Consider the following 72,089-nt stretch of genomic DNA (forward strand, 5'->3'; position numbering starts at 1 on the left):
GGAAAATGACATGTTCAATTTGTAACAAACATACTAAATCTGAATGGCTTACTTACGGGAGGAAATTATGTTTCATCGGTCATCGTCGATTTCTACCTTGTGACCATAGATGGCGGGGAAATTCACAAATATTTGATGGTACTGTCTGGTGAAGATTTACTTGCACAATTTGTAGATGTTGGTTGTAATGAATTTGGTAAAAAACATCGAAAGAGAAAATGAGCTACATTTGAGTTGAATTGGACTAAGAAAAGTATATTTTTCGATCTTTCATACTAGTCAAAGTTAAAATTACGGCATAGTCTTGATGTTATGCATATTGAAACAAATATATGCGAATCTGTATTGGGAACATTGATGTCAATTGAAGGAAAAATGAAGGATACATTAAACTCAAGGAAGGATTTGAAGCAGTTGGGAATAAGACCAGAAATGCAATTGCAAGAAAATGGTTCGTCCGTTTACATGCCGATTGGGTGGTATACATTGTCAAGAAATGAAAGGGCTACTTTTTGTGAGTGGATAATGAAAATTAAATTACCGGATGGTTATGCCTCGAATTTGACAAGGTGTGTGCGAACAAATGACTGAAAAATAACTGGGTTAAAAAGTCATGATTGTCAAGTCCTTTTGCAATGTATCTTGCCTGGTATCCGTGGGTACTTGACTAGAGACGTGCGCGTGGCTTTGACTGAGTTGGGTTTATTTTTCAAAGACTTATGTGCTAGGACATTAAATGTAGAAGCTTTGGATCAAATGGAACGGGAAATTTCTATAATATTGTGTAAGCTAGAAAGTATTTACCTACCATCATTTTTCGATGTCATGGTTCACCTAACCGTCCATTTGCCGCGTGAGGCTCGACTTGCAGGACCAGTTCAGTATAGATGGATGTATCCCATTGAACGATTCCTTGAAAAGTTGAAACGAACAGTTGGTAACAAGGCTTGCCCAGAAGGATCAATTGCAAAAGTATATATTGATGATGAGTGGCGTACATTCTGTTCCAAATATTTCCACGGAGTTGACACTTGGTTTGATCGACCAGAAAGAAACTTTGACGTTGACAGAGCAAGACAACATAATCTGTTTTTCGTGTTTTCCCAACAAGTACGTCCACTTGGTGCAGTGCGTGGTTATGACTTATGTGGAAGAGAGTTTGAGAAAACTCAGTGGTACATGCTGAACAATTGCCCTGAGATAGAGAATTACTTGAAGTAAGTACTAATCTTTTCTTAATTTAATATTCGCTCATTTACTTTCGCAAAATTCTAAGAATATAAAATACATGTGGTAATCATCAATTTCAGTGATCATATTAACATGCTCAAGGAACTAGGAGTAAATGATATAGACCAGAAACATGAAGAGGAGTTCCTGAGATGGTTTGAACAACGGGTAATGACATTACATATGCTTTACTCATCCAATACATTAGAAAAAATTGATTGTTTTTTTATTGATATAATAGAAACTTTACTCAATACGTAGATTGTACAAATGCATGCCAATAATCCAAACGATATATCAGATGAACTGTATGCATTAGGGCGTGGCCCATCGAGACGCGCTACAAGATATTCTGCATGTATTTCTCGGAAAAGTAGGTATCACACAATAGATCGAGATCATTATAGGAAAACACAAAATAGTGGTGTCCTAGTTGAGGGAAGTCATGATGGAGAAAATATTGATTTCTATGGAGTGATTGTTGATATAATTGGAATGAAATATTTGGGGGAGCTTGCAGTGTATTTGTTTAAGTGTGATTGGTGGGATTTAAGCAATCCTCAAACTGGAGTCCGTGATGATGAATATTTTTTAAGTATTAATACGTCAAGAAAATAGTACGAGGATGATACATTTATTTTAGCTTTTCAAACATCTCAAGTATTCTACTTAGATGACCTGAAATTAGGAAATTAATGGCGAGTAGTACAAAAATATTCTTCAAGAAATATATATGATGTTATCCCTCAGGCAGGAGGGCGAGATGAAGAAGAAGATGATGCCTCTACTCAATAAGTATACCAAGAGAGTCAGCCCGTCTTTAATTTATTTGTGGATTTGAGCCAATATGCGATGATTCCATAAATAGAGAAGATATTGAGGCTGAAATTGTTGATGCGACACTTGAGCAAAATGTTGATTCATCTGAAGTATCTACAGATGATGAGACTGAATTGTCAAATGATACTGATACAGATAGTGATTGACGAATTATGTTTTCATATTAGTGATGATGAGCACTATTTTACTTAATGAATATTGTATCAATTTTCTGAAATTATGCCTCCGAAGATAAAGGAAGTTCGCAACCCATCTCCACTTGTTCCTAGCTCTCCTTCAGACTCACTATTAGAGATTGACTCTACAGAAAAAGGTAAAATTCTAATAGTCATAAAAGTTATTAATTAAGGTTATAATAGAAAATTGATTACAATGTTATATATCATGATGACTTGATAGTACAATCTCGTCAAGGTCGAGGCACTACTAGAAGCGTGACGTTGGAAAAATATCGTAAGGTGGGTAAAATCAAGGTTAACATTCTTGACGAACATACCGGAGGCGAATGACATCTAGTAGCTTGGCTTGCATCGCATGTGGGTGCTCTTACACGAACTTATGCACTTTTAGCAACAAGTTCATGGAAGAAAGTCCCCCAAGATGTTAAAGAGCTTATCAAGAAGCGTTTTTTGGTAATGTTTAAAACAGATAGTGAGTTGGTAAATTTTTTTATTTTACTTAAAGTTAGAATATTATAAATGATAATATGTTTGTCTAAATTTTTTTTTACAGGATGATTTCGAATTAAATTTTGGTCGGAGAGAGGAGAAATAAGACTGTGGAAGAGCTTATGAGTAATGCATTCCGCAAATATAAGGCGAGGTGTCATGAGCACTATAATAAGTTCGAGAATATGGAAGATGCACGCCAACATCCTTTTCAAGATGCCAAACCTTCTGATTACAAAAAACTTTGTGACATGTTTGACGATTCATCATATAAGGTATAATTATATTAATTATTTTAGTCATCCTATTTTTAATTTCACTTTATAATATTTTCAATTCCTATGTAGGAGCGAAGTTCTATAAACAAAACAAATAGATCGAAATTGAAGATTACTCATCATGCATGCTCAAGATCTTTCCACCGCCTCTCTAAGAAATTGGTATTGCTATTTTTTTTTATTTGTATATAGTTAACTGAATATATGAATCCTAATAACTTTATATCTTAACAAATATTTATTATAGCAAGATTCAGATACCAATTATGATTTGACAAAATTATATGCTGCATCACATACTAATCGTAATGGAGAGTGGAGTCATTCTGATGCCCATGAGAATTATGTAAGTATTATAAATTGTTCTATATAAATATATTAGAATATTTATGATGATATTAACTATTTATCTTATGTGTAGGATAAAATGGTTGTCATACGTGCTGAATCTGCGTCAAATCAAAACTTCTCAACAAATGAAGTTGAGATTTTCACACAAGTTCTGGATCAACGTTCAGGATATTTGAGGGGTTTGGGTTGCTGTGTCAAACCTTCCCCCTCTTCCTCTTCTTCCGGGTCTGCTTCTGCGGCCTCTATAGCACAAGAGAATTCGAATCGCGGAATCGAAGAATTGGTTGCAAGGCAGCATGAGTTAAAGGCTCAATTGGTAAAACAAGGAGAGATGGAGATGCACCTCAAACAACATGAAGAATAACAAGAATAGTTCAGGAGAGAAATGCAACTCCAAATGCAGTAGCTTATGCAACAGTACAGGCCTCCAAGCAACTGATGGTTTTTTATGTATAGATTATGACATTATCTAATTATGTATGAGCAATGTCAGTCTCGTGATTATTTATTAGTTTGCACTTATTATAAAATTTTCGTGAGTACTAAATTGTTTCTAATGTATGTTTTTCAAATCTTATGAATATCAAATTGGTTTTTTATTATTATGGGATTTTAATAAAATAGTTTTCATTCGAACGACCATGTAACGTTCAAACATTATTGATTTAGCCGTTCAAACGAAACCAGATTGGTCAAAAAACGTTCGAACACAATTCATTAGCGTACCGTTCGAATATAACTCAACACCGTTCGATCCATTTACCGTTCGATCTTTTCTTTTAATGTTCGAACGGAAATCTCTTTTGTACCATTCGAATGTTATCAAAATTTGTGATCGTTTGAACGTGTTTTCATAACCGTTCAACCAATTTAATTTCTTTTGAACGCCCAATGTATTACCATTCGAACGTCATTCTGAAACGAAATTGAACCGTGACAAATAACTAACTTGTTCAAACGATATCGAATGGTCAATTTCAAAATCGTCCCTAAAGATATTTTTTGGGATGAAATGGTGATTTTCGTCCCAAAATACCTTCTAGGACAGTGATGTTGGGATAACCTTGGGACGATTTTTTTTAGTTCCAAAATATTTTTTGGGAGAAAAAACCTACAATTTGAGACAATTTTTCATCCCAAAAAAACGTTCCTGTTGTAGTGAGAGCCGTATAAGAGAAAGGGGCAAACAGAGAAGCTAGGGTTTATGAGAGAAACTGAAATCAGTGAAGATTGAGAGGGAGTTAAGGTCATTTTTATGATCTGAATCTTGTAACCTGTTCCTCTATTTCGATTGGAAGTTCTAATAAGATTATCTCTGGCCAGTTCCCCCTGTGGATGTAGATCCAAAAGGATCGAACCACGTTAAATCCTCGTATTCTTGGTATATTCGTTCTATTTTCTTATTTACAATTTGATTGTGTTTTCTATTTTATATTTCTTGAATCAATCTTGGTATCTTGTTGAGATATTTGGTGTTCTTGCTGAAATCCTAGAAATACAACACATGTGTTGTGCAATTTTGATGTGTATGTATAACAACTGTTGTTATTTAAGGTAGGAATAATCTTCAAAACAGACATGGTATAACCACCCAATGAAAGATTGACAAATTTGCTCAATTTAAAATATGCTCCGGACATGATATTTTTTTCAAAAGTAATTCTATTAGTAAACCGGAATAAAGGATACACTCCTTATTGATAATGTGGCAAGATTTTATTTATAAGAAAAATTTATAAATTTAAATCTTGCAAATCAAATCGTGCTACATCAATAACATAGATAGTATATTTTTCACAGGTACTTACTTATATAGATATTTTTTATATGAGATTCCATTCATCTTCGACCCATTTATCTCTTTTCAATCCACTTAATGGATCCCTGTAATTCAGCGAAGAACCTCAATACCGTAGTCAACATCAACATTGCCAATGTTGTGATTTCATCAGTTCAATTTGAAAACTTGTGTCGGCATTTGTGATCTTAGTGGGTGGTGTAAAGCCTAGTTTTACACCACTTTCGGACTAAAGATATGGACTCTTTTTAAGATTATCTAGTTACTTAGTTATATTAAAAGCTAAAAAATATTTTGATCCAAAAATGTTGAAAATACAATTTCAAGCATCAAATTGAATAGATGATGGATTATCCAATGAGAATTATAAAATCAAAGTTGTGAAATTGTTATTTTAAAGCACATTTATTTGAAGAGAAATGCGTATTTTTATTTTCAAAGGTCTCCATAACATTTTTATTTTCAAAAAGATTGAGAAATCATTTAACAAAATTCTTACTCACAATCCATATCCATCTATATATTCTATATTATTTTCAATGCATAAATGCTTACTTATATGAAGCCTTGTCATTAAGTTTCTAATTAATTATGATATTTTAGAGAGAAATAATATTTATAGTTATAGAGTATACGAGCATTACTCACTTTTTTTAAAAAAAAAAAATGAATAAATATGGGAGTCATATTAAAAAAAATTAATTTTTTAATAATAATTTTTACTTTTTTTTAAAAATGAGTACGCACAATTTATAATTGTATCTAGTATTTTTTTTAATGTAAATAACAACTTGCAAAACCAAACCACTATTCTATTTGGTGTTATTATTATAAAAAAAAAAAAAATTGAATAGTATCTAACCTTAAGTTAAACTTATAAAATAAAAAATAATATATCCAACTAAATTAATAAAAAATGAATATAAAAATTAAAATTATTAAAGAAAAATATATTTAGTCAAATTACAGTAATTACTAACTTTTTTTATTTCAGAACAATATTAAAAATTGTGTGACACGTTGCTGATATGGTGAATAGATGACCTACAATGCTTAGAATGCGACTTTTCAACTACCCATTTAGCCGTTACTAGTCTTGTTTATCACGTGGCATTATTAGATCTCATATTCTCCATATTTTGTATGGTTGTTCCATCGTTAATTATATATTAATGTCAGGGAAAAGTTATAAATTAGGAGTGAAAACTTTTCGGTTCAGATCAGGCTGAAAGTCATGTTGGTTGGTGTCGGTTCGGTCCCATGGTGTGGATTTTTAAATCGTATCAGACCCAATCGAACTGCAAATGCTTACATATAAATTTTTTAAATATTATATATAATATTATTTTATATAGTAGTTATATAAGTTAATTATGTAATTTTCATCTAATCTATAATTATTGATCTTATAAAATGTAAAATAATATATACTATCAATTAAATAATATATTAAATCATATGATAATATATGTTATTATATGTAGATACATGCTCTACTATTTTATTATATGAATAATTAATAGAGAACAAAATTATTTAATTTTCATTATTCATATATAAAATGTTAGAATTTTAATATATGACATTATGAATACAAAAGTACTAAGTTAGTAATATTAATATCATAAATATAGTTATAATTACTTTTTTTTAATGAGTTAGTTGCATAACCCACATTAAAGACTCACTTAATTTTAATTTTATTAGTTTAATTAATTTTTTATATTAATTTATTTTTCAAAAATCAAATTAAAAAAAAATATTTATGGATCGAATCAGACCAATAGCTAACGGTCTGGTTCAATTCGTCAAAAATGATGAACTAAAACTTTTGGTCCAAGACCTCCCTAAAACCGGATCGGACCGAGTACACCCCTATCTCAAATGCACAAAAATTTTATAAAAAAGTAAGTCTCACTAAGAAAAAGTGAGTTTTTTTATAGTTTTTTTTATTGTGAGATCCACTTTTTTTTTTTTTTTTTTTTTTTTTTAAAAATAGACATATATATTTGGGGCTTGTATATATCTTTATTCTAATCACATTCTAGTATGATGTGTAATCAAAGTAGGAAGCTATAAAAGCATTAATTGTATATTGGGACAACCATGTCATGTAAATCTTGTTTAACCTAATATATTACACGAAAATAAAACAAATAAAACTTATCATTCCTTAATCTAAAGTGCTTGGGTTGGTCGTGTAAGTAAGACTACGAAGTCTACGATTAGATAACATTGAGTGATATTTCATTATCTTCTAGTTGAGTTGCATCCCATGTTTATTTTCAATTTTCATTTCCGCGCTTTATTGCGCAATTTGTATCTAATTTGAATTACTGACATCCTTGATTTAAATCCATCCCAATTGCATAAGTTTTTGTTGTTCAGTCGACCTGCATCAATTTTGGTATCAAAGTTTTCTTGGCTAACACTTGTTCTTTTCTTTGATGTATTAATGATTTTTTAGAGGAAGAACAAGTCAAGAAATGTCGAGCTACAGGTTGAAAAATGCTAAGTTGAATCCACATTTTCCTTGGTCGAGTGCATCCTGGGATCTCTTTTAATTAAGCATATTTTTTTATTGTGTGAATGGTTCCACATGTAGAATTTTATAGAATGAATATGAAGAAAAATTGGATAGAATTTCAACAATATGGTGATACTCTTGTGATGATATTTGTTCCATAAGTTGGTGATGGATAAAGGGGAATCAAGTGTCCCCATTGTGCACAAACAGTCCCTATTTATAGAATATGAGGTATTGGTTGGCAAGGAGCCTAACTATTAATATGTGACATAACCTTTTGACTAAATCAAAGGGTTGTCCGCGACACTTTCTCAACCATAACTCCCATGGAAACCATCACCATGGAGAAGGTGTCATTCCACTACTCAACTCTCATCTGCAGAGTCATGCAGATTGGCATCAGAGCATGACAAGTCTTTATGTATGCATGCTTTTATCATTACCTTATCTAACTGCATCATCCACCATATATGCTCCCACTGACCACATATAAAGGGTGACTTCATTTCACAAAAAAAAAAAAAAAAAAAAAAAAAAAAAAAAAAAAAAAATCAGTGAACGACATCACTTTTCCTTGACTTGATCAATAATCAATATCCTTGTCGCAATTGACGACTTCAACCAAATAGATAACACATGTATCTACCTGTGCTGAATTTTTGTTAAATACTTTCTGTAGAGGCTATTTCTGAGGTTTTTCCTAAAGATTTTATCGGCGATTTTACAAATGATTAATCAATTATTTGGTTAATCAACTTGCGTTAAGATTTTATCAAGTACTCACCCTAAGGTCATTCATGAGGTTTTCTTTAATCATCTTATCAGCAACTTCACAAATGACCAAAATCTTCACTTAGGAATCATCATAACTCCATTTTTCTAGGTGTGCATAGAATTTCCAAAGTTTTACATGTTGGCCATGAGGTTGTTTCACCTAGGAATCTCTCAATCCTATTATAGTTATGTGCTCTCTGAATTTCTCTAAAAACAATCACTTGGTCATTGGATCTGCTACCATCTTAGTTGAGGAAATAAAATTAACATTGACCTTACATTTTTTCACTATATCTAAAATATAGTAATAATACACATCAATGTGTTTTCTTTGAAATTATGTGTTCTACTTTTTATTAATGAGATGGCAAACTGATCATCACAAAACATATTAGTTGGTTCTATAGATGTATCCAAATTTAATCTTTCAATAAAACGTTTCATCTGCACCGAATTACTCACTGTAGTACTATTAGTAAAATATTCTGCTTCCATAATAGACTTAGAAGCACAATCTTATTTCTTACTTGACTAAGAAACTGTCGTTCCACCAAATAGAAATATATATCCACTTGTACATTTTCTATCATCTATATCACTTTCAAAATTAGCATCACTATAGCCGATTAATTCTACATCACTGATCCCAAAGTACAATTTCAAATTTTTGATACCTCATAATACCTTAATATATGCTTCACTGCTTGTCAATGGTCTTTACCTGGATCAAATTGATATTTACATACCAATCCTACTGTATGACAAATGTCTAGTTTCTTGCTTGATATTGTATACATGAGACTTCCCACAACTTAAGCATAGAGGGCTTTAAGCATTTCTCTTATTTCCTCATAATATTTTAGGCACATACGCTTATTTAAAGCATAACCTTTACAAACAGGTATATTTAAGGATTTACAATTTTTCATACCAAATCTTTAAATATTTCTTCTAGATATTTTTATGGATCTAAATATAACATCTTTGAATTTCTATCTCTAGAAATTCTTATACCAAGAACATATGAGGCTTCATTGTTAAACATTTCAATTTTAGATTTCAATAATTGTTTTGTTTTATTAATCATATCTAGATAATTACTTTCTAGTAATATATAATCAACATATAATGATAATAATAATAATGATAATAATGTTACATTATTACTATTATTCATGTGTTTATACAGTGATTTACTGGACTCAATTCATATCTCATTTATAAAATGGTTTAATGAAACTTCAAGTACTATTTTCTTGAAGATTGCTTAAGCCAGTACAATGATTTCTTCAACCTGTACATTTTTTCTTCATGTCCTTCAATTTGGAATCCTTTTGGCTAAATCATAAAGATATCATTTTTTAATTTACCATTAAGAAAAGTTGTCTTTATATCTAACTGATATAACTCCAAATTCATCCTGCAACTATGGACATGATCATCCTTATGAGTGTGAACTTTGCCTTAGGCGAATACGTGTCTACAAATTTTAGACTTGGTTGTTGGGTATATCCCTTGGCCACTAACCTTGCTTCATACATTTCCAAACTACCATTAATTTTAAATTTTCTTCTGAGTACCCACTTACAACCAACAGTTTTTCTATATTTTGGAAGATTTGTTAACTCTCAAATATAATTTTTTTTATCGATTATACTTTATCTTTTATGACTTTAAGCCATTTATCCGAATCGACACAATTAATTACCTTAGAAAAATTCTCAAGATTATTTTCTAAATTTTCCAAACTAGTATTTATAGCATAATGATCTTTAAATAAATTGATGATCGTCTGATTCTTTTACTCTCACTCTTTCCAACATCAATACTTGAAAATTGATTCTGATCTGACCTTTTTGTTTTTTTTTCAATTACTTTGTATCTAAGTAATGTTAGGATTTTCATTGTCAAAATTTATAGAGATTTGTTACTTTTCAAGATCATTTAATAAATCTATTTGATCAATGAAGTAACAAGATTAGTATTTTTAAAGAAAACGATATCTTTACTTTCTGTCAATCCTTTATTATAATGATAAAATCTATAGTCACTTCCGTTTCTACATACTCGATAAATATGCATTCATAAGTTTTAATTTCCAATTTGTCTCTTAGTGGCCTTGGGATAAGCACTTGCGTCTTACAACCCCATACTTTAAGTTTACTTAAGTCTAGTTTATGTCTCGTCCATATTTTGTAAGGTGTTAGAGGTTTCGGTTTGATTTCAACTTTATTTAATATATATGCCGCAGTCATTTTTCCAAAAAATGTGTTGATAGATTAGCACAAGTCATCATCAATCTCGTTGTATCTAATAGAGTTCTATTTCTTCTTTTTACAATGCCATTTTATTGAGACTAATGAGGCATAGTATAAATATTTCTTATACGGTTATACCCTTAAATTTGCAGAAATTATCCAAAGTTTCAAATCCACATTTTCTATCACTGTTCAAACCTTTAATGGCCTACCCAACTGGATTTCTAATTATCTTTATATTCTTTGTATTTTTCAACTGCCTCAGATTTATGTTTGAGTAAGTAGATATGCTCATGTATTGAATAGTCATCAGTAAAAGTAATAAAATACTCTATTTTTCTATGGGTTTTTGTTTTAAAAGGTCCACAAACATCATAATATATAATTTCAAGTAAATCTGGGGATTTTTAACTCCTGGAAAAATATTTACTACTCATTGTTCCTTTGATACATTATTCACATATATCAAAATTATCTGCATTCATTTGTTGTATTAATCAATTTTTATACATTCTGATCATCTTATTTTATTTATATGTTTTAATCTTAAATGTCATAAACATGTATGTACAATCATTAGATACATTCAAATAATCAGAATTAGATACTTTATTAAATCAATATTCAGTACATAAATATCATAATTTCTCACGCCTTTCACTGATACGTCACCCTTACTTATAACAATCGTTTCAAACCTAAACTCAATTGTGTAGACTTTCTGATCTAGTTCAAGCATCGATACTAAATTTCTACGAATACTAGCTAGATATAATATATCACTAAGTAAAACAATAAAACCATTATTTTAAATTTACAGGTACCTTTCCCAAGACATTGTAATATGTGTTCTTACCTATATATACTTTGTGCTCACCTATTTGCTTTTCTTCAAATTTGACAAACAACTCTTTGTGCCTACAAATATGTCTTGTTGCTGTAGAGTTAACCTACATGCCTCCAATCCCATTTTCTCATTTTATAGAATCTAATTTATCTAATTTCTTTTTGATTATTTATTAGAATTTTATTTCTATTACAACTTTTTGCATCTAAAAAAACTAGAATAATGAATCTTAAAAGAAGTTTTAGAACTATATATTTAATACAATATGCATCTTATTATTATATTAAAAATTCAAAAAATAAATAAAGTTTTGCTCCGTAATTTATATTGAGCTGCTCTGGATGTGATTTAGATTTTAAAATTATATTTATCATAAAATAGATGTAACGAAATACATGAATTTGCGTTGATATGGTCTGGAGCTAATCTTTAAAAATTCTAAAAACACTGCAAATTTCTGGGTGTGTATCATGTATCATCTTGCTTGGTGCCAGTGACAAACACTTGCAAATAGAGTTTTACATTTTAATAAAGGATGGTGCTACCATCTCATTCAGATTTAACCACTGAGAGTCCCAAATGTAAATTGTATTTTTTTTTTTAATTTTCTTTCAAACATTTTTTAAATATTTTAAAAAAATAAAAAATTAATATATTAATAGTTATTTATTTAATTATTAAATAAAAAATTTAATAATAAATATATAAAAAATTTAAAAAAATTGAGGAAGCAAACTGGTATCATTTTCCATTTTCCTTCAATATTGGCAGTGCGGTTATACAGGCTACCAGCTTCAGAAAGAAGTCTGTGAAAGTGGTTTTGTCAAAGGTCCCATTCAGCCCAAAAAAACCCCGTGAAGTGGTAGTTCTGATGCCTTTCCTGGGTTTTACATTAATGCAATTGAAAATTCGAAGAGGCAAAATCCCTTTCGCATACCCATCTGTACCTCACTAACGTTCTCGCCTAAAACGTTGTCCTCATTTTTAAGTGTGGGATAAGTTCCAACGCGGGATTTTTTAAAATTATTTTCAATCTCATCTTATTTTATTTTAAAATATAAATAATTTAAATTAATTATTGTAATTTTTTAAATTAATTATAATAATTTTTTCAAATATTAAAATAAAAAATAAAAAATAATTTAAATTTTTTCAAAATTTAAAATAAAAATTATATTAAAAAATAATATTTTAATAATATTTTAACTTTATCATATTTTTTATTCAATTTTTATTTTTATTTTTTAAACTTAACTCAAACTATCTTACTACTATTCTCAAACCATGTTATTACTATTCATAAAATTCTACCCAATCTCCAACCTAGCCAAATAAAATTCACCGAAGTCACTCGTATTTTCTTTCCTTCATTTCCCCCATTAAACACGTGTTTGGTCTTTGTGTTCTGTTGTGGCAGCTCATTTCCTAGTTCTTTGCAAATTAGAAATGTAATGGGATGAAATTCCTAGGTTTTAAACCTGCTGGGCCGTTAACTGGTCGCGAAGTATTTGTCGAGTCATCTTTAGTTTGTGGGTGGTATACCTTTTTATTTCTTGGGGCACCATTTTTGTGCTTACTCCTACTAATGAATTATCCATTAAATTCGCCTGAGCATTTATCCCATTGTACTTTTAACCCGTATTTATCCAGGTTTCGAAGCCTGTGCTGCCTTAGTTTGGTAAAAGTCTTGAGCTTTCTAAGGTTGTTGTGAAGCTCTGGTGTGGTGAATTATTATTATTTTTTTTGAAGAAATGGAACACTTCGGGTTTCTGCCAATGATAGTTTTGGTAGGAGTATTCCTTACCGGTTCTGTGTACTCCCGAAGTCCTGCCGTTGTGAACGTTGGTGCAATTTTTACTCAAAATTCGGTTATTGGTAGAGCAGCCAAGGTGGCGATGGAAGCAGCTGTCTCTGATGTCAATGCAGACCCAACAATTCTCAAAGGGACAAAGCTGAGGTTTATCACGGATGATGCAAATTGTAGTGTCTTCTTGGGGTCCGTTGGAGGTAGGATTGAGTTGTAATTTTTATGATTTATTTGAAAGATGATTGAGTTGGCTGTGTGATATAAGTAATGTAGAGCTCTTGACATGAATAACACTGTCTCTTTATGGTTCATGAAAATTCTAATAAGTTTATTTTTGTAAGTAATAGGGATTCTATTGAGTATCAGGATGATGCAAAGGTTATCAAATATTTGTTTAGAATTCCTTTTGGATGATTTCTTTTGCTTCATTACCTGAAGCGTGCAAAGAAAACTTTTCTGTTTTAATAACACTCTAAATTTTTGGAGTTGTATATTGAATTTTTGCCAGAAACTCAATATTTTCTCATTATAAGTCTTCTTTGTTTACTCCCACAGTCGGATAGGAGTGGCATGAGGTTGCATTGTATGACATTTTCCTATCTGAAATGGGATACTCACTAATAGAAGACCTTCACGAGCTATTTACTGTCTGTCTTGTACCTGTTTACTCTGAAAACAATCCATGTGGCCTCCTCTCAGTAGTATTTCTTGTTCTTGCATTCTTCCTCACTGCATTGATCAGTCTATCAGGATCAACTTTGTTTGTTACATTGTATTATCCAGCATTTCTCTGTATTCTGTTGAAAGATGATATTTCAAGTTCTAAACTCAAAAATGGAGTTCCTGCCACCTAAATCATCTTGATTGCACCTTTTCTTTGGCAGCTTTTCGGTTACTTGAGAAAGGGGTAGTGGCGATAATTGGTCCACAGTCCTCTGCTATAGCTCATATGATTTCTGAGATTGCTAATGGTCTCCAAGTGCCTCTTGTTTCATATGCTGCCACTGATCCAACACTTTCTGCCCTCCAATTCCCATTCTTCCTTCGAAATACACAGAGTGATGCCTTCCAAATGGCTGCTATGGCTGACTTAATTGACTTTTATGAATGGAAAGAGGTCATTGCCATATTTGTGGATGATGACTATGGGAGAAATGGGATATCTGCTTTAGATGACGAACTTCACAAGAGGGCATTGAAGATTGCTCAGAAGTTGCCTTTGGCTATCCAGTTTGATCTAGACAACATCACTGATATGCTTAATAAATCTAGATTGCTCGGACCTCGTGTTTATGTTGTTCATGTTGGTCCTGACCCCAAAATGAGATTATTCACCATAGCTCAAAAACTTCAAATGATGACCAGCAACTATGTATGGCTTGCGACAGATTGGCTTTCTGTTACCTTGGATTCATTCTCTCCAATGACTGAATCTTCACTCCAAATACTCCAAGGGGTAGTTGGGCTTCGTCAACATACTCCAGAGTCCATCCGAAAGAGGGCTTTTGTGTCTCGATGGGGAAAAATGCTAGATGAGGGTTTAGCAAGTTCTGAGCTAAATACTTATGGACTCAATGCCTATGACACAGTATGGGCAGTTGCACATTCAATCGATAATTTTGTAAAAGAACACAGAAATATCACATTCTCTTTTAACGATAAGTTACTCAAAATGAACCCGAGTAAAATTCAGCTGAACAAGCTCAAAGTCTTTGATGGTGGATCTATTCTCCTGGAGAAATTATTGGAGACAAGCTTCACTGGTTTAAGTGGTCAAGTACAATTTAACCAAGATCGGAACATTGTAAGTGGTGGTTATGATGTTATTAATATTGACCAGATGGCAGTTCATATGGTCGGTTATTGGTCTAATTCCTCAGGTTTTTCAGTTTTACCCCCAGAAAATATTAAAAGTGAAGAAAACAGTTATTCCCATTTGCATCAGAAGCTTAACATGGTTACTTGGCCTGGTGGAAGTATGGAAAGGCCACGTGGTTGGGAAATTGCAGATAATGAGAGACCATTGAGGATCGGAGTGCCAAACAGAGCAAGTTTTGTTGAATTTGCTACCAAACTGCACAACAACCTAAACATGCAAGGCTACTGCATTGATTTGTTCATTGAAGCACGGAAATTAGTCCCATATGATGTTCCTTACAGATTCGAGCCTTTTGGGGATGGTCACTCCAATCCCAATTACGACAATCTTGTAAAGATGGTTGCAGATGAGGTGAGTAAAAACATATAGTTCTAAAGCGTTAAGAAGAAAATAAATATAAATCTAACCATGTTTTGTTGCGTAAAGATGACCTACAAATACATTGTAAACATGCTCATGCATGAGTTACCTTACGCAGGCTTGCCTAGAAGATCTTAATTGGCAATTTCTGAGTGTATGCAACGAATACAAATTGATGACATTAAACATGTCTTTTATACCTTGCAAAAGAGAGGAGGCAAGTATGCACAGTTACATGCTTACGATAATCATTCTGTTAGCTGTGTTGTGGGTGAGATACACAAGAATGTGGATCTCACTCTAAACTCGAGTTTTATGTGGGTTACATCTATTAGAAGATTGCAATTTGTTAGGCATGCCTTGTTTGTTACTGAACCTTTGGTGTCAGGTGTTTGATGCTGCTGTCGGGGACATTGCAATTGTGACAAACAGGACAAAGATTGTGGATTTTTCACAGCCATATGCTACTACTGGTCTTGTCATAGTGGCTCCAGTCCGCAATTCAAAATCAAGTGCCTGGGTGTTTCTTAAACCATTTACAGTGGAGATGTGGTGTGTTACCGCAGCTTCTTTTGTAATGATTGCAGTAGTTATTTGGATTCTTGAGCATCGAGTCAACAATGATTTCCGGGGCCCTCCTAAGAGGCAGCTTGTTACAATGTTTCTGTAAGCCTTTTTAAGATTGAGATGAATTACATTACGACTTATTATACATATTATATTTTGGATGTGTGGTACTAGCATACCATTGTTATTGTTATTCTTGTTTTTAGTTGACAATGTGATATTGCATTACATTAAGCCAATATGCACCTTAATACCTAAGTAGTAGTGTCTAACCTCATTCAATTGTTTCATGTTTCAGGTTCAGCTTCTCGACATTGTTTAAGACAAATCGTAAGGAAGCTGTTGGAATCTTCAACCTTTTAGTTTATATACTTTTATTCTTTTGTAAAGCTATATATCTATCATTAAGAATGGTGGTGGCTTAGTGGCACCTTTGTGCTTGGTACATCTTGTTAAATCCTATAGTTGGAATGCCTACCCAATTTTGTGAATTAACAATCTGGTTTTATTGTGAATTATACAATATAGATTACTTACTAAAGAGTGAATCATATCAACTCGTGCAGTTTCTTATGAAAGAAATCTGTGATATTCTTAGTAAAGATCTAAACTTATTAATGGTGTTCTTTAATGTTGCATACTCTTGGATAACACAGTAAAAACTTCCATCGGATAAAAAGAAGCTCTTATATGTTTATTCTATTGTCACTTCGATTATGGTTCTAAAATTTGGAAATTTTTTCAGACATGGCATTATATTTGTATGTGATAAGCTTTGACTATGTTTTAAAAACAGAGGAAACTACAGTTAGCCCACTTGGACGGATGGTGATGGTGGTTTGGCTATTCCTATTAATGGTGGTCACAGCAAGTTACACAGCAAGCTTAACTTCAATTCTCACAGTTCAGCAGCTTTCATCACCCATCACAGGAATTGATAGCCTGGTTTCGAGTAACTGGCCTATCGGGTATCAAGAAGGTTCCTTTGCTTATAGCTATCTGACAGACAATCTTCACATACCTAGGTCAAGACTCATTTCTCTGGGCTCCCCAGAAGCGTATGAGAGAGCACTACGACTTGGGCCAACTGATGGAGGGGTAGCAGCTATTATAGATGAGCTTACATATGTGGAGTTATTTCTGTCAAAGCAAACTGAATTTGGGATTATTGGGCAACCTTTTACCAGGGGTGGATGGGGATTTGTGAGTAGAGTTTACCCGCAATCAAATGCACGCACACCCGCACACAGTTGCATACACACATCTGTGCATGGCACATTCTTGATATATTACATGTTTTTATTTTTGCCCTTTTATTCGTTGTAATGACACATACTACATCTTCTTGTCAGCATCTTTTCTTTTTTTCCATCATGGATGTGCAAGCTTTAACATCCCAATGTTATGATGATCTTTACATGGGTTGTCTCATTTACTTTGTTCACTGCCATAAACTAGGCTTTCAGGAGAGATTCCCCACTTGCTGTTGACATGTCTACGGCAATCTTGAAACTTTCTGAGAATGGAGGGCTTCAGAAACTCCGTGAGAAGTGGTTCTGTAAGATGGGTTGTCCAGGAGAGAGGAAAAGGAATGTTGAGCCTAACCAACTCCACTTGATCAGCTTTTGGGGTCTATATTTGTTATGTGGTATCTTCACTCTTGGTGCCTTTGTGGTGTTTCTGCTACTTACGGTTTGCGAATTCATACGTTACAAAAAACTGCAGCAGTCTTCTGCTTCATCCTCAGTTCCATCAAAGGCTCACTGTTCTCAGGTCATTTACATCTTTTTGGGCTTCATTGATCAGAAGAAAGAAGCTATCAAGAAAAAGTCTGCTCAGCCTGTCAATTCTCAAGGTCAGATTTAGCGAATTGATATGTAAATATATGCCTTGGGAGGGCTTCAAGGGCTATGCCCTCTTTATTTTTTTTTCAGAACAGGTTGAACCAGACGTAGTTTTTGTAGCGGATTCAGTTGGCAGTGCTTTACTGAATGCCTAAAAATGGCCCTTTTTACAGTGTCGATTCGGTTGAATGGCCAAGAGCACAAGGTTGGGCCAAGAGCCCAACTTTACTGACATATTGCTGAGAAAGCTGGGCTGTTGATTTTTCTATTTGTTGGTTCCATCTTCTTCTTCTGCTAAATACACGAGTTCAATTTCTGAAAAATGCTAGCCTAGAGCACAAGGTTGTTCAGGATTCTTTGGGTCTTAAAAAGCGCTTAGTTTTAACAATAACAGTCAGATGATTTGCTGCTCTTTACTAGTGGTCATTACATTAACATTGTAATTGAAAACATTCTACCAAACTTTGGATGTTTGCTGACTTCGGTAGTTCTTCCAGAATGGTCCCAGATGCCTGAGCATTGACTTCTCGTAAACCTGTTCTGGCCACAAGGGATGAACCAACATTCAATTTAGGGCCCACCCTTCTCACCCATGTTCAGATCTCTTTAACGTTCTTACCTAACTAATATATCTCTTATACGGAAAATGTTAGTGTGGACATTAAACGTGCATATTAATATAAATGAGTTTTTTTGTTTTTACTTTTTTTGAAGTATTTTTTAAACATCTTTCACTATTAAAAAAAAATAAAAAAAATATATAAATTTACTAATAATAACTTTTTTAACTATTAAAAAAATAATAAAAATAAAAATATATGAGTAGACAGATTTAATGGACATATTTAAGAGCCATTATGTCATTTTCTTTAAAATAAGTGGAAGACAGTCCCAACAAGTTAGTTTCACAGCATTTATAGCTATTTAATAAGTTTTTTTCTGACAATATGGATAGGTCAATAAATATTATAAGATTTATTTTAAAAAGTTTCATTCTAGGGAGTTATTCGGTTTCATAAATGAGATGAGACCATCTCTTATAAACTCGTACCGATTGATACTATTTTATCCAAATATTTATTTTAAAATCACTTCTTAATTTAAAACTATTTCATATTATCTCATATTTTAATTTAAACATATAATTTTAAAAAATTATCTCATTTCATCTCAACTCAATAATCTTATTATTATTTACAAATCATCTCAATTAATCTCACTTTTTAATTTAAACACATAAAATTTTCAAAAATTATCTTATTTGATCTCAATTTAACAATTTTATTATTATTTATAAATTATTTTAATTCATTTCATTTTATCTCACTGTCCAAACGACCCATTCAAACATAGAATATAAATTCATTTCACTCTTGAGAAAGTAGTATCTAGAACGGTTATAACCAAGGTTTTAAAATTCGTTCCGTTCCGGCTGGAATGGCCGGAATTTTTTGTGCCGGAACAGTGACCGGAATAGGATAGGGATCTGTTCCGTTCCGGGTCAAATTCCGGCCGTTCCGATCAAATTCCGGCCGTTCCGGTCAATTCCGGTCCAAAAAAAAAAAAAAACTCTCTTGTAAATAAGTTGAAAAATAATAAATAAAATTATACTTTTAGAATTCAAATATCCATTTCCGTGCACTAGAAGTATTGTTACTTTTAATAATTTGTCTATTCTTTAATTTTTTTCTTTTATTTTTGTGTCTTAACTCGAGTTTATAAATTTTTTCAATATATATTCATTTTATAAATCTTTAATTCTTCTATATATATACATATATACGTATCACACACTTACATATATATATTTATTTTATTAATTGTTAGTTTATATATACATATAAATATTTATATATAATATATAATTAATTTTAAAACGGTACACTAAAACGTATCGATATCAAAATATTCTATTTCAGTGCCTCAATTAAAATGATTTCCGAAACATATTTCAAAACTTTAGTTGTAACTAGCCCTCCATGCAAGAGTAAGAACTTCACACGCAAATAATTGAATTTGAATTGTCATTTTCTTCGGTCATTTCGTTGGCCCCAGCTGTGGAATTTCGAGTTCAAAGTGTTCTATTCCTTTCCCACCGTTGAATTACTTTTTTTTTTTATTCACCATTTAATTGATGAAAGAGTGCTGATGCAGCCGATGTGAACGGCACACATCATGCGTTCGTACTTGCCTTGCGTGATAAATACGTTATTAATTTATTGTTGGTGCTAGTGTGCCTTTTGATAGATGAGTGTTTGATAGATGGGCGTGTCTAGTAGTATAAATTTTTTATTTTATTTTTATTATTTTTATTTTTTTCAATTTTTTAACATATTAAATATTTTAAAAAAATAAAAAATATACTAATATATTAAAAAAAATCTAAATATATAAACAGTCAAAATGAAGAAGTAAACTTAAAAGATATACTAAAATTTTTCTTAATTTATTTCCATAACAACGTAGAATGAGTCTGGCTTTAGATTGAGTCGTGATTCAAACCAAATTTATTTCATACTAATTGAATAGAATAATGTCAGATATAAGTCTTAAATATATAAGATATTTCTTTTATAAAAATGAAATAATATTTTTGACGTGAGTCTTAATTTATATAATTTTTCAAAGAAAATGAGCTTGATTTACTCATCCCAAAATTAAAAATATTATTTCTCTTAATTATTAAAATCACGAATGGTCCACCACAAAGTTTTGAAATCCGTTCTGGAGACCATTCCGGTTGAGCCACTGGAACGGAATATTTCGGTACCGGTACGTTTCGGTGTACCGTTTCGGGATTAATTATATATTATATATAAATATTTATATGTATATATAAACTAACAATTAATAAAATAAATACATATATGTAAGTGTGTGATATATATATGTGTATATATATAGAAGAATTAAAGATTTATAAAATGAATATATATTGAAAAAATTCACAAACTTGAATTAAGACACAAAAATAAAGGAAAAAAATTAAAGAATAGAAAAATTATTAAAAGTAACAATACTTCTAATGCACGGAAAGGGGTATTTGAATTCTTAATGTACAATTTTATTCATTATTTTTTAACTTATTTAAAAGTTTTTTTTTTTTTTTCGGACCGGAATTACTATTCCGGCAGAATACCGGAATTCCGGCCGGAATTGACCGGAACGGCCGGAATTTGACCGGAATGGCCGGAATTTGACCCGGAACGGAACAGATACCTATCTCATTCCGGTCACTGTTCCGGCACGAAAAATTCCGGCCGGAATGGCCGGAACGGAACGAATTTTAAAACTTTGGTCCACCAACCTTACCTAATATAAAAATTAAAAAAAAAAAAAAAAAAAAAATTAAAGTGCTTTATATGGACCATTGAACTCAATATTTAAGAGATAAGGATTACGTCAAGAACTTACAAAAAAGGAAAAGGAACAAGTAATAAAGGTTGCCTAGATTCTCTGGTAATATGTCTAAATATCTAAGGAGCCCTAATTGGACACATTCTCTGCTAATATCTTTCTCCTATTCCATTTTATCTTTGAAGGGAATCTTCAATCTAGAGCCATGCATGGCCTCTTCGTACTTGGCTGCATTATGCAATTTTAAAGTTGCAATATATGACAAAATATGCTTTCCCTTTCACTTTCCCTTCGGGTATTGATGTAATTTGATTTGTTTAAAGATGTTTTTGAATGTGGTTTCTTTATGTCAAATTCAGTATATTTACTGTAAAACAACTCTTTATTGCAACGTCATCTTTACTTTAAACAGGCTGAGGCTGCATTATTGCAGAATCTTTTTGTTAGCAATTTTCACACCATCGTTGAGTATTTCATTTTAAAATTAATCAAATAGTCCATAACCTTTTGAGCATTTTAATTATTTTCTGTGTGTAGATGATCCAATTATATGGAAGACTGGATCAAAATACAGTTAAAATTTTTATGTATTGTTATTTTTTTTATATTTTTTTATACGGTTGATTACGTGATTTTTTAATATAAAATAATTATTTTAAACTAATTATAGTAATAAAATATATAAAAATATATTCAAAAATAAATGTACGTAGAAGTCACCCTCAGCCATGTGTTTGACACCTAAAACACTTTCACCCAATTATCGGGGACCCACTCCAACTAAATTATTAGACTTTTTATTAGATTCTCTTAATTAATTGACCATATCTGATGACGTGTGCTGACCATTCCTCACATGTTTTCTATGTGTGAAGCTGACATGGATTGATCAAAGCCAACTTTAAATGAATTTTGTCGTGTATAAACGAATTCGTATAAATATTAATATTTTTATATTTAAAATTTAAATTATTATTATTTTTAATAAATTTTACTTTATATTGGTGCGCATAATTATTTATAACTATTTTTTTTTTAATTTTTAATTTTAATATTTTAATCGTAATATAATATAGTAAAATAGCCAAAGACGAGTGAACTTGATACGGTAAAAATGACAGATTTTTTTTAGTGCAGTAAATAATAATAAAAGAGAAGAAGATTCAAGCCCACCTTTTCTCTTGGAAAATGGAAGCGACACAAATATATTGGATTAGTTGTTGGGGGGAGAGAGAGAGAGAGATTCTTTACTTGACTTGGACTGTTAACTGTCAAGTGCTTTGGGGCTGTTTTGCGTCTCTGGTAAGAGGAGCTACTCTGCGTCTTTGGTAAGTGGAGGCTGGAGCTATTCCGCGTCTTTGGTAACTATACGCATGTACCCATCCAAATCTTCAAAGCTATATTCAAGTTTGGAGGTCAGGTAATCTGGAACTGTAATCTTCCCCCAAAATCTCTGTTCACTTTTTTTTATTCATCATGTGAGTTTCCAGAACACTCAAATGTCCTCTTTCAAATTTGTTCGTATAATTTTTATACTCAAAGGTTTTTTATTTTTATATTTTTGGTTACGGCGATGATCGTACACAAGTGGATATATCATATATTTGCAGTTTTAATTCTTCTGAATGTACCCATGTTTAATTTTATCTTCCTTTTGGGTATATTATAATATAAGTATATAGGCAGTTTTAATTTTGTTCTTGTGGTACTCTAGTCCTTGTTTCCTATGTGGGTGTTAATTTTTAGTATCCAAGTTGGTTTAGCCTGGATTTTAATTCCATATTATAGTCTTTTTTATCTGTTAGCTGGCGCTGAATCTTAAGATTCCATGCATGTTGTAGTTGGCTTTGAGTGCCGAGACATATTTTTGGAAAGAGAAATGATTTGTGCAGTCGGCAAATGCAGTCGGCGTACAGTCGTTTTAAAAAAATGAATTAACATGGGACCTATAAAAAAAAATTATTTTTATAATTTTTTTTTATTCATTCTGTACAACTATAAAAAAAAATTATTTTTATATTTTTTTTTATTTATTCCGTACAGCCGACTTCATGCTGACTGTATTTGCCGACTGCATCTAGCAAAGCCCTTTTGGAAATTTGTTGCTGGGAATGGAAAACGCATGGATCAACTTCTTGATTTTATTTCTTCAAAACGCACTCACCATTGGCTTTCTGTGCGGTTCTTATTCATGGCGACAATGTTAACAGGTGCTTATCATCTTGAACTAATGCTGGCTTCTATCGATTTTCCAAGTCTTGACGCTTGATATCCTCTTCATGATGAGAGATATTCTCTTGCATTTGACTATAGCCAGGATCACGGTGCTGCGTAATCTTCGGCAGTAGTTGCTGTCAGGCCTGTGCAAAAAAGAACGAGTCTATTATTTGCATGCTTTATTAGATTTCAGGAGCACCTCCCGATTTCTAGGCTGGCCTGAGCGTATTGTCATGAAAAGAACACAACTTTTCTTGATTTTATGTGTGTGGCTGCCAATGAGTGTAATGGGCAGGTCTGGGAATGCCGGTAGCGTGTCTTCTTCGAAACCAAGTGCCGTGAATATTGGAGCTCTGTTTACTGTGAATTCGGTTATTGGAAGGTCGGCCAAACCAGCAATTTTGGCTGCAATCGATGATGTCAATTCTGATTCGAGCGTCCTTCCTGAAATAAAACTGAACGTCATATTACAGGATACGAATTGCAGCGGATTTCTTGGAACTGTGGAAGGTACCTCCAGAAGCTATCAATATTTACAAGTAGATATAGTACTTTCTTTTCTTAGGCTGCCCCGTGGGATATTTTATCTTAACTTTGATAATTGAAATTATAAATTTAGAGGGTAACTTTTAGCGTCTGAATTTTTGGGTCTCCATTTATGAACTCAATTGCCATTTTCGAGTTCGTTTAGTGGTCTATATTTAATCCTTTCTAACAGTTGTGATATCAGGCATCATGTGCCACGATGGCCACCTTGATTTCAACTTCCATATGATTGCCATCCATTGCCATGGTCTATAATATTGGGCTATGTATGCTATGATATTGAAAATAACAATTCAAATTATGTATTTCATAGTCTGGAAGCTTAACTGTTGCACCTCTTTTACTTACAATTAATCGAGCACTCAGGTGATGCCTTGCTAACTGCTCAGTAATCTAAACATGGCATTCTTTGATTACTAAGGTAATAAAATTAAGTATATATGAAAGAAGACAAAAAGTTATATGGGAAAGAAGTGGAAGTGTCTTGGACCTTTAAAATTTCGAATTGCTTAATATTTATTGACATGACCCTTTAAATTACTTTAATTAAACTACCAAATTTATTGCATTTAACATAAGAATGGATGGGGTGGCTTCACAAGGGCAAAGTTCTTGCTTTGAAAATTATATATGTTATAGATCTTACAGAACATAAGACTTATTATGATTCTTAGTTATACCAGTCAAACCTTCGGGAAGGAGAAGTCACATGATATCTAACATAATCTCAACCCCCTTCTCCCATCTTATAACCTGTGAATTGTATATGAGCTAAGGGTAAAAGTGCTGCAGTTGCCGTCATCCTTTTTCATTTTCATCTTTTTTAGTTAGTTCCGTTGTAAAGACCTTTCCACTTGATGGTATTATGGCTCTTTTCTCATTTTATGGCCATCAAATCCACGGTAGTGCCACCACTTAAGATCTGGCTGGAGGGTTGTTGTTATAGTTTCAATATGAGATAGTTCAGATTGGAAGTTAATCCGTTTAATAGAGTCATCAAAAGTGGGACAATATTTGAAGTTAAACCTGTTGTCAGTATTTAACAACCATTTGTGGTTCTCAGCAGCTTTGCAAAATGGAGTCTTGCCATTTCGCAAAGCTGAGAATTACATAGGATTATAAGTATGCTAACTCCTTTTATGTGTGTCTTTGTCATGAAGATGGGGAAAAAGGTTACAAAAATTTGACAGGGTTGTCATTAATAATGTAGCTTTGCAGCTCATGGAAGAGGATGTTGTTGCTGCAATCGGACCACAGTCCTCTGGTATAGCTCATGTCATATCCCATGTCGTTAACGAACTCCATGTGCCACTTCTATCTTTTGCAGCAACAGACCCCACTCTAGCTGCACTTCAATACCCATATTTTGTCCGTACTACGCAGAGTGATTATTTCCAAATGTATGCAATTGCTGATTTGGTTGAATATTATGGATGGAGGGAGGTTGTTGCCATCTTCGTAGATGATGATTATGGCAGAGGTGGAATTTCTGTATTGGGTGATGCCCTGGAAAAGAAACGTGCCAAGATCTCCTACAAAGCTGCCTTTACTCCTCGTGCCTCCAAAAGTGAAATTGATGACTTGCTTGTTGGAGTAAACCTCAGGGAGTCTCGGGTGTATGTCGTGCATGTAAATCCTGACTCTGGTTTGACAGTTTTCTCAGTTGCTAAATCTCTGGGTATGATGAGTGCTGGCTATGTTTGGATTGCAACAGATTGGCTTCCTTCCCTCCTAGATTCATCAGCAACAGCTGATCCTGACACAATGAATCTCCTACAAGGGGTCATTGCTCTTCGTCATCACACCCCAGATGGTGATCTCAAAAAAAGTTTAATGTCTAGGTTGAACAACCAAAAAAATAAAGATATTGCAAACTTCAATTCTTATGCACTCTATGCATATGATTCTGTTTGGTTAGCAGCACGCGCTCTTGATGCTTACTTGAAAGAAGGTGGAAACATATCTTTCTCTAGTGACCCAACATTGCATGATTCAAATGGAAGCAGACTGCAATTAGCATCCCTCCGAACTTTTGATGGAGGTCAACAATTGCTCCAGACAATTCTAAGTATGAACTTTACAGGTGTAAGCGGTCAGATACAATTTGACTCGGACAAAAATTTAGTTCATCCAGCATATGATGTTCTGAACATTGGGGGGACTGGGTTTCGTAAGATTGGCTATTGGTCAAATTATTCTCATCTCTCAGTCATTCCTCCAGAAATCTTATATACTAGGCCTCCCAATACTTCAACTGCCAGTCAACATGTGTACAGTGTAATATGGCCTGGTGAAACTGCAGCACCACCCCGGGGATGGGTATTCCCAAACAATGGTAAGCCACTGCGGATAGGAGTGCCAAACCGAGTAGGTTACAAACAATTTGTGGCCAAAGACAATGGTCCTCCAGGGGTCAGAGGTTTCTGTATTGATGTCTTTGAAGCTGCCATAAACTTGTTGCCTTATCCTGTACCACGCTTGTATATGCTATATGGAGATGGAAAAAGAAATCCTGTTTTCAATGATCTTGTGGCTGAGGTTGCAGCAGATGTGAGTATTCGGCCTTTATTTGCAACTTTCATCTTTTGATAAATTTTCTGAAAAAGTTATGTTTGGTTTAATTAAAAATGGAACATGCTATAAAATGGATTGCAACTTGTTTGCATGTACTCTTCTCATTATTCCTTTCGAGGGCTTTCTAATTAGATTATCTAATATATTGGTGAGATGCAGTATTTGAATCATTGTAGCCATTTCGAACACTGCATCTGTTGGGAAATTTGATGTGGAAAAACAAAATCATTATAGCTATTTTGACTTACTTACTTCCTACTTCAGAAATTTGATGCAGCTGTTGGGGACATTACAATTGTTACAAATAGGACCAAGATTGTGGATTTCACACAGCCTTACATGGAATCAGGACTTGTCGTTGTTGCTCCCGTCAAACAGAAGAAGTCAAGTCCTTGGGCTTTCCTCAAGCCATTTAATGCTCTAATGTGGTGCGTCACTGGTGCCTTCTTTCTTTTGGTTGGAGCTGTTGTTTGGATTCTTGAGCACCGCATCAATCGTGAGTTCCGTGGTCCACCAAGCCAACAACTTATAACAATTTTTTGGTAAGTATATTTTGATTCATTGAATGCCATTTTTATTTGTTGCGAGAATTTATAGCCATCTAATCAATTGCGATATATAATTTTGAAAGTAAGGAGCTTTACTCTTGTTAGCCACATCAAATACTTCCCCATTATATTATTCAAGGAAGGGGGAAATTACATTTTTCACCCACCAATTGCTGCTTATTTTTTAGTTTGCACCTTATACTACCAAATATTTTAATCTTTACCCTAAACTACCTATAGTTTTTAAGTTTCACCCTCGGTTGTGATTTTACTATTAAGATGAATGAAGAATTAGTCACATGACACTATTAACTGTCAAATCTAAATGGAGTGTGCAAAGTGAAACGGGAAACCTATTGATATATTCGGGTGCAAATTGAAACTTCTTATAATTTAGGGTATAAATGAAAAAAATAAGTGATAGTTTGTGGTTGGAAATGCATTCTCTCTAAATGAAAATTTAAATGATATATTTTATAAGTCTAAGTTATTTCATAAAGGCTATTGAATTTAAGAGGAAGTTAAAGAGCCTGTAAGTTATGACTCTCCATGGCCAGAGTTATTTTAACACATCATATAAAGAACTCTTGGACCCTTTCTTCACTCGATCAAAGCTTGTCAGGTTTCCCATTAGTAACAAAGAAACAAAGGAGAGTAAGGGAGGATGAGATCAAGGTACTCAACCAAATTTTGGAGATTAAGGTGTTAATATTAACACTCTTCTTAAGATTCTGTTTACTATATAATGGTTCAAAGCATGCTACCTCAGTTATCTATACTGTTTTCAATTAATAAATTTAATTATTTCTGTGTATCTTGTGGGCCTACGACTAGTTTGTATAAAGCTATGGAATATTGTCAAAGCCCTTAGGAATGGACTTGATTATTGCCTAGGTGTCAGTGATATTACTTGGTTACTCATGAGATCGAACATATAATATATTCACCCGAATATCTTGACAATAACATATGCCTACTATTGTATGGAAGAAAAAAAAATCATCATGAGGTCAATTATTGTTTTGCTACTTTGAAGTATGCTAGTAGACCATGATGAAATTGAATACATCAATTCTACCTTTCTCAAATAAAAAAATTTGAATTTAGATGTATGCTAATGGTCCTGCCTTGTTCCAAATGCTATTAGCTCTTCTTTTGTGTGCTTTGTTTGAATACATATTTGAGTATTATACTGAAATCACTTCTGGCCTGGCAGGTTCAGTTTCTCAACAATGTTTTTCTCACACCGTATGTATTCCATGCCTAATCTCTCGCGCTTTTGACATTTGGTCTATGACATAATCTTTCTAGTGTTGATTGGAAGTCCATGTTTGAAACTTCTAACAACTTTTGCTGCTTGGATCTGGCGCAGGAGAGAACACAATGAGCACACTGGGTCGAATGGTGCTGATTATATGGTTATTTGTAGTATTAATTATAAATTCAAGCTACACTGCTAGTTTGACATCAATCCTCACAGTGCAGCAGTTAACATCACGGATAGAAGGGATCGACACCTTGGTGTCTAGTAGTGAACCAATTGGAATTCAAGATGGTTCATTTGCATGGAATTACTTAATTGATGAGCTCAACATTGCAGAATCTAGGATTGTTAAATTAAAAAACCCAGATGAGTATTCTAGTGCCCTTAGGAAGGGACCAAGAGGTGGAGGAGTAGCTGCCATTGTTGATGAACTTCCTTACATTGAACTCTTCTTGTCCAGCACCAATTGCGAGTTCAGGACTGTGGGGCCAGAGTTCACAAAAAGCGGATGGGGATTTGTAAGTACTTCTGGTTCGTCTAAGCAAGCTCTCTGGTTACTCCACACTTTAGTTAGCTAGATTCCAAATATAAATGTGAAATGAAGCATCTATAGAAAGGTGCAAGTTTTACTGCCATATACTATATATGATCTTGATCCTAAATCAAATTCCAGGGGAGTTAGAAATTTAAATTTCCAGCTCCATATTTTTATATAAATCATGTTGAAATTTCCCACTACCTGCAGGAAAGCATATGAACTGAATCAACATAAATGCCTCAATATGCTAGTTATCGTACATAATGGTTGGCTCCAATAATACTTCTTGTATTCCATCTTCTGTAGCAATGCAGTAACATGCATTATGTGAAGTATTCCATGAAAAATTACTCTATTAGATGGTTTTCTTTATTATATATTTATTCCATGTCTATTTATTCGTTTTTTTTCTAGGTTCATTACTTGTTATATTTAGAATAACAATAAATGCTCAAAATAAGGGTAAAAAAAAAATTATTTACACCCAATTCTGTTGTTTTGCTGCTGATGAATGACTACTATGTAAGTCAGCCTAGCTCCCTCTTACTTTCCAGTTCCTAATCCTTAATGAAAGAAAGCTCAATTTTGCCCAAATGATATCAAAATTTCTTGGTTCATATAATAAAAATTCATGAGACGTGTTCATTGCTCTAATATCTCTCTAATGTTCAATTTCCTTGTCTCAGGCTTTCCAAAGGGACTCTCCTCTTGCGGTTGAATTATCAACCGCCATTCTTCAGCTCTCGGAGAATGGTGATCTCCAAAAGATCCATAATAAATGGCTTACACATAATGAGTGCTCCATGCAGATTAACCAAGTTGATTCAACCCAACTGTCTCTGCAGAGCTTCTGGGGCCTGTTCCTTATTAGCGGAGTTGCATGTTCCATTGCTCTTATTGTGTTCTCCTTTAGGGTCCTTTGTCAATACCGCAGGTTTAGCCCCGAGGCTGAGCAAGGGGATGTTGGGGAGATTGAACCAGCAGAGCCTCGTCGTACAATCCGAAATCCAAGCTTAAAAAAACTGTTTGATTTTGTAGATAGGAAAGAAGATGAGATCAAGGAGATTCTTAGGCGGAAGAGTGGTGATAGCAAACGACAAGCTACCCATAGCTCAGATGGGCAGCCCCATTCGCCCTCTTAAGGAAAATTTCTTCTTTGGCTGGTGAATTTTCTAATGTTTTCCCCTGGGAATCAATAAATTTTTCTCTATACTAATATAGTTACTTCCTATTATACAAAAAGACTAAAAGTTAGACAGCTTCATCTATAGAAATTCAACAACAAAACAATGATTAGTTGGCCAGTTTGTAGCATACTGTAAAGCTTGTAATCTCTACCCATTATTCCCCCTGAAGGAATGCAGCCATTCATAGAGTCATGACACGGACAATTCCTTATCATGTATGGTCTGAATGGAGCGAAAGTGTTTTGAGGAATAATGAGAAACTTGTTTGCTGACAGGCTGTAATCGAGCTAAGCCGAGTCAGTCTCTAACTTGCCAAGCTTAACTCAACTCAAAATATTCGATATTTGAGCTTGACTTGGTAAGCAAAATTTCAAACTCAAGCTCATCCCAAAAACGAGCTCGAGTCGAGTTGAGCTCTGCTCGATTTGTTTATTTTTAATTTTTTATATTTTGAATAAAATTTAATAATTAATAAATTATGTAGATAAAAAATAAAAAATCTAATATTGAATTTCTATAAATAACATATAGAACTTTTATTAAATTTTAAGATTTTAAAAATATATAAATAATTATCTAACTAATTGATATTTATTCATAATAACATAATATCATATAAGGGTGTTCAACCGGATCCGAATATCCGGCCATAACCAGATCCGGATTTAGATGTCAAAAACCGGGCGGTTATCTGCCTAGATTGAACTCGGATTTAATCCAAGTGGGTAATCGGATTCAATCCGGATATCCAGATTGTTTGTTTCTTTTTTTGGATAAAAACCGAATCTAGGTTATAATCAGATTCAATCTGGGTTTTGTAATATTTTATTTAAAAAAAAAAATCTGATATGATGTTCAAATTGTCTAGATTTAAAAAAATAATAATAATTTACAAAATGGTTATCACACAGACCAACTGCACAGCAAGACGCTGTGTTCTTGTAAAACATTGATAGAGGAGAATATACTCAAACTTGAAAAATATACTTCAAAAGAAATGAGAATAACGGATAAAAATAAACATTTCAACCTAACAAAAGAAAATATATAAAATACACACTCCACAAGATTTTACATCTGGTATGATCCATCTAACAATCAGCACCGAACCGAGTCATGGCCCTTTCATCTAATGCACCTCCACCTTTCGAAAATTCAGGGGTTGAAACCCCCCAAACCCATTGCCAAAAAACAGAAAAATTTGATACATTCCATGGCAAAAAGCCCTGACGCAAGAGGACATGAACATAGATGGGAAAGTTTTATATTTCTGTTTAGTATTAATTTTGCAATGGTGTCGTTTTAGAGAGAGAGAAAAAAAAACTGGTTACGGATAACCGGGTTATAAAACCGGATCCGGTTTTTCTTCAACCGCCTGGATTCCAGATTTCTCGACCGGACCAAAAAAAATTCGGTCCGAATGAACACCCCTAATATCATATGCCTAGAGAAATTATGAAATGATAACATACATCTATTTCATATGTAATTCCCACATATTAGTATATAAAATTATTAAATCTTATTGACTAATTATTGTACAAATTATAAAATATAACTATAAAGTATATTCAATATATAGATATAAGTAATTAGGTTACATATTATATATTTAATACATATATGTATATATATACATAGGTGTATGTATATATTTATTAATATATGAATGGACTTTAATCGAATAGAGCTAAGAAGTCGACTCAGACATAAACGAGTGAGCCTTAATGAGCCTTAATCGAGTTGAGTCGAGTTTTTCTAGGCATGTGTCATTTATTATTCGAATAAGTATTTACTTTCATAGACGAGTTTATTTATTTATTTATTTTTTCACGATTCGAGTTTGATTCGAATTTAACTGGACGAGTACTAAGCGAAGTATCGAATAGACTCAATCATTTAGATTCCTATTTGCTGTTGAGCTTCTATTTCAACTTGTTGATTTCCTTTGCATTATTTTGGGGGTGGTGGGGTTGATCTTTTGTCTCGTGCGAAATAGAACAATTTGATATAATCATTGTGGCTCCCATATATTTGGACTTTGAGGTGGCCTTCTACGTTGAAAGAGTGAAAAAAAAGGTCACTTGTCGGAGTCGGAGTCGGAGTTGGGCTTTTTGTTGGGCTTTTTTATTGAGCTTTTTTTTTAGACTTTTTTCTTTGACCCAATTAACATTTCAATTTTACAATTTGCAACTCTAATCGGATTTGGGCTTCCATATCAATTTTTTTTTTTAAATATAATTTGAGATTTCTAATTTATCTAACCAAAATTAATACATTAGAAAATAAAATTAAGTAACAATTTAATGTGTATTATTTAATTAACTCACTAAAAAAATCACTAGTTAATTATTACTTTATTAATTATTACTAACTTAGAGAGTTAGTTATATATTAGAAATTTGACAAATTTTTTTTATTGTTTTTATATCCAAGGGAATATATTTAATAATTATGTAATTATATTGTGATATTAATTTAATATATATTAACTAATAGTATACTATTATATATATATATATATATATTATATTAGTAATATACTAATACTAATACTATTAGTCTATTAATATATAGTAATATTTATTAACTTATTTACTATAGTCTATAACAAATAACTAGATGTAATAACTAGTTACTAATATATTTATTAACTTATTTACTATAGTCTATAACTAATAATAACTAGATGTAATAACTAGTAACTAATAATATGTAATAACACTAGTTACACTAGTTCTAATAGATAATAACTTATAGATATTAATTTAATATATATTAACTAATACTATACTATTATATATATATATATAATATATATTAGTAATACACTAATACTAATACTAATACCATTAGTCTATTAATATATAGTAAATTAGTAATAATTATTAACTTATTTACTATAGTCTAGTAACTAGTAACTAATAATATGTGATAACACTAGTTACACTAGTAGTCTAGTACTAATAGATAATAACTTAAAGATATTAATTTAATATATATATAACTAATAGTATACTATTATATATATTAGTAATTTACTATATACTAATAGTCTAATACTATTAGTCTATTAGTATATAGTAAATTATTAATATTTATTAACTTGTTTACTATAAGTTTATAACTAATAACTAGTGTGAATTACTAGTATATTATTGAATTTAACTAATGATGTTAATATATAAGATATAGTTATATAAAATCTATATAATCAATTTTAATTTTTATACATTAGTATTAAATGCTATTATAAATTTATTACTTATATATTAGTGTTATATGTTATATTATACATTAGTATTATAATGTTACATGTTATTAAGCATTTTAGTATTTATACATTAATATTACTTGTTATTATATTTATATTTATATGATTAATATATAGAAAAACACATATATTATTTATAAAATATATACATTAGCAGAGTCGTAGTCGGAGTCAGTGGGAAGTTGGAGTCGGAATCGGAGGCGGAGTCGGAGTCGGAGTCGGAGTATTGGAGTCGGATCGGAGCGGAGTCGGAGTCGGATCCGCCTAGACTCCGACTCCGACTCCGACTTCCCACCGAAAAAATCCTCCGACTCCGACTCCGACTTGTCGGAGCCGGAGCGGAGTCGGAGCGGAGTCGGAGTCGGAGTCGGATTTTCGGATTTTTGCTCAGCCCTAATGCCAAACAAACCTTTCAATGCTTGAAGATGGCTTCTATAGTTCATGCATTTTACAGTCCATGGTATTCAAACAGGCAGATGATTCAGTCTGGTTATTACGAATTTTTGGTCACTAAACACCATTTCTGCATGGCTCTTATTTCGAAATTCAATCTGAACAAGCTCTTATTTTACCAATAGGAATTCCTACTCCACCCAAAAAAAAAAAAAAATGATAAATAAATAAAAAATAAATAAAATCCTTTTTATTTTTAATAAGTAAAAGGAAAATAAAATCCTACTTTGGCTCAACAAGAAGAGGCAAGGTGTCACAAGTTTAGACAATTGCTCCAAATTTCACAAAGGCCTAAGCCTAATTAGGAGTGTAACCCGTCTAGTACGGTTTAATTTTGTATATTTTTTAGAACTGAATCAGTATATACCGATTTTAAAAATTTAAGAATCGATATCGGACTAATTCGTTATCAAAACCAGAATTTACAATTTTTCCATTTTATCCGTTTTTTTCAACTTTACGGATTATCTATGTTAGTAATAATATGATATTTATATATACTAAATTATTAGTATATTTATATTATAGTATTAGTATATTATTTTATAATAATTAACACATACTAGTATAATATTGAATTTAACTATAGTCTATATAAGTTCTAGACTTTTTATATGAGTATAGAAAAATTCTATTCATAAGTCTCATATACCACACACCACTCTTTTTGTTATTTTTGTTATTTTTTTCTTACTATATGTGTTGTATATGAATGATGAGTAGAATAATTAAATTATTTTAAGAAGAATAAAACTCATGAGTATATATGATCAAATATGTAAAAGGATATTTACAAAAAGAATATATATATTATAATTTATTGGGCAATGCTAGGGTGCCTACTAAATGTGTCCACCAAATGTGCACACTAATACAAATGAGTTTTTTTTTTTCCTTTTCTTTTTCTTCAAGTATTTTTTAAACATCCTTAATCATTACAAAAAAAAATAAAAAAAAATATAAATTTACTAATAGTCATTTCTTTAACCATGAAGAAAGATATATATATATATATATATGTATATATATGAGTGGGTATATTTGGTGAGCATATTTATTTTGCCAAAAATGCATTTATCCTTGATATATACATATATAAAGTAAGTTTATATTAATAACTTAATATTAATATTTATGTTTAAGATTAAAATTTTATATTATATTAATTTAATATTATAAGATTGAAATTTATAGGTTATATCAAATGTTATAAGATTAATAGACTTGAATAATAAAATTATAATTTTATGTTATATTAATTAGAAATTTAGTATATAATATATAATATAATATAACACATTATGAATATATATACCAGTTTAGTTCAGTGCTCCGATTCAATCAATTTTTCGTTTTTTTTACACCACTAGGCCTAACCTCTAATATCCACATTGATTGTAATAGAAACTTTGTCAATGTGAATAGCTATGGCAATCCTAGTTTTCTTCACTACTGCTTGAGTTCTCCATTTATCCTCGGCTACCTTGTTGTAAGGCTCTCTCAGGACCGACCCTTTATGTCAAAATAATTATCTAATTTTTGTTTTTACTTTTATCATTTAGAAAATTGATAGAAAATAGACAATGCAGAAGAAATCTTCTACATTTCATGTACAAATAAAAGGTCTATATACACACAAGATACATCCAAATAATAAATACAGAATCATAAAAGTTGAATCCCATGTTACATGAAGTAAATGTTATCGAGCAAGCTTTCTGGAAGGGGTAAAAATATCCCAGACCTAGAATGACCTTCCAAGCAGTTCCCAAAGGGAGTCTCACCAGGAGGGAAGAGAGAGAAGGAAATGAGAGGACAAAATTTGGCAAAAAGAGAGTGTGCAAAGGGAAAGGATGAGATTTGACATAAATGGGTAAAATAGAGGATGTGACATAAAGGAGGGAGAGATGTGGCATAAAGTGACTATTGGCTCGAAAAATAAAGGGACTTCAGGAGTTTTTCAAGATTGGGGGCTTCTGTGCGACAAGGGGGAGAGCTTTCTCAACATCCATAAGGGAAACTCTAGCTTGGTTGTTTGCAGAGTGAGTTATGAGAGACCACGAGAGACTACAAAATACTCTTATTTATAGTAGATTCTCACCCTAAACAACTTGTGGACGTAGGCCTTGAGCCGAACCATATAAATCTGTAGTTTATTTCTCCATTTATGTTTGCTACAGTTATATTCTATTCACCACATTGGATGTACGTATAAACACCGTACCACAACTCGAACTTTCAATCGTGGGCCACAAACCACTCTGGTCAAGGCCTGAACAGTCATTGTGGGCTAGAGATAACTCATTCTCCATTTTCACGCCTGTTCCTACAAAACAGATATCAACAGTTGGCACCGTTTGTGGGATCTCCCACTTCCAGAAGTGGGAGAATGAGGATTTTCCAGTGCACGCAATCATCCCTGAACGAATAGATGAGATTCCCCTAAAATAAGTGTTCTCAGCTCTACATCTCCTATTTTTACAAATACTGTTGCTAGAAAATCGAAGGGTGAGAACCCAAACGCGGGACATGCATTGTGCACTTAAATGCACTAATCACTTTAAGTGTACAGTACGTAGGTAGATGTCAGGCATGCACTTAAGTGCACAGTGCAAGTGACAACATCCCAACCGTGCATGGCATGCACAGTGCCATGCATGGTGGAATATGGGTGCATAGGGAGCCATTACCTAGCCATCATGGGCCAGGTGCCGGCAATCTCTATCGCTGTCGTGAACCCAAGAGGATGTCGCCCACCCATCGTGGGCTTTACATTGGTACCGGCAACCACCATGGATCCTTTGGCAGTTTTTGTCGCTTTTAAGGTGTCTCGCTAGCCACACAGACGACCATCTTGCCGTAGCCATCGCGTGCATGGGACATGCAGGCGATCAAAGCTCTCTTGCCCATTTGGGCAGGGGGGCGATGAGGGTACTGATGGCCACCCATGGACCGCCGACATTCTCTACCTTTGCCACAGGGGCCCTCAACTGCCATGACCATGCACCTTGTGGAACCAACAGCGAAGACCGTGCACGTGATGTGCTCCCAGGGGCCTAATGGCAGCCAAACGTGAGCTCGGTGAACAACCGGCAGTCACCACATTGATAGCCTGCGATCTCTGTCGCCATGAAGACAACCCCTTATCCAATGGACCCGTATACGCCACTTACAAGGAAGTGCAGTGGATACCTGCCCCTGTGCACCTAGTAGGGACCTCTCCCCATGATGCCAATGAGCTAGCAGGGCGACTACCGGCCACCACTAGCCCTTGCCAAGCCCACCGGAGAATCCTGTTGCCATGGAGGTATCCCTTAATCACCCCCCTGTCACTGTCACCTAAGCTCACAAGGGCCACGAGCTTCTCGCTCATTGCATCCTCCTCATTGATGGCAAGCCCCCTCCCAATCTAGTGGTCTGCTTGACCATTATCCCTCCATGCACACTGGTGGCCATGACCATCTTGCCATGATCACAGGTGGGCAAGAGCATTTTCTCCTCGATCACGGCTCCTCGCCCACAATGGCATGCTCTACCACCTTCCCACCATGGTGGTCTGCTCGACCATCTCCTCACCATGGTGATCTACTCGACCACAGTAGGCCTGGCCATGAGAGCCGCTACCCTTCCTCGACCACATGCTCGACCACTGGCCTCTCACCACTCTCCTCGCCATAAGTTGTCCGAACGCCATATCTCGCCACCAGAATATTTGCCCGACCTTGCAATGAGCTACCCTACCACATCATGCCAGCACGGAGCTACACGTAGCAATGCTTGCTGATTGACCATGTTGCGTGGCCCATGTAAATGTCACATTTGACCACCGACATGCACTGCCGACCACCAAGCCTGGTCTCTAGTTGCCATACATAGTGCATGCAGAGCATCTGTGTCATTGAGCATCTTAGAAGGCCATAAGGATATCTTCAGTGAAGGGATTAGACCACCATCGGACATCAAACCAATTGTCTCAGGTTTGGAAAATCTCAAAAATTGTGATTTGGATTATTACGCTGACCCATATAGCTTTTAATGGGAACTCCCTCCCGTGGTCAAGCTTTGTCTCCCACCGCAGTGGTGCGATTGAGCTCTGTCTTCCATCGCTACAACATGATCTAGTTCAGTCTCTTGTATAAGCAGTGCAGTCGAGTTCTCTCTCTCCTATCAGTATGGTGCGGTCGAGTCATCTCCCACCTTAGCAGTGCAATTGAGCTTTGACTCTTATCAGACTCTCTCGCCGCAATAGCACCATTGAGTTTTGTGTTAGAACCCCTAGGAAAGTTGCTCGAAATCGAGCTGCACATGTGCTGGCCATGTTGAGGACAAGCCCCACAGCCAGCCCACGTGAGTGCTAAGGCCCATGCCTTGACAAGCACATGGCACCCAATGAGGCTGCTAGTCGCATGCAGCACAATGCGCATGTGCCTGCCCATGCGCACAACCATGCGCCGCATGGCCTTGCATGTGCCCTTGAGCTGCAAGCCCATGCGTGCACCCATGCCCCTACCCACGCCCAGGCGCTTAGCTAGGCCATGCTGCTCAGCACACGGCTCCAGCCTGTGCCATGCAAACCAGCCAGTGAGGTTAGTGGCATGCCATCCAGCGCATGGCTCCAATCCATGCATTGCAACCTCAATGCCCAGGCCACCTGCCTTGGCCATGCAAAGTCAATGCCCAAGCAACCAGCTTGGGCCATGCAGCAGCAGCATGCATGGCACCATGCCATGCCATTTAGTAGGTTGTGCACGGCACCAAGCCGTGCCCATCAGCAGGCCCACGCATGGCACCATGCCATGTCCACCAACAGACCATGCACGACATCATGCCTTGTCCACTATGAAGACTAGCTCACCATGGGCCTTTTGCATGCCACTGGCCACCATGGCCCGTGCACACTATCTTACTACTTTTATTTCTTTTTCATTTTAGTTTTATTTAATTATTTTTTAAGGGACCTTTTAGGGGTTTCTAATTTGTAACCTTTATAAATAGAACCCTTAGACATTTCTTTTCCATCTTTTGACAAATTTCCTAGAGGGTGGCTATTGTTTGGAAGATCATCTTTTCAGTGCTTATGCACTTGGGTTACTTGGGTGAAATTCGTGGATTTCAAGAAGAGGATCATCACCTTGCAATTCATTGAATATGTGTGATTCATTTTGTCAATATATGAGGTTTTATTCAACTTTGTGCAATTCATGAATTGAAGTTGAATTGTTTATCATTGTGTTCATTTAATTTCTTGAGTGTTTATATATTTTCTATCTTGTTCATCCATATTTTCTTGCACCAATTCTTTCTCCCCAAACACTCCATATGCCCACCATAGTGCATTCCTACTTATCATTTTCGGTCATACTTCCCAAAACACCCTTCTTCCATTCTCCAAAATCCCTAGCCGCCCATCACTTTCCATATAGGGATTCCTAAACTTTAGGAACCCTAATTGCCTTTCCTTATCCATATTCCTTCATCTTTGGTGATTGGTCTTACTTACCATATTTGATTCCTTAATTCTTGGAGTCATCCTAGAGTTACTCAATCATATTAACCATCCACTCCATCTTGCCATAACCGAATCCATCATCTCCTAAATTCACTCCAACAATTTAGGAATCCTTCTTCCATCCAAACCTTAGCCTCTCTACACTCCAAACCCTAATCACACACCAAAGTGGCGTCAACCCCAATTCCTTCCATTTTAACCCCACCCAAGTGCTTTCACAGTCACAACTCGAAACCCAGGCAATCCCTATCCCCCAAACAACAACTCAACCCGTGAAGGCACCCCCAATGGAGAACCCGATCTCCCCCCAAGCTTCATTGCCCACTCAAACCCTTAACTTTACCAGTGAGACTCCGAAAAAGAGGTAAAGCCTGATTAAGGAGAATAATGACCTAGTTCCCCCCTAAAGAAATGCTTTCTTAGCTCATCTATTGTGTTTGAAGATGCAGAAAACAAAGGAAAAGTAGCTGCTACTCCATCCATGCCACAACCATTTCTTCTAGAAAATGCCAAGAAGGTCCAACGGCCAAAAAAAGGCAAATCTCCGAGGAAGCCGAGACATCCGATTGAAGTTAGATATGCTCCCTACTAGACTCAAGAACTTCATGCTTCGGGTAACAAAGTTCAAACACAGACCATGAATCTTTTTTCCATGAATCTAATGATTGAGGTGACAGGGACTTTACTGTCACCCAAAGAACCATGAAGATGATATCGTGGAATTGCCGAGGTATTGCCCAACCTTGAGCAATTAGATCGTTAAGGGCAAATATCAAGGCACATAACCCTGAAACTATTTTCTTTTTTGAAACTTTATTATCTACTAAAGACACTAATACTATTGTTAATAGGTTAGGCTTTTCTTATTTTGTGCATGTCACACCTTCGGGAAAATTGGGTGGGCTTTTGTTATGTATCGTCCTGGTTTTGACTTTGATGTTATTTATATTTCTAGTAATATAATATATGGATTAGTGTACTTTGATCCCACACATTTACCCTGGCTTCTTACTATGGTTTATTGTCCCACCCCTTATAGCAAAAAGCAAACCTTTTGGGATTGACTTATGAAAATAACTAATGCCTATCCAGGACCTTCCCTTGCCATTGGTGATTTTAATTCCATTCTTACTCACTCTGAAAAGCTAGGGGGCAAACCTGTTGCTCAAACATCCAATCCTAAAGGTCTTCAGTTATTTATGGATAGAAATGGTTTTGTTGACCTTAGTTCTTTGAGGCACAAATTTACTTGGAGTAACAATAGACAAGGCCACAACCAAATTCAGGAAAGACTTGATAGAGGTCTTGCAAACATCCAGTGGATATATCTCTTTCCTTAGGCTTCCATCATAACCCATTCTAGGGTCACATCAGATCATGCCCCTATTCTAAATTCTTCCAATTCTTTCAATGTTCCCAAATCTTTTAAATTAGAAGAATTTTGGACTAGGGACTTCTCCAGCCTAGAAGTAATCCGACAAGCCTGGAGCTCTCATTTTCAAGGAACACCAGCCTTCATCCTTGCAAAGAAATTAAAAGCAACAAAAAAAACCTTAAGGACTTGGAATATCCATCACTTTGGCCACATTCAATCCAATCTTAAGCTCCTTTCCTCTAGGCTCCACTCTTTGCAATCTCGAAACATTCCTCCTCATGGTTCATTAGAAATCAATCTTCAAGAAAACATCAATGAACTCCTTTTTCGTGAGGAGTTGCTTTGGAAACAAAAGTCAAAAATCACCTAGCTCACCACTCCTAATCTTAATACGAAATTCTTCCATGCGTCCTTCGCCATCCGGTGTAGAAGTAACACCATTGATTGTCTTAAAATAGGGAGGAGCAATTGGACTTCGGATCACTCTGTCATCACTTATAAAATCTAAGATCATTTCCAGAAAATCTTAACCACCTTTAACCCACCTTCCCCAGATAATTTCGATAGTTTGTTTCCTTTGGAGATATTCACCCGGACAATGACTTTCTTTGCACTATACCCTCAGCTGAGGACATCTCTTTAATTGTTTGGCAACTTCCTTCTTCAAAGGCCCCTAGCTTGGATGGGTTTGCGGGCCTTTTTTACAAAATCTATTGGGAGGTTATTAAAAATGATCTCATCATTGCTATTTAGAGTTTTTTCATCAATGGAAAACTCCTCAATGAATTAAACCATACTAACTTGGTCTTGATTTCTAAAGTTGACAATCCAAATGAAGCGCATCAGTTCAGACCTATCAACCTTTCTAATTTGTGCTACAAAATAATCGCCAAAATTCTTGCCAATCGACTCAAATATGTCATTCCCTACATTATCTCCCCCTGTTAATCAGCTTTCATTCCAGGGAGATTCATTCAGGAAAATACTATTTTGGCTTTGGAAATCTTTCACCACATGAAAAAAGAAAAAAGAAAAAAGAAAAAAAAAAGCAAGTTAGGTCAAATGGCCATTAAAATAGCTATGGCAAAGGCCTTTGATTCTATGGAATGATCCTTCATCATGCTAGCTTTAACCATCAATGGATTAACTGGATTAAGAAATGTATCACAACATTTCGTATTCAATCATTTTCAATAGATCCCCTCATGGTTTTTTTCACCCAACCAGAGGTCTCAGACAAGGAGATACCTTTTCTCCTTTCCTCTTCATCTTAGAAAGTGAAGCACTCTCTAGACTTATCCTTAGGAACGAAAATCAGAATCATATAAAAGGTTAAAAAATATCTAGAGATAGTCCTTCGATTTCCCACCTTTTGTTTGCTAATGATCTCTTTGTCTTCGATTCCGCCTCAATTTCAACCACTCAAGCTTTCTCTAATTGCCTTCACATTTATAACTCGTGGTCGGTCAAAGCATTAACCAAAAGAAATCCTCCATTCATTTCAATAACAATGCCCCCCTTCCCCCAGTATCAAAATGGACATAAACTCTATTTTCAATTTCAGAATATCCCCTCCCCCCTCCACTAAATATCTGGGACTTCCTCTGTCCAGGGGAGGGGACACAAACCTTTTTTTATTCAAGAGCATTATTGAAAAAATCCAAAACAAGCTTCAAGGTTGGAAAGCAAAAATTCTCTCTTAAGCTGCAAAAACTGACCTTATCAGAACTGTAGCCAGTGCCATTCCCAACTACGCCATGGCTATAATCATTTTTCCAAAATCAGTTACTAACCATTTGGATGCTGTATTTCGGAGATTTTGGTCGGGGTATTGATGATCCTACTAAGAAGAAATACACACCAAAGTCGTGGAAAGAGATTTGCTTACCAAAATCAATGGGAGGATTAGGCCTTAAACAGATGACCATTTTCAACTCTAATCTCTTCTCCAAATATGCATGCTCTTTCCTAAAAGGCTCAAACAGTCTTTGGAAGGAAATCTTGTCTAAGAAATATCTCAACTCTGTCTCCTTCACTAATGCCACCCCTAAACCTTCTGATTCTTGGTTATGGAAATTCATCCTCAAACAAAGAGATTTTTTGATGTCTAGTTACTGTTTCCAAATCAACAATGGAACCTTCGCAAAAATTTGGAGTGATCCCTAGATTCCCACCTGTCCGACTCTTAGGCCTAAACCAAATCCTGAATCCTCTTACATTGATCACAACTTTACTGTCTCTGAACTCCTTACTCCTTATGCTCTTTTCTCTAAAGAAACTGTTAGTGAAATCCAAAAAATTCCCTTGGCAACTCACAATTCACTTAGTCATCGATAAGGTCAAATGGCTTCATCACTCATATAGGAATTTCTCAGTAAAATCTGCTTATGATGCTTTAGTCAAAGCACAAGATTGCCCTGCTCCTTTGTCCAACTCCATCAACTGGAAAAAAAATTTAGAAACTAAAAATATAGGATAGAATGAAAATTTTCCTGTGGAAAGTTTCCAATGACATCTTTCCTACTAAGTCCCAGATCCAAAAAATCATTCCCATGGAGGATGATCATATTCGGTGCCCTCTTTGCCACATAGAACTTGAAGACCTCCCACATCTTTTCCTTAACTGTTTATACTCAAAAATTGTGTGGAGGCAATCCAATTGGCTTATTGATACTACTTTGTTTGCAAGACAACCTATTACTGACTGGGTCAACAACATCATCAATCTTGTCTCCACTCTTAATATTCCTGAGGCAAACCATCAAAGTTTCCAAATCTTTGTAGTCATAGCTATGGAATCTATTTGGTTTCTTAGGAACAATCTTATCCATGATCAGGTCCAAACCTCCCCCACCTTCTTTGTCATATTAGTCAGGATAAGTTTTCAGGAACACATGAGGGCTTGGTCAGCTACTCTTGACCTTCAAAGAGACAATGAAGCCATGCAGCAAGATCCACCAGATGTACAGATCCTTTCCTTTGATGTTGCGGTACGGGATCAGGGTAGCACTATTACATCAATATGCCAAAGCAGAAAGGGTGAAGTCATTTTTGCCAAAATAGATCGCATTCGAAGCACTCATCCAAATACAGGAGAAGCTTCAGTAGCTTTGATGGCGCTATAAGAGGCATAAAAAGAAAAAAAAAAGAGAGATTGGAACATATCATCTTAGAATGTGATTCCAATGTGGTAATTCAAACCTTTACAAATTCCTCAACCAATCAAGACTGGATTCCAAATCCCATCATAAATTATATCAAGCATCTTCTCAAAGCATTCAAGATTTGGAAAGTGAGGAAAATTCATGGATCCATAAATAGATGCACGATCTAGCACAATGGACAGTAGCAACACAAACTCTTGGTAACATCCCCCTTAATCCAAACCCCCCCCCCCCCCCCCCCCTTGCCTTTTGCAATTTCATAGTGGGAAAGACCCACTTAGTAATTTTTTTTAATTATGAATACTGATACCTTTTATTTTCTTGCTTTATCAATATTATCTACTAACTTGCTTTAAATAAAATTAAAAAAAAAAAAAAAAAAAAACTAGGCCCTGAGTGCTTGTTTGAGTAATTGGTATACTTTCTTTGAATGATACGTGTAATCTAGACACATGAAGCTGTCGAGCAAGCCATGATCTTGGAAGGCTTGATCACATTACTAAAAGTCTCTTTGTGATCAAGATCATCTTTATGTAGGAAACTTTTGACAGCAGGTCTTGTTTTATATCTGTCAATATTGCAATCAAACTTGCACTTTATCTTAAAAATTCATTTTTTTTTTTTTGTCACATTTTTTTCCGGTGTTCTAAGACATAAGAGTCCATGAATAAATTAGAGAGGAGATCTTGAAAATGAACCCATGCAAACACTCTCCAAACAGAGCAAACTCAAACCAGAGCAAGCTAACACATCATCCTCTTAACAATGACCTCCCCTAGGTGCCATGTCAATTGTCAACAGCCCAACCTGTTTGTTCTTCTAGGAAAGGCTTAGAGGAGTAAACAAATTTTTCTTAGAACGATAAAATTTGTTAATTGTTCTCATCATCCACAACTTCGTGTCAAACAATTGGAGTTTGTTGAATTCAATCATGAGGGCACATATCTTTTTTTTTTTTTTTTTTTTTTTTTTTTTTTTAAATTTTGTTCCTTACTAAATTAAGGTGGTTGTAATGCATGCATTAATGGAATATTAGATCCACGTTGATGTTTTTTAATTGTTTGGTCGGATACGAACCTGATCTATTAAATAGAAAAACTGTATGGTTACGATGTGGAGCTTTCTCACACCATAGCAATCAAGATTCCAAAACAGGTAGGTAATTATGGACTTTGGTCTAGGTGTGTACTGTGTACCCATCGTTTTAACAGATTTCTAGTTGGTAGATTGCTATAGGTTGGTATGCCATTAAAATTTAAATAAATATCTAATAATATATGTATAATTTTTTTAATTGTATTTTAAAATGAGGATATTTAACTTAAGTCTTATGAAACCGATAAGAGCAAGAGTACTTGATACAACCTACACAACGTCAAGGAAACTGAAACACTACGTACCAATTAAACATTATATTCTGTAAAAGATTGTAGCAAAATTATTTGATACAATTGCAAATGATTTAATGATATATCTCTTTTAGTTTTCAATTCTCCACGTACAATTCTCTTTTTTCTATACCCGAAATGTTAGAAAAAAATAAAATAAAATAAAGATTTACAATCTCCTCCATCCCGGACACAAAAAAAATAAAAATAAAAATAAAAATAACAAAATGATAAATCATAATAATCGAATGAGAAATGCTTTAACTAAAAACTTATTTCATAAAAGTAAATTTATCAATTGATATGATTTAATGTGGTACATTCGATTTTAAAATTATTTTTATTTTAAAGTAAATTTAAAGACGGCTCAATATAAAGTAAGGCCTAAACCGAACTTTAATTGAGTCATTTGTAATTATGATACAATAAAATATATATTATTATATGGAATATTTTCAAAATTTTCAATAAAATGAGTTTTTCTTTAAGATCTTTAATAAAATTTATTTGAATTTATATCTAATACAATAACTTAAAATTAGGTCTCAATGTAAATTTTGTACCTCAATTTAGTAAGATCTTAAAAACTTTATTTAAAAATATAAATAATTCATTGTATTAAATATTAAATTTAGTATTATGGGGCTTTGCACACATTGAAAAATATAAAATTATTTAAAATTTTATTTAATGAAATGATTTTTAATTTTTTCAAATATAAAAAATAAAAAAAATTATCTCACTTTTATTTTTGATGGCCTTGCATAGGGTGGAGCCTTAGACAATGGCTTATATGGCCATACCATTGAGCCAACCTTGGTTTGAGCCTCATGCGGATGGTGTTGCTTGTGCATGTCGTTGGGTGCTTCATTGCACTCAATTCCTGTGCATGGGTGTGCTGATCATAGCTCAACTTCCAGCCAGAGTGGAGTGGGATGGAAGCCAGAAAGACATATCAGTTTGTTTGCAACATATCTTGGAATAAAAGCAACAGAAAGCTGGGATTTCAATAACACAAGGCGAATGGTTGGTTGTTTTCAAATGACAAAGTATTCGTTAGCAATAGGGTAAAAGAGCCTTTGAACAAAAGGAAGAGAGAAAGGCAAATTAATAGAGGATTCAAAGGAAAAGAGGAAGATGACCCTACTGATGGAGAGGCTCTTCCTTAGAATGAAGATGTGTGAGTTTTCATTGGATGTATGAAGAAAGTCGGCCAAGGCCATAAGGTAAGGTAAGCTTGTGGTTGGAATGCCTATATTCCCATCCTATCCTTTATGATCTTTGGGCCTGCCCTCATCTTAAGTAAGGTTCAGGGGCTAAGCCCCACCCTAGCAGTAATGGTGCAGCTTAGTTCAACTAATACAAATAAGATACAGTTCCTTCAACGATTGCCTTTGGGTTCCGAACTCCATATGGGGAAGGAGGTAATCCGAACGTTTGAGGATGTGGTGAACTTATTCATCATGAAGTAGTTGCACCAAGCAAATTGTAAGCTAGTTTACTCCTTTTCCTGGGCTGTCTTAAAGTACAATTCTTACCAAGTGGTGGGTAGAATCCTTTGTATAAAGGGCAGAGACATAATTGATACAAGCTAATGACTCTTGCTTATTAGGAATTCATATTTAAGACTAACAATGATCTATTCCCATCTTAATGAAATTTTAAAGATTATCTGGACCTATCAGCCAAGGCCATAAGCTCATTGAATACATCAAGGTAGCGCATGTGCAGACCAGAACATCTAAGGGTTGGCTGATGTGCTCAACCAAGGCACTCGTGTGCATGCAATTGGGTTCACACCAAAGGAGGATGCCATGCACCGATTTTGGACAACAATGGGAATCATCTACTTAGGAAATTGTGGAAAGTGATGTAGTTTGAGAGGGAGGAATGAATCGAAGTGACACAGAGCCAAATCTCAATGGATCGTGGCAGCGATGCCACTCTACCACTTACAGTACTCTGCCACATATTTAAGTGCCTATCACTCCAACCGTTTGGATGGTCTAGTGAAGTGTTCGGATCACTGTGACATAAGTAGTTTACTATTAGTAGCTAGTTGACTCTTATTCCATGGAATTGGTTGCTAGATGTTGTGTACATTTGGTTGGCCTTATGGCGGCTGGACTTTTATGTTTGTTTGCTTCCTCTTTGATGTACTTGTGCATAGTGGATGGTGTTATGACAGCCAGTGCTACACACTTGCTTCCTTAAGGTGGCATTCAGACCTTGATGACCTTGCTTCCATGGGATTGAACCTTGAAATAGTTTCCTTCTTGATGTGTTCATCTTCGTGGGGGTTGAGTCTTGTGCATGACATCCTTGAGGGGTTGCTTATGTATGGTGTTATGAAGCCATGTGACTTTACTTTTGTAAGTTGTTTTGTGACTACAATACTACTCATTGGATAACCTTTAAGAGCTATACTAATGCTAACTCCTAATTTATTTGAGTTTTGATTTATTGCTTAAAATAAAAAGGGCAAAAATCTCACGAAAAAATATATCACAACAGGAATTCCTCTTAATAAACACAAATGTGAGATCGAGTGTGTGTATTTGATTGTACGTGTAGAAATTAAATAGTTTAATTGGCTATGAAATATGGGAAATGAGTCTAATTGTAGCGTAGAAAATTAAAGTTAATATTAAAAGATTAAAGAAGAAGGAAAGTCATGCATGTAATTATCCTAAAAGGAAATATAGCAAACAAAAAATATGGGACCGACGAGAAGAATTTTGGGAAATCAAACGTCCAATCTAATAAAATCAAATATTTCCTCCCATTCGAAATAAAAGCTGATATCAAATAGAGTTTTTGACGTAGCTAAAAAAATACATACACGTATAGTTTTTGTATCATATGATACATAGAGCTCACAATATATATATATATATTAAAAAAATAAAATTTATAGTCATAAAGTGCGTAAGTGTAATACAATAGCTTGAAAATGAGTAAACACGGAATTTAAAGTACATCACTTACACATTTTACCATTATATGTAATATTATTCATATCTTATATATTAAAAAAAATTCTATTAATTATCTTTATACACCACATATCATTTTTTTTTCTTTTATCGAACATATGATATATAAATAATGAATAGAAGAATTGATCAATTAATTTAAAAAAAATAAAAACAAAATAAATAAATAAAAATATAATAAATACGATGTGCGGAGGCAATGACTATATTATATATTAAACATCCAGAAAACAGAAACCGGGAACAGAAGCAGGCAATTTGGACTTTTTAAAATCATTTACCGGTCTTCTCAACAAAAAAAAAGAAAAAAAAAATCATTTACCGGTCAACCGTCCCGTTAAAGTAGTCACGTGGATAGCAAAAGATTGCTGTAACTGAAAAGAAAAAAGAAAAACAAATATATTAAAAAAATAAAAAATAAAAACCAATAAAAGCACATACTAAAAATACCCACAGGCTCCGATGAGAATCATGAGATCTTCGGCTCATGCGAGGACGAGGCATGAGAAAGCTTTACTTACGCTTTCCCATTTTTTCTCATGGCCAAAATAGAAGGAAGAGAGACTCACCGCCACATTTATTAATAAAGATGTCTCAACTTTGTCGTAAAGTTGTTCAGCTCGGCCTTAGGAGGAGACTTCGACGTCGAATGTTGATCCTCCGCCGATGGTTCCGGCGACTTTTCGACCGACTTCTCATGTGTTCCCTTGGGAAACGAATCCGGTACCGCATGTTACCAACTGCCCCGGCTATGACGTCTCCCTCTCTAGGCGACACCCCGGTGGTCGTCGACTTTACGCCGGAGGAGCTCGTAACGCCGGCGTGCCATAACCACGGCGTGGACACCTCGGATTTGGTTGCCTTGAAGATCAGTCTCTTGGGTGATAGCCAAAGTGGAAAGACTAGTTTTCTGGTAATTTGTATTATCTATATATAATATAGGCATTATTGATCTCTGGGTTGTTCTTCAATTTGCTGCACTTGGTTTCATTCTCTGTAAGTAAAAGATCACGAGGCTATGAACTTATTGCATTGCATTTAGAAATATGTATAGGATAAGGATCTTTAATTTCTTTCTTCCATTGAAATCTCAATTTTCGTAATCATCTTGTTTTGAAGGCGAAGTATGCAGGGAAGGAGGCAGAACAAGCAGCACTGGAGAAGAAAGAATTAAATTTAATGGACAAAACATTATTGGTTGGCGGTGCACGAATTTCCTATTGTATTTGGGAAGTAGGAGGTATATTTGTTAATTTTCTTTTTTACTTATTTTTCTTCTTGAACGTGAATCTATGTTTCTATGTCTCTTGAGGCTTCATTTTGGTAGCCCAGAGCAGAAATCATGGAACTTAAAGAATTTACAACTTGCCTGACATGTAATCAATGACTGAAATAAAATAGAATATAATGACATCTAACCCATTTGTTTATTGTTCATCATTATATGCTTGCAGGTGGTAGGAAGTCTAGAGATCACATTCCTGCTGCTTGTAAGGACTCAGTGGCAATTTTGTTCATGTTTGATCTAACAAGTCGGTGTACACTAAATGGGTGAGTTTAATCTTCAATATCCTTTAATCTTCAATTTTCATGATCATTCCAAACGCAAAGGGTTTTCTGTGATTGCAGTGTCATAAGGTGGCATCAAGAAGCAAGGAAATGGAATCAAGTATGTATTTGAGAAGGCCATATATATATTTCAAATTCTCATGGATGTATTTAGAATATTGGATCCAAAATAAGATTATGCCATAGACTGTCCACCTAGCTTATCCTGATTTACATTTTTGTTTTATCTGTAATGTTTGATTTTACAGACGGCAATTCCTGTTTTAGTTGGAACAAAGTTTGACGACTTCATTCAGCTCCCCATAGATTTGCAATGGACAATTGCAAGTGAGGTGATGATTTCAATCTTTTTAATGATTGAACTGTCTGTCTTAATTCTTTTTTAACAATCAATTTGGTTTTTATTCTACCATATATTATCCAGTAGTTTTTGGGATGTGAATTGTCAAGATTGTGAAAGGGTCTGATGTAGAAAAAGAGCTAGAGTAGGTTTATTATCTTGGAGAACAGATCTGAGTAAGGACAGGTTGGCTGTCTTTCAAGGATAGACATGGAAAAGGACAGGGAAAGACTTTGTGCATTCTCAATAGTAAAAGAAGGGACAAGGATGTTGCATCCTGCTTGATTATTAAGGGGAAAAAACACTACTTCCAAACTGATTTTGGCCCTATGCAAACACTTTTATTTACTGACCAGCTAAGGAGACAAGGGGCTTCAAAGCCTCTCATCTACCATCTAACCGCTCAATTTAAGGATCAATGGCGCTCATTACGAACCCATCTTAAGTGTCTAGCCCGACCAACTACCTATTTTAAGGACAACAGAGACCAACAATCTAACCAACTTGCCTTAGTTAACGCTACTGTGATCAAACAAAAAGTTAGTATGGCATGATTTCTATCTTATTTGTTGCAGGCAAGAGCATTGGCAAAAGCCCTTAATGCCACCCTGTTTTTCTCAAGTGCAACCTACAACATCAATGTTAATAAGATCTTCAAATTCGTCACTGCAAAGCTCTTTGACCTGCCATGGACTGTGGAGCGGAATCTGACCATGGGAGAACCCATTATTGATTTTTAGAGGACTGATATATAGATAGCAGAAGTCTTCAAAATCCACAGAAAGTGACCGAAGTTGGGAAAGTTACCGGAGTTGTGAATCTAGTCCTGGTTGCTTTCTTTGCATGCCATGGAGAAATGCAGAGGAGGGGCCATCAGCCCTCATCTCCAACCATGAATAACATGTGTTGTGTTCAAGTTCAGCAAAATTTAGAAAGACTTCAAAGTAGAAAGAAGAAATAGCAAACATTTTGCCTTTTGTTTTTCCAATGGTAGTTTTGATCCTATCAATCAGGCTATTCATTGACCTGCAGCTTTTCATATTCGGGAAATTTGGAACTACGACTGTTCTTTAGGGCAAGATACCATTTCCCGCATCCAGCAAGAACAACAAAGGTCACAGAACTTGTTCGCTTTTCCTCTATTAAATTTAAGGCTTACAAGGTTGAGTGAGTCTGTGACATGTAACCATCCTGATATTCTTGTAATCAATTAAACGGTACTCGAGGAGAAAACACATATTTCAATCGAGATATCACGTGATCCATGCAATCGTCCACCCCTTTTTTTAGATGAGGTTTGGATAAGGTTTGGATAATGGATTGAGATTAGATGAGTGGAAATAAGAGTTAAAAGTTGAATAAAATATTGTAAAAATATTATTAGTATTTTGAAATTTGAAAAAGTGAATTGTTTATTATATTTTGTATGAAAATTTGAGAAAATTGTAATGATTAGATGAGATGAGTTGAAACCATCTTTGTATCCAAACTTAGTTTGGAAAAGAAAGCAAGAAATTCATCTTTTCTTTTTCAAAAAATAAAAAATAAAAGTAATACATTCAAGCATGCACTAGTATTTAATCAACAAGAAGTAATACATTTAATCCGACATTTGAGTAATAGAGATTAGAGAACACTGTAAATCGACAAATGGCAAATCGCAATCTTTTGGTAAGGGGACATCGAATAGAGATAGATGATGAATTTGTGGCTAAAATTATACCAAAAATCTTTTGTGGAACCGGAATTATTAGGCCACTTACCGTCAAGATATTAATCTTCCACAGATATTTCCAAAATAAATATTGCAAACTCTTCCTGTAGCAGATCCATTTTCTAATGCAGAACAAGCAATTGTGGAGCAATGCAGAATAAAAAAAGACGCGATACTAATGGCCTTACAGATGGCCTTAATCAAAGTTGGTTCAGAAGTATGGGGCTCACTTAGCATCTTTATTATCAAATAGAAAGCCAAAATCTTATTGTCATTTGTCACCCAGAATTTATGCAATCCTCATATTTTATAGACCACACAAACTGAAGTATCAAATTCATAGGGATTGAAACTAAACTAAAATTTTCTTGAAGGCTTCATGAATAAGTGGTTTCACTCAAGTTTCACCTCCCTCTTTGGGGGATCTAACTCCAAATAGGTATATGGCTCTGTCGGCTCCTCCCTGCATCACAACAGACAATTCAAATATTGTTATGAAGAAAAATAGAAGCCCCTTCAAGTGATAGTGGCCCCAAAACAGCCCAAAATTTGTGGAGTGATGAAAATGGAAGATCATGGCCAGCAAAGCAACCTGTTTTCCTTTTTTATGATGTGGAACCTCACCACTCCTAGGGAATAAACCCTGATAAATGACTCTGCCTGCTAGACCCATCTATCAAGTAATCCTAGGAACTCCTAGTGTGGTATCGAACCCAGGATGTCTGAGTTTACAACTCATCTCAAGCCCACCCTTTAACCACTAGGTTACACTGACAAATATGGCCAAGCAATGATAGAGAGCCATCTTTCATCAGTTACATTAACAGTATCTATGAAATGCATTTTAGCAATTAATGGTTTACATTTAAATTTCAAAATCTTATGAAATTAAGAATAGATTAGGACTGCATTTCAAAAATCAAGCATACCCTGGTTTAGAACGCATACATTGCCAGAAGAGCTTGAAGGGTCCTGGAACTGTCTTAAATGGATTTCCCTCGAAACATGCCTGCAAAAGAAATCAATGATAATTGAGCCCAAGAGCAGTAACAGCAAACCTTATATTTCTTCAAACATGCAGGAAAGGAAGCCTGAAAAAAAGGAACAATCAAAAAGTGTTTTTAACATGAATTTTGCCACTAGCTGCACATAGCAAAGGGGCAAGCAGTGACTAATAACTAAAATTTCAGAAAATCATAAATAGAATTGAATCTTCCTCCAGACACAAATCCACATACACAAAATCAACAGCACTAAAAACAGTGGGATCTTTATTCTCTGCATGTCCTATCCAAATCTCTATCACAATTGAATCGAATTTCACCTAACTAAACTCTCAAAGATCAAACTTTTTCAAAGAACTCACATTATGTTACTGATTTCAGTGAAAAATGATAATAAAACCACAAATTCAAGAAAACTCCTTTAACTAGCGAGCTCAAAAGCCCCCCCCCCCCCCCCCCCCCCCTCCAAAAAAAAAAAAAAAAACTATTAATCCTCTTCCCCCTACCCTATTTGTGAATTCTCCCATTTTTCAACCGATCATTCCTTACAATGTTTCTCTTTCCAATGATACACCAGATATGCTAAATTCCCGTTCACTTGTCCCTCAAACGTTCCCCCTTTCTCACAATTCATCCAATAAAATCCTCTTTGCCCTCTATCAGCTCTTTGAATTCTCCCATTTTTCAACTGGTCTCCGTACTTGTTGCACTTTTCATTGTAATGATACACCAGATTTGCTAACTTTCTATATATGTTATTCTTCTTTTTTTCTCATCTGCATCTAAACTACATGGCAGTTGATGATATAGGTCGGTAGGCTAAAATCCAAAGCAAGTTCAATTTAAAAATTTTGATAGCTCGGCAAAGAGTTTTCAGCTACATCTTCACTGAAGATGGTAGATTCAAAAGAATCATCAGTTCGGTTTTCTTCATCAATCTCCAAGTTTAGTTCTTGGTTTCTTAATTATACATTGTCTGTCCTAACTTGAATTGTTTGTCCATCTCACAAAGCCACTTGTGCAGTAATTAAAGGAGGCAAATACTTCTCTTACAAATCCAAACCTACGAAATCTCTCCCCCCGCCCCGGCCTCCGGGTTTCCCCAACACACACACGGAGCACCCAACAACATCAGATACCCGGAAATGTATAAACTATTAACCAAGACAAGCCCAGGAATATACGAAAAATTGACTTGAAAATGCAATAAAGTGTTAATTTCTGCAGATTTCTAAACGAATATACGAAAAACTGACAAAAGGGTAAGCAGAGGGAGGGTTAGGTTTATGAGGATGATTACTTGGACGACATCCTCCGCACGGTCATTGCACCTATGGGCCTTCGGCTGACGGTGCTCGCCCTCTGGCACCCCCCATGGGCTTTCTCTCCTCGGCACCGGCCTCGTCTCGCTCATTTTTCTTGAACTTCTTTCTGATTCTCCAGATAGCCGTGTAGGCTGTGTTTATCGTTCAGGGACGTATTCCATAGAGTTTCCAAAGTATTTTATTTTATTTTTTTATTTTTTAAATCAAGCTCGCATAATATTATATATAAAAGGTTAATATAAAGATTAAGGTGCTGTCAAGAAATAAAGGCATCTATACAGGAGATCAGAGAGTATACAAACAAAAACAAGGTTGGTTTGTCCATTGCGCTACTTAGCGTGCATATCGATTGGCAGATCGATTAATTTTGATTAGTTTCCAATTACAATGAAAAAGAAAGATAAGCCGAATGTTTTCAACAATGGGGGATATTTGTTATGTTTGGAGAAGATTCAGTATTTTTGATTGCTTCAATAACTAGTTGAGAGTTACCTTCAAGGATAGCCCATTCTTGTTATCGGTGAGAAGCTATTTTAGCTGCTAGTAGAGCTACCAGTGCTTATACTACAAGTGAATTCGAAGAATGAATTTTTTTTGTTTGAATTTCTTGAATTTTCTTGTTGTGATCTCTGAAGCGATTGAGAAAGTGTCTCTAACTACTGCATCAAAAGAAAAGTTTTGATGATTGGAGAGAGCAGTCTTCCAAATTTTAGTATGTTTCTTTTGCTTTTCATTCCATGCATCTTTGTAGGCTTGGTAGATTCAGCATAGTTAGAGTTATGCCGCTTCAATCGAGAAAGGCACTTGGTTATGGATGATATCGTTTCTTTGCTTCCAAATGAAATCCATGATAATAATTGCAAAATATTTGAAAATGGTGCTTTTTTGTTTCCTGTAGTCCCAACTCTCTGTTTGGGAATAAAATCATGTCTATCTAGTTAGTTAAAGACTGAATTGGTAAATTTTCCAAATTTAGTAGCCATGAGCTTTGATACCACAGAATTCTGACTATTGGGCATTTTATGAAAACATGAAGTGAAGTTTCAGCTTCTAGATTGTAGAGAGGACATTCTCTTGGTATTCCTTAAGAAATGACTTCATTTACTCTTGACTTGGTTGGTAATATATTCCAGAGTAATTTCCAAAGCAACAGTTTATGTCAATCATGAATCTTCAGTTTCCAAATGAGTTTGAAGAAGTTTGGCGTGACCATCAGCTGGACCATCTCCTGATTGTTAATCACCATTTTGTAGGTTATTTTGACTAAGAACTTGCCATTTTGGTTTGAGGTCCAAACTATTTTATCCTGGCTTTGTGAGATAGATGGCAAAGGTATTTTTTGAATTTTAGTTATACTGTCTGTATCAAACAATTTTTGTATTTTCTGAATATTCCAAGCTTTTGGGACACTTGTGATAATGTCTGAAACTTTTAAGTTCGGATGTATCTGGTCCATTCCTTGAACTGGCATAGGCTTGAAATTGTTCATTGTGGGGATCCATGGTTCCGACCATATGTTGGCTGGGCATCCATTGTTTATTTGATAGCATCTTCCTTTTTTCAGTATTTCTCTTGTGTGCAATATCCCTTTCCATAAGCTAGAATCATATTGTTTCAATGTTGCTTGCCAAAAACTAGAAGTTTTGAGATATGTTGCAATCCGAGTTGCATGCCAGAGGCCATTCTATCTTTTACTCATCTCCCAGCCCATTTTTGCTAATAATGCTTGATTCATATTGACCATCTGTCTGAGTTCGAGACCTCCAAACATTTTTGGCTAGCATATTGATTTCCATAATTTGAGAGTCAGATTGTGATTTTTGTTTCTTAAGAATCCCCATAAAAAATTCTTGAATTTTATGTCAAGAGTCTTGCAAACTATTTTTGGAATCTTGAAAGATGACATAAAGTAAGTAGGAATGGTGCTTGCTACTAATTTGATCAACATTGTTCTACCAGCTTGGGAGAGCAGTTTTTGTTTCCAACCTTCCATTTTTTTGTTTCCACCTTGTTTAGCATTTCTTGATAATCTGCTCCTTTGTTTATGCTAAATGAAATTGGGAGTTCCAAATATTTCATTCTTGTTGACAAGGCTTAATATGACAGATATTGACCAATTGTTAATTTGATGACTGGCTTTTTGTTCATGGTGATAAAGATGGAAGACTTGTTCATGTTAACTCTTTGCACTGACCATTGTTGATATTTTTCTAAACTCTCGGATATGACTTTTGTATTATTTTTTGTTGCTTTTGCAAAGATAATTATGTCATCTGCAAAGAGTAGATGAGAAACTAGTGGACTGTCTCTACTGATTTTCATTCATTCCATATTGCCCTGTGCTTTAGCCTTCAGTAGAATTCTTGATAGTGCCTCTACTACTAGTATAAAAAGGAATGGTGATATTAGATCACCTTGCCTTGGTCATCTTTGAGCATTGAAGAACCCCTTAGGTGTGCCATTTATTATAATGGAGAATGTTGTGGTTGTGATGCATTCTTTAATCAGATTAATCCAGACTTGATTGTAGCCTGTACAACTTCATTACTGCAAAAAGGAAGTCTCATTCTACTATATTAAAAGCTTTTTCCATATCCAATTTTATGGCCATCAAACATTTTTTCTCTATCTTCTTTTTGAGGTTATGAAAGAGCTCATGAGCAATAATTGTATTTTCTTTGATGTTGCATCCTAGAATAAAATCTGTTTGCAATGGGGAGATGATTCTATTTAATGTAGCTTTGAAATGATTGGCTATGATTTTGGTTATGATTTTGTAGATGATGTTGGTAAGGTTTATTGGCCGGTATTGGCTTGGGTTGTTTGGGCTTTGGGTTTTAGGGATAAGAGCTATGTTGGTGTGGTTTATTTGCTTTAGTAGCTTTCCACTTCTGAAGAAATTCTGGATTGCGCCAATTATATCCTTTTTTATGATGTGCCAATAGTGCCAGTAAAAAAGTGTTATAATCCCATTTGGGCTTGACACTTTGTGGTTCAGGATTTGTTTCAATACTCTAAATATTTCTTCCTCTTTGGGCACTACTTGGAGTATTTTATTTTCCTGGTCTGTGTTTTGGCTCTCAAAAAGATTGTCCAAGTGTTCCTGGAATCTTGGATTTGAAGAAGTATATATGGATTTAAATGATTTATGAAAATAGACTCAATTGTAATTGGGTCCGTAGACCAGTTACTTGGGCCCATCTTGATGGAGTCTATTAAATTTCTTCTTCTTCGCATCGCTGTTGAGAGGTGGAAGAATTTGGTGTTGAGATCTGTTTTAGTGAGCCACGTGATTCTTGACTTTTGTCGCCATAGGGTTTCCTCATTTTCTCTCTACTTAATGAGGTTGTACTGCAATTGTTTCTTTTTTTCCTGGTTGTAGGCATCAATTGGGCTACTTTTGATTTTTAATAACCATGTTTCCAGTTTTTCAATGTTGTACTGGATTCTTCTAAAGTGATTCTTGTTCCATGGTTTGAGGGCGTCTTTGGTCGCTTTAATTTTTTTAAGAGAATATAGGCAGGATTATCCTTAAAACTACTACTCCAAGCTTCTTTGACAATGTTTTGGGTAAGAGGTTCATGTACCCAGAATGCTTCAAATGTGAAAGATGATGCTTGTCGTGTATTAACTTTGTTAGCATAGGGGATGATGATCCGAGTTGAAGTGCTAAATGCTGTAACATGGCATTCGGAAAAAACAATCCCCATTCATTGTTTACTATCACTCTGTCTAGTCTTTCTCTAATTAAAGCTGACCCGTGTCTACTGTTGGACCACGTGAATTTTGGGCCCGAGTAACCTATGTCGATGAATCCATGCCTATTCATTAGAGCATTTAGGTCTCTATTTTGATTATTTGAAATAGGTCGCCCTCCATGTCTCTCACTCTAATTGATTATATCATTGAAATCCTCCATACAAATCCAAAGGCCTTGAAATGCTTGTTGTACTAAGTCCAGATGACTCCAAAAGTCTGTTTTTTTGGTTCCAATGGGCTAGGGCATACACATAAGTAATTAGCAAAGGATGGTGAGGAGGATCCAAATATACCAAAATAGTTACTGTATTCATATTCACATTAACCGATTCTAATTCTATACCTGGTCTCCACATCAGTAGTAGGCCCCCTTTTTACAAGATGTAGGAAAATGTACAAAATAATGAAAACCTAAACTATGTACAATAGATAGGGTGTGGTTTTCCATCACCAGGTTTTCAACAAAAAAAACTACTTATGGGTTATATTTTCTAATATTAGCCCTTAGATTTATGATTATCTTGGGTTAGGCTAGACCCTTACAATTCTCATTTTGAGTGGGGAGGCATCTTAAAACTTTTCTCTTTAGCTTATTTCGATTTCCCGTGTGGGGGTGGATTCGGCCTACTATATGGATTCATTCAGGCCTTCCCTCTGAATTTTTTCTTTTCCCTCTAGCTTGACTTCATGTCTAAAAGGGTACAAGACAGAGTAGAGTCATCCATGATCTGCTCGCCTAGCATCTTCTCACTAGATTGGTTCTCAACCTTCATTGTCACTTGGTGCTTCTTCTTCAAGGGCTGTTGGGGTTCCTTAGTTAGAAATTCCAATTGCCTCCTTTTTGGTAGGATTTTGACTATTAAGCAAGTGAGGGGGAGCTGTGTATGTTGATTGGTGATTGAGTGGGTTTCAGGTGATGGGTTAGGGTCAATAGCGAGTTCGGTTTCAAAGATGGGTGGAAGATTTCGACCGCAAGATGTGTTTGCTTAGTGGTTTTTGTGCCGATGGTTTCAGGTGGATTTGCACACTAGAGTGAAGGCTGATGTTTTGGGATTAAGCAGAGAAGCTGGTAGTTTTTTTTGCATGGTGGACGTATCATTCTGCAAGGGGGGTTGGGTAGTATTGCTGTTTTGAGCTAGGATGGGAGGTTGGATGGTCATTGGCTCAACATAGAAGGGGGAGTAATTGAAGCTTGGCGAGCTAAGTTTAAAAGGGGTGGAATTGAGTTCATTCAAGTTGGGGCTTTGAATCCCATCGATGGTCTCTTGGGTCTTGGGTGAATTTGTAGGTGTTTGGGCTCTCTATCTGCAGGTTATTAGGTGTGTTGCCCAGATGACTAACACAAGAGGGGGGGTGAATTGAGTTGTATTTAAAAATATAAATAAAATACGAAACAACAATAAATATAAAGAGTAAGGGTAAGAGAGAAGTAAACTCAGTATGTTAACGGGGTTCAGTCCCACTGCCTATATCCTCACCTCAAGCTATCCCTTAAGGATTCCCAAATTCACTATTCAACCACCTCCAGGTGGAGTTAGAAACCTATTACACATTTGAATAACACTGCTACAAAGGATCCGTGTAGAACACCATCTATACTTGCAATCACTTTACACGTGGTGATTTAACTATTTTCTGTGTGATATACATTTTACATACACAAGAGTTATATACACTCTTTTATTGATACAAGAGCTGATAATGGATAGGTTATCAGAAAATACTCCTCAATGAGTGAAATAAGAACAATACATCGCAAACTATATCTCTCTCAAAATGAACAAGGATTAAGGCTCAATACTTAGAAAAGAGAGAACGAAAATTTTGAATGAATGTTGTATGCTCTTGATGTTGTGAATGTGAAACTCTCAAATGATCTATTTATAGGCACATGGGACTTCATATTCAAATTTAAAAAGATTCACATGTCAAAGACAATATCATTCACTTTTTCAAAAAATTATATAAAAGGTTCTTTTTTTTTTAATTGTAAAAAACAACATTATTCATTTTTCAAAAATTTCAAACCTAATATTTTACTTTTGACATATGACAAAAGGAGCATACTTTACTTTTCAAAAAATTCAAACCTAATCTTTTTACTTTTTATATATGACAAAAAGATCACACTTTACTTTTAAATTTTTCAAACAAAAATATCTACTTTTTGTGTAAGTCAAAAAAAGAATCAATCACTTTTGAAAATATTCAAATAAAACATGCACATGTGAAAGATAACAATCAATTATTTTTAATATTTTCAAAATTCAAACCTTTAATCATGTAATGCACATGTGAAAGATGACAATCAATCATCTTTCAAAGTTTTCAAATTTAATTTTTGAAATATTCATGCACATGTGGAAAATGTATTTTAATGCTTTATGATAAAATATTAATTTTGAGACTTAATCCCAATTTCAAATTTTTAAGAGATTTATAATATTACTCTATGACTTTAATGTGAACTTGTTCCCTTCTTGCTTTTGCTTGGTTCCTTGATGTGCTTGATTCCATTGTGTGGATAACTTGAGATTGAGACTTCTTTATTCTTTGAATTTATTTGTTATCATCAAAATTCATGTGTAGATTTATAATTACAAAAAATTTGAAACCTTGGGTTTAACAAGGTGGGTTGGGGAGGTAAGAGGAAGAGCTTAATAATTTATGAGTTGTGGACTAGATTTGGCTAAATGGACAAGGTGATAAAGGCTTTGAGGATTGGGCCCAGTTTCTCTTGGTCTCAATATATAAAAGCCTTTGTGAGTTTAAAGCACTGAGATGAAAAGAAGGCTTACCTTTCTAGGTCGAAGAGAATCCGAAATTGGAAGTGGGCCCATGTTTATTCTTTCGCTCTTTGAAACCCCTCATAACTTGATAGATTTGTCTCCATGGAGCCTTCCATGGTGTGTATTGCCGAGCTACAATGGTTCTTGATGGGAAATTTGATCCTTGCAAATTTAATGTTGCTGTTTTTTCAGGTATTTGCATTTCGGATCAGAGGTTAAGTAGAGAGAGTTACTTCCTCCAATTTGTTGTGGTTGACTTTGATGGGGTTAAGAAGCACAGTCTAGGCATTAAAATTGGTTGTTGATGGAAGTAATGACCCTTTTGTACTGTAGGTGAACAATGAGGATTCTTGGTTGAATGTAGCTGTTGATTAGAGTGTGAGAGATTGCCTTGTGTTGACGCCGTTGACGGAAAAAATTGATGGAGGGCCGGCGTGTTCTCTTTGGATACATCTCTGTTGTCACTAGTAAGTTTTCCCGGGTTAGAGAATCATAGCTTGTAACTCTTCCTTTGTGCTTCATCATAGATTAGGAGTTCTTTTCCTTTCTGGATATTGATTTGTTGCTATGGCTTTTTCCTTGTTTCCATTGTTGACCTCCCACCGTATTCTTGACTTCCAACTATTTGTTGAATGTTCGGTGTGGGGCTTGGGTTTATGTATTTTGATCTTTGCAATGGCCCATTAGCCAGTTTGGTGGTGAGGTATGCTTGTTGGTTAAAAAAGATTTGGGAGTGACCCAATGTTCTAAACGTATAGCAAAAATCAGATAGACGATCATATTTTAGTGCTATCCAAGTTTCTTTGTTTCCCCATCTAGGCATCATAAATCCTTGCTGCAATGGCTATGTGACATCTAGTTATACTTTTACTCGAATATATTTTCTCCAAGCTACTCCAAAAATCAGGTATTCTTAAACCATTATCAGATTTCCTAAGGCTTTCCCTACATTGGTTGCATTCTTCACCATCATGTAGTCTAATAGGAAGCCATTTATTTGAATATTGAAAGTTGAATAGTTGAGACAAACCTCTTGTAGTGTAGAACTTAGAGACCACGGTTTTAAAATTAAAAGATGTCCTCTAAAATTCCAAGGAGCCTGGTTTAATGCTCTAAGCTTGTCTTGCAGGCATTGGAATGTAAAGAGAAACATGTTGGCATCTAGGTCTTTAATCCAAAATTGTTGGGTGAAGTTCCATGCAATTCTAATACTTGAGTGAATTGCTTGCCTACTTAGTGGCCATTCTGCTACTAGACGACCAACTAGTATAGATTCTGGGCTGATTCTGGTGCAGGTTCAAGGTCCAGCTCTTGGCAAGATAATGCTTCAATTTGTGAGATGAGCTTCTCCATTTCCATTGGTTGTCTACTGTTGAGGATCTTTCTGTTATTGTTTTGGTTGTGCTAAGTTGTCGTTTTGAAACAAAAAGGAAAAGACACTATGAAAGTGTGGAGAGACTCTAGTGAGAGAGTAGCAATCTCTGGACTTCTTGGGTGACCCAAGTTTCCAAGTTTAGTTCTTAGCAAGTGAGGAGAGAAATTTACAGGTAAGATAGGTTATAGTATTTATTAAGTTGTTAATTTGTCTATAAATTTTATTTGAACAATGATAAATATTATAAAATTATATAATTTTTATGTCTATTTCTTTTCTAAATAAGAAATACAGAAAATAATTAATGTACTTAAGAAAAACATATAAAAAACTTATGTTTGTACATGTCAATTATTGATATGCTGAAAATTATGAAATTTGTAAGTAAAATTATAAATAAAAGTGTAAGTACATATAGTACTACTCAAGAAATATTATCTGTATGCAAAATATTATACATGTTTGCAAGTCTGCAAGAGATACAGAGCATGAGATTGTCACATACTATATATATAGCAGCGAGCATTAAATTATGAAGAGAAATTATATAAGAAAGCCTTACATCACACACTCACTTAATCACCATGTGATTTGTTATTTTTATTATTTTATTTAAAAAATACACATATTTAAGCATTAATAGTTCAAAATTTAAGCTGAGCTAAGGGGTAAAGCATGAATCATTCAAAATTTTGATTGCAAGTTGTTGCAAGAGCTTAATAGATTTCTAAAGGTGGCCAGTAAGCCTCACGCGGGTTGTTATGGAAATTATGCCTTATAGTTTTTAAATTATGGTATTTTGTCACATCACAGTTTATTAAAATTGACTAGAGTAATGTTACATATATTTACAGTTTACGTATAAAATACATTTTATCAATGTCTTTTTAAATCCAAATTTTGAATTTTGAATTTTGAATTTCACAATCTTAATTTGTATTATTATGTAAGTATAGGTATTTACTATAAGTGTCCAACTCATATGAGCTATAACCTATATAAATAACCTGCAAAATATGTTGATATAGTTATAAACTTGAGATTGGGTTGGTTAAATTAATGGATAAGATCATAAAACATAGTGCAAATATAATGTATGAATATTACAAGTATAGTATAAGTGATTTAATTTTTTTGATAGATTATTTAATCTCTAAGTGGGTAGATACCATGCAAAGGCTTTTTTTTTTTTGGGGGGGGGGGGGGGGGGGGGGGGGAATGGGGAAGAAAGCGCACACAACAATATCAACAACTGAATTAATTTGGTGTAAAGGCTATCCTCTCATTCTCTTAAGGGTGAGATTTTGTTGCTTTGCTTTGACAAAGCCTTAGTCTCTTAGACATTAGTCTTAAGGGGTTTGTAGTATATCTAAGGAAATTACAAGAATGTGGGACGCTAACAGAAGAAGAAACAATAGAGATTATTCTTCCGAAAGATGCTATCAATATCTCAAGAATCAAAGGAAAACACTTTCTACACTCACTTTGATCATCGGTGATAAAACAGTGAATAATGAGGCTTTTAGATCAATCTGGTTAAGATTTGGAACTCAGATGTGTGGGTAACTTTTAAAGAAGTGGGTGATAACATATTTTTTTTAGAGTTTCAAAACCTTTCTAACAAGGAGAAAGTCATAAATGGCAAACCATGGTCTTTTGATAGACATTGGTTAGCCTTTAGGAATTTGAAGGAAGCTTATCGCCTAACGAGGTTCAATTCACTTCTGAACCATTTTGGATCTAGTTACACAACATCCCATTCATTGGATTGACAAAGGAGATGGGAGTTCTCATTGGATTAGGCATTGGTACTGTAATTAAAGTGGATGTTGATCAGGAAGGTCTCGAGTGGGGAAAATACTTGAGAATTAGAGTGCTTATTGACATCTCAAAACCACTAGCTCGTGGAAGATTACTAAATATTGGTGACAAATAGGTATGAATCATCTTAAGTATGAAAGACTACCTAACTATTATTTTTAATGTGATATCATGAAACACAAGGATAGGAAATGTCCTGAGTAGAATCTTGGTACTCGGGCACAATAGTGGTATGGCCAATGGATGTGTGCTACTTTAGTCATTTCTTCTGGTATGAGTCCAAAAAGTATGGTGGGACATCAAAGTCGACTAGTCAAGGTTCCCATCGGCATTGGAGATTCGATGAGGAAAACAACATAAGTAATGAAAAAGGAAAGGACAATAATCATGAGAGGGATGAGGTGCAATCTAAGGAAAATGGAGGAGAGGATTTTGTGTTTTCCTCTGTTGAATCCCAGAATGTCGAGAGTCTTGCCAAAGAAAGGGAAGATTTTCCTTCCAAACATGCCTGTGATCAAAATTTGGCATGTCAACTCTTTCCCTCTATTTCTACACATGATATAGTGGCTAATGGAGCTAAGGAGTATATCCCATTCATTGTGGACCTAGAATTACAAGGCAAGAAAACCTTTCTTAAACACTAACTTTGGTGGGTCCAATATGTCTCCTAAGAAGCTTCATACTTCATGTGAGTAATCAATTAGAGTATCCACATGGAAAAGAAAAGCTAGAGGCTCATTTGTTTCTCAAACTGATATTCCTTAAATGTCAATGAAACCTTACTTCAGATTTGTAAGAAAATGCCATTAGATTCTAGCTTTAAGAAGATGTTGAAAAATCATGTCTGCAAGAAACAAAAACCCCAACTCACCCCTGAAAGGAGTATAACTCAGCTTGGATTGGTGGAGGCTGCTAGGCACAGCTCCACCATCATCAATGAATTGCTTAAGTTGGAACTGCCAAGGGCTTGGGAACCCTCGGACTGTTCGAGTACATCATCTTCTGGTGAAATCTAAGAGCCCACAATTAGTGTTCCTTATTGAGACTAAATGCAGCAAGAAAAAATTGGAACTAATCAGAAATAAAATCGACTTTGACAGAAGTTTTGTTGTTAACAGTAGAGGATGGTGTGGGGGTTTAGCTCTATTATGGAATTCTACTTAGGAAGTGGATTTGGAATCTTTTACTTATTAACACATATCTACTGTGATCACCTTGCCAATAAAGGGGAGGAAATGGCTATTCACGAGATTCTATGGAAATATAGCTACTACAAAAAGAAAGGAAAGTTGGGATTTGCTTCAAGTACTAAAACCCCAAGAAGGTATACATTGGTTATGTGCTAGAGACTTCAATGAATCACTCAAACAGAGTGAGAAATTTAGTGCCGCCAGAAGGCCTAATAAACATATTGAAAGCTTCAAAACAACTTCAGAGAAATGTGGTCTTTAGGGCTGTAATCGGTCTGGTCCGAGAGGTCACGGATAGAAAATTTGGATCCACCATTTTTCTAGACTGGACCAAATCAATTACTCTTAAGGATTGGACCATTGGCTATCGGTTGGTCAGTCCAATCTGTCCAATTCAACCCAATTTGGTCCATATGAACTATGAACATTTTTTTTCTCTTTTCTTTTTTTGGTAGATAAATTAATACAAAAACTTTATTAAATTAGTAAAAGTAAAATTAAGTGAGATCTTTAAAGTAGATTATTAACTAACTCATTAAAAAATTAATTATAATTATATCTATGATGATAATAGTTACTACCTTAATACTTTAGTAGAAATGTATATACATATAATAACATATATTATCATATGATTTATTTTATGATATATTAGTTAATTGATAGCTTATATTATTTTAAATTTTATGTGCTTAATGGTAATAGATTAGAGAAAATTATATAATTAACTTATACAATTGCTATATACAATAATATATTATATATAATATTTAAAAAATTTATATGTAAGTGATTCGACCGTTTTCAGTTCAGTCCTGTCCAAAAACATCACACCTCGAGATCAGATCAAAAATAGAATTTTGGAGACACCATGGACCAAGATCGAGTTGGTGTGAATTTGGTCCTGTCTGGTTTTGTTGGTTTTTCTGATCTTCACTAAAAAAACTTTCTCCCTTAATGGTCTTAATGATCTTGGGTACTTGGGGATAGATTCCAACTGGAGAAATAATAGAGATGGTGATAACTTCACTAAGGAGAGGTGTGACCGAGCTTTAGGCAACCTAGCATGGATTAATATATATGAAGATCACACTGTGAACAACCTAGCTATCATACACTAAGACCATAGTTCCTTTCTTATCTCTTTACAACTTCATTATGTATATAAGAACAAAGATAGAATTTTCATATATAAGGCTAGCTGGTTCAAAAATAAAGATTGCAACAAAGTGATTAAGGAAGTCTGGCATGCTACTATGAACTCATCTAGTAAACTGCAAGCAATTACTGTTGGATACAAAGATGTCAGTTAGGACTAAGACAATGGAGTAAAGATATGCATAGGAATCAAGGCAAGTCAGATCAGAAATTGAAATGCTTAATATGTTATAAGAGACCAACAAGGGCCATTTAAATACGAATATCAAATGTCTATAGAAAGAGATAAACTTGTTGCTTGAAGAGGAAGGCACCAAGTGGAAGTAGAGAGCCAAACAAGCATAGTTAAGGGTTGGAGATAGAAATACTAAGTTTTTCCACAAACGTGCAAGTTAGAGAAAAAAAAAATCAACACTATCCATAAGACTACAATTGGAGAAGGGCTAGAAACCATTGAGCCTGAGGAGATCAGTCACATCTTTCAGAAATATTTCTAGGACTTGTTCTCAACATCCAATCCTATAGGGATAGATACATTTCTACAGTCATTAGAACCCTCAGTAATAGAATATATGAATGCTGGCCTTGCAAAATATTTCTCTGCATCTAAGGTAAAAGAAGCTATGTTTAACATGAAACCCCTAGAGTCCTTTGGATCTAATGGTTTTCTATATGCTTTCTACCAAAACCATTGGGAAATAGTGAGACCAAGAGCGTGTGCTGCTATATTAGAGGCTCTAAACGATGGGATATGGTTTGAAAATTTAAATGACACTCATATTGCCCTTATTCCAAAGACCAAGTCTCCTTATAAGGTTACTGAGTTCAGGCCTATTAGTTTTTGTAATGTTTTTACAAAATCATTGCTAAAGTGTTGGCCAATATGTTGAAGGCTACTCTTCCAAATATTATCTCCCCCACCCAAAGTGCTTTTATGCCAGGTAGACTAAATATGGACATTGTGATAGTGGCTTTTGAAGCCATGCATACCATGAAGAATAGAATGAAAGGAAGAAAAGGGTCCATGGCTTGAAAACTTGATATGAGCAAAGTTTATGACATGATAGAATGGGTGTTCCTCACGTTTTTCATGGAGAATATGGGTTTTGCTCAAAGGTGGAATTAAATCATTATGAATTGTGTGTCCTTAGTTTCATATTCACTTCTAATTAAAAAAAAAAAATTACTTCTAATTAATGGAGTATCTTAAGAAATATTCACTCAAACTAGAGGGATTCGGCATGGTGATCCTCTTTTACCTTACATTTTCATCATATGCTTTGAAGCACTCAACAACCTTCTCAATAAAACTGAGGTTTCTGGTTTGAACACTGGTCTTCCTTTGGCCAGAGTTCAAATCTACATTGACCACTTGTTTCTTTGCAAATGATAGCTGACTTTTTTGTGACACATTCATTGGAGTGGAGTAGACTCTTTAACCTTTTGGATTTATATGAGAAATCTTTAGGTCAAAAGCTTAATAAAGAGAAGACCTGCATTTTCTTCACTAAGAACACTCAAGAAGATACCAAAGACATCATCACCAACATAGTAGGCATCAGAACTACTAATCCCTATAAAAAATATTTGGTCTACTCGCACTCATGGGGAGATCTAGAGTAAATACATTCAGAGGGCTACTTGACAAGGTGAAAGACATATTGAGGATTGGAAATTGAAATTCCTTTCATAAGCAAGCAAAGAGATACTAAAATCAGTTGGACTAGCCATTTCCACTTACTATTTGGGGATTTTTAAGCTTCCCAAGCACCTGTTACAAGATTTGAACAAAGTAACGAGGAGCTATTGGTGGCGTCAGCAAGTCGAGGAGAATAAAATCCATTGGGTGAGTTGGGATCAAATGAGGAAGTCTAAGAAGATAGGAGGTCTGGGATTCAAGGATTTTGAGAATTTTAATATTGCTACGCTAGCAAATCAATGCTGGAGATTAATTCAAAACCCATCTTCTCTTGCTGCACAGATTCTTAAGGTTAAATATTACCCAACAACTACTTTTTCAATAGCAAAGATAAGAAGCAAACCTTACATATGGCAAAGCTTTTTAGCTACAAGACCTCTTCTCGAATAAAGACTTTAATGGAGAATAGGCAATGGAGAATTTGTAAGCATTTGGACTAATAAGTGCCTACCTTAGCAAAGTACTTTCAAACCATAGAGTTCTATAAGATTTCTTCATGTTGATATGAAGGTATCTGTTCTAATTGATAAAGACATAAATTAGTGGAACAAAGCTCTAGTGGATTCTATTTTCTCAATAGCTTTATTTGATCTCATCAAAACTATCCCTATCAGTACCTACAGTAGATTTGACAAGTTGATTTGAAGATGTGCTACTACTTGTTTATTCATTGTCAAGAGTGCCTATCACTTCATAGGAGAAATTCAAGATCGTGCAAAAGGCCAATCTTTAGAAGTGCAATAAAGAAGGAAGATTGGACATGGATATGACATATAAAGATTCCCAATGCAAGCAAAACATTCCTACGAAGAGCTTGCCTAGATGCCTTGCCCACCAAATTTAGTTTGTTAAGAAGTAGAGTCATGATAACCAAGAGTGTCTTATATGCAAGTCAGTCCTAAAACAATGGAGCATGCTCTTTGGGAATGTACCTCAGCTCGAGATGTGTGGGGAGAATATGCAAACATAATTAAAAAATGTGGTTACTAGAGTCAAACATTTTAGGAATTAGTAGAGGAAATGTTTGGTATCTTAGACAAGAAAGAAATGGAGGAGTTTGTTGTGATATCATGGAAGATGTGGAAAAGAAGGAATGAGTCTATATTCAAGGGTGTCTTCACCCATCCTACCACCTTAGTGCAACAGTCAAAGATACTATTGGAGGAACTCAAACATATTCAAGAACCCTCTAGCAGTTCTGATGTTGATCATGACATGAATGAAGAATGAGAGGCTCCCACCAAGGTACTTTCAAACTTAATTAGGATGTTGTTGTGAATAAGGTTAAATGCACTGTGGGAATTGGTGCTGTTATCTGTGATTGGGTGGGCAAAATCATGGCAACTTTAAGGATGAAACAAGATTTGTTTCCTTATCCTTTGAGACACTAGTAGCTCTTTAGGCTACTTTGTTTTGCAAAGACATGTGATTCAAGAACATAATATTAGAAGGTGATGCATTGCAGGTGGTCCATGGCATTCAAAGATCAGACAAGCTTGTTACATGGTCTGGTATGATTATGGGTGATACAAAATCTATATTGGCAAACTTTGATACATGGTCAATGCAACATGTAGGAGGAACACAAATAAAGTAGCTCGTGCTTTAGGAAAGAATGCTCTAGACATTTCGGATATTATCATTGTATTGGATGAAATTTCTCTATGGATACTATCATTGTATTAGATGAAATTTCTCTCTGTATTTTTTCTCTCTTATAGAGTTTTATGAAGAAGGGGAGGTTTGGATACGAAAAATCTTTTAACTCATCTCATCTTATTTTATCTAATTATTATAATTTTTCTAAATTTTCATACAAAATATAATAAGCAATTCAACTTTTTCAAATTATAAAACAATAAAAAAAAACTTTTGGTTCATCTCATCTTATATTATCTAATCATTTCAATTTTTCTAAATTTTCATACAAAATACAATAAAAAATTTTAATTTTTTCAAATTTAAAAATAATAGTAATATTAAAAATAAAATTTTAACAATATTTTATTTAATTTTTAACTTTCATTTCAACTTACTATTCAAACTTTTTCAAAAGCTATGCTGTTTATATATATATAAATCTAAGATCAAATTATTTTTATAATTAAAAATTAATTAATTTAGAATTTATAAATTCTCTACATATTAAGGCCCGGTTTAGATGCAAAAATATTTATAACTCATCTCATCTAATTATTACAATTTGTATAAATTTTCAAACAAAATATAATAAACAATTCAGTTTCTTTTTAATTTTATAATAATAATAATATTAAAAAATAATATTCTAAATAATATTTTATTTAATTTTTAATTTTTATATTAACTCAACTATCTATCTACAACTTTGTTAAGTTTATATTTAGCAAAAAAAAAAAAAAAAATCCTAAATCAAATAATGTTAATCTTCGTCGCGATCTGTAGTCTTCGATTTCACCGAGAGTCCAGAGAGCATATCTGAACGATGGAAGTCTCTCTACATGTATGGACAAACGAAGCCATTGACGGTGACTGGGAAATGCAAAATCTAACTCAGTTCTCTGTTTTCCTCGTCTTCTCGTATAGTTTGCAACGGCGCATATAAATAGCAGCCCCGTTGATTTTTCAACGCTCCCAGATCCCCATTTTGCTCACTCTCCCCTATCTTTCATCCCTCTCACACACACCCCCTCGCGATCTCCAAGCAAAACCAAGAAGCTACGACTGCAAAAAAGGACCCAAAAAAAAAAAAAAAATCAAAATGGGTGCTTTCCTCAAGCTCGTAGACGCCGTACTCTTCCTCTTCTTTGTCGTGATCGCAGTCGCAGCGCCGCTGATTGACGCCCAGATGTGTCTGCCTGCTGGCTTGTTTCCGGACTTGCTGGTCGAACTCAATAGCTGGTACACCCGAGAATACGGCGACTATCTTGTTGCCGAGAAGCCCCATTTTTTTGTGGGGATTGTGTGGGTAGAGCTTCTCTTTCAGTGGCCGCTTGCTCTGCTCAACTTGTACGGGATTCTGGGCGGGAAGCCTTGGTTCAATACCACGTGCTTGATCTATGGGGTCTCTTGCTTTACTTGCATGGTAATTCTCTCTCTCATATGCATTGCCAAGTTCCATTCCACAGGGAAAGTAGGATCTCTCTCTCTCTCTCTCTCTCTCTCTGTCTGTCTGTCTGTCTCTCTCTCTCTCTCGTGCTGTGTGCTGTTAGGTCCCAGATTTTGCGCATGTTTTGATATTTTGGTGAAATGGGTTCATTACAAAATTTCATATTTTGGTGAAATGGGTTCATTACAAAATTTCAACGAAGTAAATCGAGCTGTGTGTTTGTGGGGAGAGTGCGAGAGGCAATGGCAAAACTTAGTTGAAGGAACACAATAATGGGTGATCTGCCTTACTTAAGCAAGAAGAATAAATTGTTCACGCTTACTGGGGGCACTTTTTGCCAATTAGCACACCGCCGCTGCAATACCCCGAATCGAGAACAAGAAGGTGTGTGTGTTTGCTAGAGAGAGAGCCAGAGGCAATGGTAAAACATGGTTGACGGAACACCGATCGAAAAACTTAGTTGAAGGAACACAATAAGGTGTGATCTGCATACATAAGCATGAAGAATAAATTGTCCACACTTATTGGGAGTACCTATTGCCAATTGGCACACTGCTATTTAATATCCTGAATTGAGAATAAGAAGGTAGTGAATGAGATTTCACGTTATTTGGGAGGCAAAAGTTATTACCCCTTATACTGATTAGGAGGTTCAAGTATAACCTTAACTCGTCTTTTTAGAGTATATGTTGGGATGTAGCTTCGGGTCTTTTTGGTTATTCCAAATGGAATTAGAGCTAAGCTTTATCAGAAGTGTGGAACTTGAACCATGCAACTTCTACGTTTTTTTTTTTTTTTGGATGTTGGGAAACCTCTCCAAGGCAGGGTCCTTTTGACCCA

The 72,089-nt window shown here is 34.7% G+C and overlaps 5 protein-coding genes across 12 annotated transcripts in view; 4 read left to right on the plus strand and 1 right to left on the minus strand.

The window, feature by feature from the left end:
- The first annotated feature begins 12,957 nt into the window (after positions 1–12,957).
- On the plus strand, positions 12,958–18,296 carry LOC122303814 (glutamate receptor 3.7-like). 3 transcript variants are annotated; one of them, XM_043115780.1, is made up of 8 exons: positions 12,958–13,578; positions 14,263–15,608; positions 15,736–15,834; positions 16,006–16,283; positions 16,483–16,514; positions 16,981–17,387; positions 17,643–17,832; positions 17,910–18,296. In XM_043115780.1, the coding sequence occupies exons 1-8, from the start codon at positions 13,323–13,325 to the stop codon at positions 17,984–17,986; spliced, it is 2,685 nt and encodes an 894-aa protein (XP_042971714.1). In that variant the 5' UTR covers positions 12,958–13,322; the 3' UTR covers positions 17,987–18,296. The 3 variants fall into 3 exon arrangements, with proteins under 3 accessions (XP_042971714.1, XP_042971712.1, XP_042971713.1); XM_043115778.1 differs by having other exon boundaries at positions 12,961–13,578; positions 17,643–18,296; XM_043115779.1 differs by lacking the exon at positions 15,736–15,834 and having other exon boundaries at positions 12,967–13,578; positions 17,643–18,296.
- A 4,292-nt stretch (positions 18,297–22,588) lies between these two features.
- Positions 22,589–30,473, plus strand: LOC122303815 (glutamate receptor 3.4). Of its 6 annotated transcripts, XM_043115783.1 has the most exons (8): positions 22,591–22,805; positions 23,429–23,595; positions 23,699–24,112; positions 25,359–26,698; positions 26,987–27,264; positions 28,487–28,518; positions 28,643–29,052; positions 29,759–30,473. In XM_043115783.1, exons 3-8 carry the CDS (start codon positions 23,836–23,838, stop codon positions 30,212–30,214), a joined length of 2,793 nt encoding a protein of 930 aa, XP_042971717.1. In that variant the 5' UTR covers positions 22,591–22,805; positions 23,429–23,595; positions 23,699–23,835; the 3' UTR covers positions 30,215–30,473. The 6 variants fall into 6 exon arrangements, with proteins under 6 accessions (XP_042971720.1, XP_042971717.1, XP_042971715.1 ...); XM_043115786.1 differs by lacking the exon at positions 23,429–23,595 and having other exon boundaries at positions 22,589–22,805; positions 23,596–24,112; positions 28,643–29,065; positions 29,759–29,939; XM_043115781.1 differs by lacking the exon at positions 23,429–23,595 and having other exon boundaries at positions 23,596–24,112.
- Positions 30,474–48,874: 18,401 nt separating this feature from the next.
- On the plus strand, positions 48,875–51,578 carry LOC122303816 (septum-promoting GTP-binding protein 1-like). The gene is made up of 6 exons (XM_043115787.1): positions 48,875–49,331; positions 49,538–49,658; positions 49,873–49,969; positions 50,048–50,087; positions 50,236–50,319; positions 50,903–51,578. Exons 1-6 carry the CDS (start codon positions 48,906–48,908, stop codon positions 51,065–51,067), a joined length of 933 nt encoding a protein of 310 aa, XP_042971721.1. The 5' UTR covers positions 48,875–48,905; the 3' UTR covers positions 51,068–51,578.
- Positions 51,579–52,247: 669 nt separating this feature from the next.
- On the minus strand, positions 52,248–54,556 carry LOC122303818. The gene is made up of 3 exons (XM_043115788.1): positions 54,346–54,556; positions 52,971–53,050; positions 52,248–52,504 (listed from the first exon to the last, which is right to left on the minus strand). The coding sequence occupies exons 1-3, from the start codon at positions 54,457–54,459 to the stop codon at positions 52,435–52,437; spliced, it is 264 nt and encodes an 87-aa protein (XP_042971722.1). The 5' UTR covers positions 54,460–54,556; the 3' UTR covers positions 52,248–52,434.
- A 15,999-nt stretch (positions 54,557–70,555) lies between these two features.
- The window catches only part of LOC122303819 (sigma intracellular receptor 2-like), a 2,828-nt gene continuing 1,294 nt past the window's right edge, over positions 70,556–72,089 (plus strand). Inside the window, exon 1 of the mRNA XM_043115789.1 lies at positions 70,556–71,225. Within this exon, the coding sequence (XP_042971723.1) occupies positions 70,902–71,225 (324 nt within the window). The 5' untranslated portion in view covers positions 70,556–70,901. The remainder of the gene's footprint in view (positions 71,226–72,089) is intronic.

The sequence above is a fragment of the Carya illinoinensis genome, chromosome 3, assembly GCF_018687715.1.
Source record: "Carya illinoinensis cultivar Pawnee chromosome 3, C.illinoinensisPawnee_v1, whole genome shotgun sequence".
Lineage (NCBI taxonomy): Eukaryota > Viridiplantae > Streptophyta > Magnoliopsida > Fagales > Juglandaceae > Carya > Carya illinoinensis.

What these genes read in the sequence shown, in the direction of transcription:
- LOC122303814 (XM_043115778.1), top strand. Translation starts at nt 13,323, where the DNA reads ATGGAACACTTCGGGTTTCTGCCAATGATAGTTTTGGTAGGAGTATTC. An exon ending in GACATTGTTTAAGACAAATC is followed by an intron (nt 16,515 to 16,980) that starts GTAAGGAAGCTG and finishes TTTTAAAAACAG; the next exon opens with AGGAAACTACAGTTAGCCCA. An exon ending in CCAGGGGTGGATGGGGATTT is followed by an intron (nt 17,388 to 17,642) that starts GTGAGTAGAGTT and finishes GCCATAAACTAG; the next exon opens with GCTTTCAGGAGAGATTCCCC.
- LOC122303815 (XM_043115783.1), top strand. Translation starts at nt 23,836, where the DNA reads ATGAAAAGAACACAACTTTTCTTGATTTTATGTGTGTGGCTGCCAATG. An exon ending in ATTTCTTGGAACTGTGGAAG is followed by an intron (nt 24,113 to 25,358) that starts GTACCTCCAGAA and finishes TTAATAATGTAG; the next exon opens with CTTTGCAGCTCATGGAAGAG. An exon ending in AACAATGTTTTTCTCACACC is followed by an intron (nt 28,519 to 28,642) that starts GTATGTATTCCA and finishes GATCTGGCGCAG; the next exon opens with GAGAGAACACAATGAGCACA.
- LOC122303816 (XM_043115787.1), top strand. Translation starts at nt 48,906, where the DNA reads ATGCGAGGACGAGGCATGAGAAAGCTTTACTTACGCTTTCCCATTTTT. An exon ending in GTGGAAAGACTAGTTTTCTG is followed by an intron (nt 49,332 to 49,537) that starts GTAATTTGTATT and finishes CTTGTTTTGAAG; the next exon opens with GCGAAGTATGCAGGGAAGGA. An exon ending in TTGTATTTGGGAAGTAGGAG is followed by an intron (nt 49,659 to 49,872) that starts GTATATTTGTTA and finishes ATATGCTTGCAG; the next exon opens with GTGGTAGGAAGTCTAGAGAT.
- LOC122303818 (XM_043115788.1), bottom strand. Translation starts at nt 54,459, where the DNA reads ATGAGCGAGACGAGGCCGGTGCCGAGGAGAGAAAGCCCATGGGGGGTG. An exon ending in GTGCGGAGGATGTCGTCCAA is followed by an intron (nt 53,051 to 54,345) that starts GTAATCATCCTC and finishes TTTCTTTTGCAG; the next exon opens with GCATGTTTCGAGGGAAATCC. An exon ending in TGTATGCGTTCTAAACCAGG is followed by an intron (nt 52,505 to 52,970) that starts GTATGCTTGATT and finishes GTTGTGATGCAG; the next exon opens with GGAGGAGCCGACAGAGCCAT.